Source organism: Aquarana catesbeiana, linkage group LG01, assembly GCF_042186555.1.
Source record: "Aquarana catesbeiana isolate 2022-GZ linkage group LG01, ASM4218655v1, whole genome shotgun sequence".
Classification (NCBI taxonomy): domain Eukaryota; kingdom Metazoa; phylum Chordata; class Amphibia; order Anura; family Ranidae; genus Aquarana; species Aquarana catesbeiana.
In genome coordinates, this window is record NC_133324.1 from 687,580,196 (window position 1) to 687,652,284 (window position 72,089).

General features: G+C 42.1%; 1 protein-coding gene across 1 annotated transcript; it reads right to left on the reverse strand.

The window, feature by feature from the left end:
- Window positions 1-4,912: 4,912 nt before the first annotated feature.
- ANXA5 (annexin A5) lies at window positions 4,913-50,075 on the reverse strand. The gene is made up of 13 exons (XM_073603433.1): window positions 49,922-50,075; window positions 48,611-48,651; window positions 31,454-31,538; window positions 30,630-30,724; window positions 30,188-30,301; window positions 29,720-29,810; window positions 24,067-24,146; window positions 19,027-19,083; window positions 18,780-18,873; window positions 12,118-12,213; window positions 9,966-10,024; window positions 6,197-6,319; window positions 4,913-5,493 (listed from the first exon to the last, which is right to left on the reverse strand). The coding sequence occupies exons 2-13, from the start codon at window positions 48,617-48,619 to the stop codon at window positions 5,431-5,433; spliced, it is 966 nt and encodes a 321-aa protein (XP_073459534.1). The 5' UTR covers window positions 48,620-48,651; window positions 49,922-50,075; the 3' UTR covers window positions 4,913-5,430.
- Between the last annotated feature and the right edge of the window lie 22,014 nt (window positions 50,076-72,089).

A 72,089-nucleotide genomic window follows, 5' to 3' on the forward strand; every position in this document is an offset into this window, starting at 1 on the left:
TATTTCTATTATTATGTAATATATATATATATATATATACATATACATACACACACACACACACACACACACACACACACTAGGTGATTTTATTGTTTACATTGTGATGGTGGGGCATCATGGATGACAAGGGTGCTCAGCCCCTCCCCTGCCTGCTCCCTCACTTCTTGTTTTTCCTATTCATCTCATGCTGACCAAACTATTAACCTGACAAAGGGGCGAGACCCCGAAACATGTAGTTCCTCCTGTCGGCAGTGTATGATCCCCCTTGCCTACCTGGCATCAGCAACTTTGGATCAGTCTCAGCAGCAGGGCTTTGCCCATAGTTTTTGGATCCTCTCGCCTGACTTCTGCCAGGCTGTGACATCACTTCTGGGCATCGGCTGGGCTAGGGTGCCCCCCATAGCAATCTGCTTGCTGTGAGGGCGCTCAAAGGGAAGGAGGGGCTAAAAGCACCGAAGTGGGACCCGAGAAGAGGAGGATCGAGACTGCTCTGTGCTCTGTAACTGACATGACTGTATGACTTTGCCCTATCTAGGCTGTGCAAGGAGCAATGTAGCAGCACAAAGTAGAGAAATAAGCAGATCTGATTTTTACCTCACTGTTCATGTATCAGTAGGTTGTTTATAACCTGAATAGTTTAAATTCATATGGTGTTGGTTTCTCTAAATATTAGCAAAATAAAGAGTTGTTTTTGTTTAATCTGGAATAGTTCAGTTAACATCCAAAAGTCTTATGGGTTAACACAATATCGCCACCTACTGTTCCAAAAGTGAAAAATACAGTTAGTAACGGAAACAATGACAAACCCCTGTCAAAGATTATTTGAATATAGCTGTACAGTTGCTTGTGGATCCCATTTTTTTTTAGCATGGCATGAATTTTATAATCTGTTTATAAGCTGAAGGGCTGCAAATGATTAAAAGGCAGTGATGTAAATCCCAATGGAGCGGATTAGGATCAGCTTTGCTGCTCCTGATGTAGTTTGCAGGCCAGGTAGCCAGATAATTTCTGCTTCCACTAGACGGATTCTCACAAAAGTTTTTACTTATTCTCATTAAGAATAAAAATAATAACTCTTTAAAGCAAATGACTGGATATGATGATCGTTTTGTCGGTGTGGTGTACCTTCCTCTTTATATGATCCTTGTTGACTTTGTCTACTCGTATTCCTGTGGCTTAAATCCTAATAAAGTATTTTATTAGAAATAATATCAACAGATTCCCTTAAAGTCATTGTACTTGACCTGCTCCATTTATTCAGTGCTATAGAAGAACTAAACCTAAAAAAAAAAAAAAAAAAATGGTAGCAGTTACACTGCCTGCAGTGCATCCACAGCACACCATATGATGTTAGCATCCTTAAGATATCTAAAATAGATTTGGTTGACAGGATGATGTCACTTCTATGCTTGCTGCTGGAGTTGCATCGATTAGTGGCAGCCTAACAGAAGAAAAAAGCTACGAAAAAAAAAAAGAAAAAGGACACCAGGCAGAAAGAAGATCAGGAAAGAGGAAATGGCAGCAGCAATGGAGTGTGAGGGAGAGTGCAGACCTAGCACCATCGGAGGAGGCCAAACTAAAGTTTAAGTCTGCCATATGTACAAATGCTTACGGCTCATTTAGATGCACCAAAGAAATGGGCAATAATGCACCACAATGTATAAACCATCCCCCCACCATAATTTTGGGTCTGTTCTGTACAAGTGCATATACAGTGAGGGGGGAAAAGGTATTTGATCCCCTGCTGATTTTGTACATTTGCCCACTGACAAAGAAATGTTTAGTCTATCATTTTAATACTAGATTTATTTTAACAGTGAGACAGAACAACAAAAATATCCAGAAAAACGCATTTCAAAAATATTATAAATTGATTTGCATTTTAATGAGTGAAATAAGTATTTGACCGCTTCGCAAAACATAAAACTTAGTACTTTGTGGCAAAACCCTTGATGGCAATCACAGAGGTCAGACGTTTCTTGTAGTTGGCCACCAGGTTTGCACACATCTCAGGAGGGGTTTTGTTTCACTCCTCTTTGCAGATCCTCTCCAAGTCATTAAAGCGGAGTTCCACCCACCTTTGAGAGGTGGTCTTAAACAAAAGACCACCCCTCGATTTGCATATTAAAAATGTATTTTTTTTTTCCTTCCTACCTTTTTTGTTAAGTACATAATGTACTTCCGGGCCGCAGCACAGGATGTCATATCCTTTTGTGTGGCCAGCCCCCCCCCCCCATCTTCTGGGATCTGTGTGTGTCCCAGAAGACAAGCTGGCCATTCACAAAGCACCGTGCGACTCGCGCATGCGCAGTAGGAAACGGTTTACCTTAGTTAGAATGGCGGTGCCTGCACCCGATCCGATGGACGTTGCGGGCTCCCTGGACAGGTAAGTGTCCTTATTAAAGTCAGCAACTACAGTGTTTGTAGCTGCTGACTTTTAAATAAACATTTTTTGCGGGTGGAACACCGCTTTAAGGTTTAAAGTCTGACGTTTGGCAACTTGAACCTTCAGCTCCCTCCACATATGGGATTAAGGTCTGGAGACTGGCTAGGACACCCCAGGACCTTAATGTGCTTCTTCTTGAGCCACTCCTTTGTTACCTTGGCCCTGTGTTTTGGGTCATTGTCATGTTGGAATACCTATCCATGAACCATTTTTCATGAGGAAAGGAGGTTCTCACCCAAGATTTGACGGTTCATGGCCCTGTCCATCGTCCCTTTGATGCATTGAAATTGTCCTGTCCCCTTAGCAGAAAAACATGGTGTTCTTGGGGTCATTCCTCTTCCTCCAAACACGGCAAGTTGAGTTGAGACCAAAGAGCTTGATTTTGGTCTCATCTGACCACAACACTTTCACCCAGTTATCCTGAATTATTAAGATGTTCATTAGCAAACTTCAGACGGGCCTGTACATCTGTTTTCTTGAGCAGGGGGACCTTGTGGGCGCTGCAGGATTTCAGTCCTTCAAGGCATTGTGTGTTACCAATTGTTTTCATGGTGACTGTGGTCCCAGCTACCTTGAGATCATTGACAAGATTCTCCAGTGTAGTTCTGGGCTGATTCCTCGCCGTTCTCATGATCATTGAAACTCCACGAGGTGAGAATTGACAGTTACTTTGTGTTTTTTTCCATTTGCGAATAATTGCACCAACTGTTGTCACCCTCTCACCAAGCTGCTTTGCAATGGTCTTGTAGCCCATTCCAGCCTTGTGTAGGTGTCTACAATCTTGTCCCTGACATCCTTGGACAGCTCTTTGGTCTTGGCCATGGTGGAGATATTAGAATCTGATTGATTGCTTCTGTGGACAGATGCCTTTTATACAGGTAACAAGCTGAGATTAGGAGCACTCCCTTTAAAACCCCATACACACCATTAGTATTTCTGCAGATTTTTGTCTTCAGATTTACCAAAACCATATAATAGGAGGTCAAACCTTAAATGTTTCAATTTGTATGCAATCAGGCAGGCCCTTGCACTACATGGTTTTGGTAAATCTGAAGACAAAAATCTGCATAAAATCTAATAGTGTGTATGGGGTTTTAGAGAGTGCTCCTAATCTCAGCTCGTTACCTGTATAGAAGACACCTGGGAGCCAGAAACCTTGCTGATTGATAGGGGATCAAATACTTATTTCACTAATTAAAATGCAAATAAATTTATATTTTTTGAAATGCGTTTTTTCTGGATATTTTTGTTGTTATTCTGTCTCTCACTGTTAAAATAAAGATTATAGAATAATCATTTCTTTGTCATTGGGCAAACATACAAAATCAGCAGGGGATCAAATACTTTTTTTTTCTCTTCATAGTATCGCTGTGTATATTTGCACACCTACAGCAGTGTGTACTCCATACTCCCAGCCTGTCAGGTCAGCAGTCATATGACAAAACATTACAGCATAACACGTCTTTTCTACAAAAATCTAACTTCCCCACTCATTATGGACAGAGAGATCAACCTTTACACACATTATGTTGAATGTAAAAAGTGTTTGTAGTTCAATCAGAAACGCAACCTACTGACAAGACTCCTTCTCCAAAGATACGGCACAATGACTGATCGTTGTCACTCTAGGATAGGAAGTGTGATACCGACAGGATTACCAGGTAAAAATTAAGGAACTGGAATCTGAAAAAAGGAAAATGCATGCAGCACATATAAGGACTACTAAGCTGCAGGATAATGCATTTTTGGTTTGGGGTTTAGACATACTTTACCAGTGCTTACGGGATGAAAATACTGTATGTGGTTATCTCTCTATACAGTATATTCTGCCTCTATTTCATATATGCATCAATATAAGCATTACCCTACTGATTTCAGTTGACAGGATAGGGAGCAGTATAAGGATACATCAAGTAATTAAAGTCACCCGTAGACTGAGTGCTTCTTTTCCCACAATTATCCACCTTATAAGTGATTTTGGGTGGTGTAGTGCATCAAATGTGTTTAAAGCCAGTGACAAAGCCATCAACTGATTACAGGTCTGTCACATAATTTGAATACTGGGATGGATTTGGAATGGAGAGAGATACTGCTATCCACTCTGTCATACTCTGCAGTATTTCTCAATAAAGTGGCCTGCATTTTGTGACCCATTCAAAAAAATGCAGGATGTGGCATTGAACCTACAGTCCTTCATAAGTGTTCTTTCTGCCCAATCCAGGAGATGGAGCTCCATGTATAGAAGAGAGCCAATCATCTGACTGTCACAGGTCATTTTCTCATTCACCATTTTGTGTTCTGTTGGCCTTGGACTCCTGAAGCCAATTGTACACAGCCATGTGCAAGGCCATACAACTGATTTTAAAATGGACCCCTTAATGAGGCCAGCCACATGGTAAATACCACTATACTAAATAATAATGAATTTCTGTACTTATTAAAACAAGTAAATTGAGAGAAAGATCTGTTCGAAATGAAGTTTATTTCTTGTGATGGAAAGAGGTTAGCCACATACATTTCAAGGACTAGTGTGGTCATGTGTTTGTTAGTGCAACATCCATACCTACCTAATCTAACACTGAATAGTAGGATGTAAGTATAGAAAACCACAGAACAGGTTTTCTAAAAAGAAGAGATTTTTGGACGTTTAAAACACAGGCTATGGAAAAATACTGAGAAACACACACTACACCTGTTTTATATTAGGAAGGAAAGACTACTAAACTGGCTTTAAATCTAGTTTAAAGATTAGAAAACTAGTTACACTTAAATATTTTGGTCTAAGAGCTGACAATATAAAAGCCTTTCAATGTGCTCCTAATTTACAAGACACTTCTTAGAATAGACCTTCTCCAGCATTATAGCAAATCACGTAACACAGGACAAACAAGTAAGTAACAAAGCTCATAACATAGAAACTGTAACTGCTCTAAAAAGATACGGAATACATGGAACTAGTGGTATTCTTGGCAAGGGAAGTGTTACTCATCATCCCCACCACAAATAAGGAGGAGTGTATTCCTGTAGTCTCCAGATGTGTCACCCTGTGGAGAAAGAGAACTATTAGACACAAACCACAACTCAAGTTCTTACCACATACTGCAGACTATACAGGTTTTTTTCTGTCTTTGTATGAAAATCAAGTATTGTAGATATTAGAAATACACACACACACATATGTATATCCATTAGCACAGCTCAAACAGCAATGATGTGCAGTAAAATATAGAGACCAATTTGTTTCTGTATGCCGAGCTACTTTTAGTTTTTGTTGTTTGTTTCAGCATCTGTCACGAGGTGTCATAAAAAAAATATATATACATAAAATACAATTGCTCAGTGAGATAAAAAAAAAAAAAAAAAATGTGGTTCTAAACTGAGGAAAACCAAGGTTGTTCTCCTGCAAAGAAAAATATTCCTCTAAGACACAGACTTTCAACTGCTGTTCTTTTTTTGCTAATGTTTTGCAATAAATACATATACTGTACCCAAGTTGGACATAACTATGTCAAGTTCCATTTAACATGTTTGATAGTAGTAGTAGGCCAAAACTATAAATATATATATATATATATATATATATATATATATATATATATATATATATATATATATATATATATATATATATATATATATATATATATACACACACACACACACACACACACACATACATACATACTGCTGGGATGTTCCCTTTACTTGCCATGGTGAATAAAAACTAAGTTTTCATTTGCCTTTTACCTTTATTGCTTGAAGCAGAGATCTTCCGTAATTTTTTCTGTACTCTTTCCGTATATCAAGCATATCAACTTCACTTCGAGAAACCATCACTCGGATCAAGGTTTCATCATCAGTTCCAGCTCCCTGTGCAGATGGTAAATATCAATGAAATACTAATAAGGGCCATTCATAAACCTACATTATATTATTGTCAAGAATGAAATCTTACATTTGCTGGATGGTCCTGAAAAGTATAACTCCCTCCCTATTAGGATCATATTAAGACATGTTGTCCTAGGTACAACTGAATAACGTACATTGGTGTACAAGGTTTGTCATCTTTGTAGTCATTTTATGAAAAAATAAATGCTAGGATGTACTATGGAGGAGTCCTTCCACTTACAGTTTCTTTTGAAGTTTCTATAAAGATCAGGAGGTGTTCAGAAAATGGAAATAAATCCAGGAGAAAATATTACAGTATGAATATACTGAGACTTGGTGCTTTCATCTCTGACTCGGCTGCCTTAGGCACAGGTCCACAGTAGTCAGTTTGACAAAAAAGACCCCTGCTTCCTATGGCTAGGCCAAGTCTAGAGTTGAAAAGAAGGCTGCTGATTTTTTAACCTCAGAACATTCCAAGGTTTCACCAATGAATGTCAGATTTTCTCTACATACAGTATACATCTTTGATTCTCACACGAGTCAGAGAAAGGTTCCAATTAGGGTTGCACCGATACTAGTATCGGTACCGATACAAAAGTATTTGCACAAGTGTTAGTACTTTCAGGCTCGGTTCTTTGAGCTATCAGTGGGAATGAACGAATTTTTCTCTGTTTAACCCCCTATTAACCCTTAATTTACTCTAATCAGCCTTACTTAACTCCCTGTTCTCCTCCATTTAAATATTTTCATGCTCTTTTTTTTTTTTTTTGTTCACGTCCATTTTGTAAACGATAAACAATTAAAACGTTTTGTTTGCTTTGTTAGTGAATATTTTTACACATTAATATTAACATATATTTACACATTTCACAGTGAAAAAGCACAAAATAAAAAAAAAAATCTATTTATTTCATTTGTAAATAACTTTTCAATGCTTTGTACCATTGCTGACAGCTGAAGTGAAAACAAAAAACAGTTGCGGTAGGTATCGGTAATTGGTATCGGTGAGTACTAACAACAACAAAAAAGTATCGGTACTCGTACAATAAATTGTATCTGTGCATCCCTAGTTCCAATGCACACAGACCAGAAATCATGCTTCAGTATGCTACTGAATACTAGCCAGAAGGAGTACAGCTACATTTCTATCCAGACCCATTTTGTTTAGCCACATGCCGACCAGCGCACGACAATGTACGTCAGGAACAATAGCACAGCTGGGCAAATAGGCATACAGGTACGTCCCCTTTAATTCGCAGCATTGTGGGCATGCGTGCCGCCGGCAGGGTGCACCTGCCACGTACTCAGTGACCGTGCCCGCGGGCTCGATGTCCGCCGGGGGGGCCCGCGATTGTGTCATGGAGTGGCAGAAACAAGGCGTTTCCCTGTTCTGCCTAGTGACATGACAGGGATCTACTGCTCCCCGTCACCAGGAGCAGTGATTGCTGTCATGTCAGTGGTAGCCCATCCCCCCCAGTTAGAATCACTCCCTAGGACACACTTAACCCCTTGATCGCCCCCTAGTGTTTAACCCCTTTCCCTGCCAGTGTCATTTACACAGTAATCAGTGCATTTTTATAGCACTGATGGCTGTTTAAATGACAATGGTCCCAAAATAGTGTCAAAAGTGTCCGCTATAATGTCACAGTCACGATAAAAAATATAATATATATATATATATATATATATATATATATATTAATAATAATAATAATAACTATTTCGCAGATCGCCGCCATTACTAGTAAAAAAAAAAAAACATACATCTTTCCCCTATTTTGTAGACGCTATAACTTTTGCGCAAACCAAATATACGCGATTTTCTTTTTTTACCAAAAATATGTAGAAGAATACATATCGGCCTAAATGGAGAAAGACATTATATATATATATATATATATATATATATATATATATATATATATATATATATATATATATATATATATATATATATATATATATATATATATATATATATATATATATTGGGGGGGATATACCGTATTTATTGGCGTATAACACGCACTTTTTTTCCCCTTAAAATCAGGGGAAAATCGTGGGTGCGTGTTATACGCCGATCCCCGCTATTTTTGTGATCTATCGGAGCGATCGCCGCCGACATTCACATAACGTGTATTTTTAAATATGGTGCCACGGCGTTCGGAGGGACTCAGCGGCGCTCGTTCAGCTGAACGAGAGCCGCCGAGAACACAGTGACTGGAAGGAGCCGAGATACACATAGCCGAGGGTTCTCGGCTCTTCTCGGCGCCGTTCACAGTCCCGCCCATTCCCGCCATTGGACCTCTGTTATGTCCATCATAGGGACTGGGCGTGACTGTGAACGGCGTTGAGAAGAGCTGAGAACCCTCGGCTATGTGTATCTCGGCTCCGCCCAGTCACTGTGTTCTCGGCGGCGCTCGTTCAGCTGAACGAGCGCCGCCGAGTCCCTCCGAACTCCACGGCGCCATATTTAAAAATACACACTAAACTTGTGTATGTCGGCGGCACTGGGGACAAGGCTGCACTGACCACTGGGGACAAGGCTGCACTGACCACTGGGAACAAGGCTGCACTGGGGCAAGGCTGCACTGACAATTCTGCACTGGGGCAAAGCTGCACTGACAAGGCTGCACTGGGGCAAAGCTGCACTGACAAGGCTGCACTGGGGCAAAGCTGCACTGACAAGGCTGCACTGGACACTGGGGCAAGGCTGCACTAACAAAGCTGCAGATGAACACTGATGAGGCTGCATTGATGGGCATTTAAATGTAAGTTTTTTTTCCTTAAAATTCCCTCCTAAACTTGGGGTGCGTGTTATACGCCGATAAATACGGTACATTATAGTAAGAAATATTGCTTTTTTTTCAAAATTGTCGCTCTTTTTTTTGTTTATAGCGTAAAAAATAAAAACCACAGAGGTGATCAAAAACCACCAAAAGAAAGCTCTATTTGTGGGGGAAAAAAAGGACGTCAATTTTGGGTGCAACGTTGCAATCGTCTGTTAAAGTGACGCAGTGCCGTATCGCAAAAAGTGCTCTGGTCAGGAAGGGGGTAAATCCTTCCGGGGCTGAAGTAGTTAAAAGTTAATGTATAGGTGACTATTTAATGCTGCCTTCCTAGCATCATATATACACCTTCCCTTTACCCCACACCTTGCTCTGTTCAGCAATCTGTTCAGGAGAGGAAAAACAGCACTGAGCTAATTGCCATGAACCAGCACTGTCATGAGGAAGAAAGGACGAGTCATATATGCCCAATACCAGGACAGTATTGGGTAATTTCTCTTCTGGCAGTCCATTGGAGTAATGTGGAGCATACAGTATTACGCTAGGAAGGGAGGGATGTAAGTAAAGATGGTGGGTTGCCCTGCATGAACAAAGCACGGGTTCACTTTAGGTATAAACACTTTTAGATCGCCTTTGTACTAACAGGAGATAACTGTTGTGAATGTATATTGGAGGCATGTATAATATTAATGTATAGAAAAAAGCTAACTGGATCAGTGCACAGGATAGCAGAAAAGAACACAAGATAGACATTTGTTGCATGGTGTTTAGTGCAGCCCTGCTAAATAGACAAAAAAAATATATGAGGAAAAAAAAAAAAAAAAATTAGGTCTGCTTACTTTCATCGCTTTGTACAGAGTTTCAGCAAAATATCCAGGCACACTTCGAACATTCTTCACTAAAAAACATATATATAGTAGATTAAAAAAAATATCAAGGGCTATAGGAACAAACACTTAAAGGGGTTGTAAAGGTAAAAATTTTTTCACCTTAATGCATTCTATGCATTAAGGTGAAAAAACTTTTGACAGTACCGCCGCCCCCAGCCCCCCCCGTTTTACTTACCTGACGCCTCGAATCTTCGCTCCTCGTCCTCGTCAGCTTCATTGCAGCTCAGCCTGGTCGCTGATTGGCTGCAGTGGATGGATTGAAAGCAGCGCAGCCATTGGCTCGCGCTGCTGTCAATCACATCCGATGACGCGGCGCGCCGGGGGGCGGGGCCGAGTGATACAGCGAGCGGCTATAGCCGCCGGCTGTATCACGGGAGCGCGCCCGCAAGCACTCACCACCATGCGAGGGAGCTCGCATTAAGGTGGTAAATGCTTGCGGGGAGGAGCTGAAACAGCCGCCGAGGGACCCCAGAAGACCAGGTTCGGGGCCACTCTGTGCAGAACGAGCTGCACAGTGAAGGTAAGTATAACATGTTTGTTATTTTAAAAAAAAAAAAAAAACAACTTTACAACCCCTTTAAGTAAATTTTACCATTTTCCTACCCTCAGGGAGATTTTTGTAAGAAAACAATTCCTGTAAGGATATACCATTATAGAGATCTTAGTCAATTGATGCAGATTGCCTTGACTGCTTTGCAGTAATCCAATGAAAAAGACAGCATGAACAGAGATTTGCTGAGTGCATAAATTGCATAAATTGCCCGTACTATATACTAAGCCTAATATGCATACTTAACACTTTAGGTTTATGTGAATATTGTAAATCACACCTCCCAATCATCCCAGATTCTACAGAACTGTCCTGGGATTTCAAATCAATTCTGGTGTCCCGCAGAACAGGCCTCTGCCCCAGAGCCCAGTGCCAGAACACTCATTCCGATACATGGCAGGCTGTGGAAGGTGGCCCCCTTCAGGCTGCCCCACTTGCTCTCAGCCAGTTGCACAGAGCTTCCTATGGTAACAGTGAGAGCAGCCATGACCGAAATGTAAACATTGCGGGAGAGAGTCAAACCATCATAAAAGTGCTGACTCTTCCAGAATGCAGGTGACCCGGCCACAGCTGAGGCAGCACTCTGCAATAGTTAAAGGCGACTGCATCAGCCTTAACCAAGTGTGTTTACGGCATGGGGGAGGGGGAGAGAATGTGTGCAAAAGGGGGGGGTACCGTGCACGGGGAGGGTGGGATGGAGGTGAAGTGTGTGCAGGTGGGGGGGGGTGGGGGGGGGCAGTGTGTGCAGTCAATGTTTTAAATTGGAACTAAAACCTAAATGGGGACTTTTCACGTGCCACAGTTGCTGTAACAAAAATATATTTCAAAATTCACATTTTATTAAATTCACAATTGTTTTTTTTTTTTTGCAGTAACTTTGGCACCTAAAAAGTGCCATTTATGTTTTCACATGAGGTTTTAAGATGTATTAGGAGTGTAGTCCCTATCACACTCTCCTTCATTCTCTTTCATCTAATCTGCTAAAGTGGAACTAAAAGTTGGAAAAAAAAATTGTGCACAGGCAGGCTTCTATATTGCAGAAGAGACATGCAATGCACATACAATAAAATGTATTTTTGTGTTTAGGTCTGCTTTAATCTGGGCTAATTCCCAGGTCCTGTTTATTGGTTATTTCTAATCAGACTCGATAAACCTGTCCAATATTTAGCATAATTTAACAGAATATCAGCACATAGAGAAAATTATTTTCCACAGTGTTACTACTTACATTGCTTTGCATGCAATATATATATATATATATATATATATATATATATATATTTTCATTAGTAATACAAAACTAGTTGCATTTCCATCCATGTAATAGGCTACTGCAAACAGTTACAGTTTCCAACACGCAATAGAAAACCTTTATTTTTAGTACTGTACTCCCTAGACAGAAATGTAATATGATGCACACTGGTTTCCTATGTGAATTGTGGAACACGACGTCAAAAGTAAAGCTTTGACTACACCTGTAATTATCGGGTTACCCTTCTTTTACACTGAATTTTATGCTATAGGAGTAGAGTGAATGGATCCAAGTCTTACCTATAGCAAGCAAAATATTTTCAAGATTGCCTGATGTCTCACGATCAATGCTCTCTTCAATCTGGTAGCCAGAGATGGTCATGTATCTATCAAACACTGAAATGTCAAAAAAGAGATGCTAAGAATCAGCACAAAATCCCAGGTAGTAAAATCAATGACACTATGGAGATCTTAAACTATGTATGGTCTAATGTACATCTTTAAGCAGACCCTGGTTTCAGACAAGCAGCTAGCTACAGCATTTAAACAAATATGCTGTATATGAGAACAGTTTTAGTGGTCACAGAATTTAACAACAAAAATCAACCAGGCTGGAATTCGGGTGCGCTACCTTTATTAGAGCAGTTTTTAGCAAAGCTTGTGTACTTTTCTAATACCTGTTAGGAGGTCAACTTTAATGTGGGGTAGACACTATAAGATCAGGCAAACGATCATCTGATCTTCCTCATTGTTTCACAGCAAATCGGAACCGATGGGCGAAAATTTTGTACAAAAATTCTCATATGACAAAGGCTTTCCTCTGTCGTTTTTTGTTTCTGATCATGCACAGTTTTTTCTGATTTTTCATGTAAGAAAATCGGAAAAAAACAGTGTACATTAAACGAAAATCATTCGTTCTGTTTCCGTACGGGAAAAAAAAAAAATTGGAGTTTGTCCCATGTGGAATTTTCGTGCGAAAAGTCAGAATCGGCTGTCAAAAGTTGTGTACCAGCAACCAAATCTACCATGCATTGCAAAATGGGAATCAGACCTCCACCGCACCTTTACTACAACCCAAAAGCAGAACATGATCAGTTTCTCCCTCAAGTCCTCACTGTGCACCAAAATACAGGAGACCAATTATAAGATCCTGACGAGGTGGTATTTAACACCCAGTCGCCTGCACATCATTTTTCCTGACACAGCAGAATACTGCTGGCGTTGCCGGGAGGACAGAGGAACAATACTGCACATGTTTTGGTCTTGCCCTAAGCTGACAGCTTTCTGGACAGCGCTTCATACCATCTCCCAAAAATTCACAGACTTTCAGATCCCGAATGATCCGGCATTTTTTCTACTCCACATATCTATTCTACCCCCCAGAATATATAAAAAGTCTTTACTACGTCACCTGACAAACGCGGCTAAATCCTGCATTCCCTTACTCTGGAAACAACAATGTCCACCGACCACAGCAGTGTGGCTGCGGAAAGTGGAAGACATAAACAGGATGGGAGGACTTGATAATGACAGCCCAAGACAGACATGAAACTTACAAGAAAACTTGGACTGTCTGAAACATGTTTATACATTCGGAGGAAGGTAAATCCCTCTTTGAGACCTGTACTAAAGATCAATCCAAGATAGAGGTCCTGTGCTGACTTTCAACACAGAGATAAATACACCCAAAAAGCCGCCCTTCCCACCCTCCCTGCTCCTCCCCCCCCCACCACTCTTTACCTCCCCCCTCTCCTGTACTTGTCTTTTCTTTTTCTTTCGCTTCTTCACTTCGGTTGCTACCCCTAATTCATTTATCTGACTCTTTAGATAAAATAATTGTCTGGAGTCTAGAGACACGGTCTACCAATCATCTTTAACACTTTTCTGTATTAGACTTACATAGCCGAGCAATAACTGTACATGTCATGGAATCCTCAACATGCGTACTGAATGCTCTGTTGTACACTACTACCTATTGTGACACATGGTTAGGAGGCTGCGACCTTCACTGTTTAAAGTTACTACTGTACTTTTTTAGGGCCTTGCCCTAAGTTTGAAAACTCAATAAAAAAAATATATTTGGGAAAAAAAAAAAAAAAAGTTGTGTACACCCTATAAACGAAAATCGTACTAAAGTTCCTCGGACGAAAAAAACATTTGCCCGTTTTTCTTATAGTGTATACGAGCCTCAAGTCTCCAGTCTTGGTCAATTATTTCCAGGTACTTTTTGTTGTTGATAGAACTTTTCTTAAAAGCAGAAAGCAGCCTGGAATTTAGTAGCTAAATCTGTACAAAACTCAGACCCGTAAAGAATTTACCATTTGAATTATTTTTCCCTTAGGAAAATTGTAAGTACAAAAAAAAAAAAAAAAAAAAAAACACACACAACAACATTATGCACGGAGGTTGCAAGGCTCCTTTATAAACTGCTGAGAGCTAGTGAAATAAAGACAACTAAAATGGGAATAATAAAGTTAAAAAGATAGAAATACAAACAAGTAGACTTTGGCAAAAAGACAGGTATTTGCAGCAGGAGCTAGAAATATTGTAATGTAAAATACATAAAAATGAAGGTTTCCTTGTTTGTGGAACCTCTTAATTGCTGCATATATTTTATAACAGTGTGTTCATTATGGAAGCTTATAGAACCAACCCTTAAATAGTACAGATTTTTTTTTTTTTTTTTCACGAGAAAAAAGTAAAGTAAAGAAAATGAAAAAAAAAAAAAAAAGTGGAATACTCATGTCTGAGACATTTTAATCATTTCCATCTGTGAAAGTAGTAAGATTTTCCAACTAGCATAAGCTTTTGCCGAACGTCCTGTGTGCACATGAACTCTGATTTTTTTTTTATGTTGATTTCCAAGCTGAAAAAAGAACAGAAGACTGAAACGCTGACCTCCGAGTGTGACTGTAGGGACCAGGTTTGTGATTTAATAACAGTATGTTGCAAACAAAAGTCCCAATTACTTGACAGCAGCAAGGTTAGGAGTATTCCCCTTTAGACGTAGGGGTGAATAACTCTGGAGAGTTCTTTCCATTTCTTATGGTGGGTGGATACATGATTCACTGCCTAATGACCACAATGACTCAAGTATGTCAAATATATTTATATACAAAGTTCACAAATTATACTTTTGAATTCTTTCAGGAAATAAATGCGGGAAGGCTTGGCTAAGCCTACTGAAATGAAAGAGTACATATGTGGCAAATTCAGACCTCTATTTAAAAAGAGAAAAAGGTCACTGGGTAATAAGTAATAAAGGTGTATTAAAAAAAAAAACACAAAAAACTTGGGGTCAATATTATTTTTATGTTCATATGTATTTAAATGAATGATTTATTAGATGCTATAGAGTGAAAACCTCTAAACCTAAAAACAAAAATGATAATATTACATCTTACCAGTCCTTAGATTAGGTGCCTGCATTAGTTTTATATTTTCATACATTTCTCCCTTAAATTTTCACCTGGCAATTCTGAAAATAGCACTGGGGACGATTTACCAAATCAAGAGAGTGCACAATCTGGTGCAGGGGTGGACAGATTTTTTTTTGGTCAAAGCTTAATTGAACAAGCTGAACTTAAAAAAGTGGATTGGCGGAAAATTTCCATCCACAGCAAATGTATAAATTTCCTTAAATTGCTACAGCAATCCAGCCCAGACCAAGCAGTATGCACCATGTTTGAAAATAGGTGCATGCAGGAGGTCCCTATGCAGTTGGGGCATCTCAATGCTATATTTAAACTATTCTCCAACCCTACAGCCAAGTTGAATTATCAGATGGCCTGGGAGAGGGACCTGGACATATCTCCTGAGGCGGAGGACTGGCTTTTTAAATGTGGCTTTGATTTAGGCTAGCTACAAAGTGTGTGCTAGAGATGGTACTTGGTACCGGAACACCTCTCGAAAATGTTTCCAGACTTGTCAGCCTCCTGCTTCAGAGAATGTGCCCAGATAGGCACGTCTTTACATACATAGTGGACTTGTCCTAAAGTGCGCAGTTTTTGGATGAGTGCGCACTCTTTTATGCTTTCAGTTACGTTGTTCAATATTATTAAAGATGCGAGTATTGCCCTACTGAATAAACCAGTCGAAAATGTCCTAAGGTATACACAGACCTTAATATATTTCATGTTCCTGGCAGCCAAAATTGCTATTGCAACCGCCTGGAAAAGTCCAGTTATAGACATAGCCTTAATGAAGCATAAACTAACTTGGATAAAACCAAATGAAAAAATGGTTAGTGTCTTGCAAGATAAACGTCTTTTCGACAAAATATGATCTCCTTGGCTTGCCTACTTGCAGGTCCCAGACAAAGTGCTAATTCCAGGAACGGTTGGCATTAGACTCCCGGAAGGACTCTCCTCCTTTTCTGCTCTAGCTTTCTCACTCTCTTTCCACCAGCCAACCCCCCCCCCCCCCTTAGCCCCTTACTTATTTTTCACAAATGATCGGTAGTGGGAGTTACATTTCCCATAAAAGAATGCATTGTGTTCTGACAATGGAAAGAGTAACTGTAGCCTACAACGCAAGATAAAAGTTTAATTGTTTCATAAAGGTTTGCGCAATATTGTTGTTTAAAGCTTTTAGGATTATGGGTGTATGGTGGAAGGAACTGTAAGGCTACCCGAGGAGGGACCTCTCTTCCATCTGGGGGACGCCTTGTGGGTGTCCTTTATTCAGACACCTACGTTACATTTGGACCTCATGTTCGCTATTATGCCTATAGCAGCCACCAAGGTTAACCTGTCTTGATCGTGAAGCCTTGTTTCTTTCTCTCGCGAAGCTCCCCCAACTTCCCTTCCTTTTTGTTACCTATGTATTTGTATTGTTAAATGATTTGAGCAAGACAAGGATTGTTTGCCACTCTATTAAATTTTCAGTAAAAACTGTTATAACAGAAAAGCCGATTGGCTACCATGCACAACTGCACCAGATTCTGCACTCTTCAGTTTTAGTGAATCAACCCCACTGTTCACCTCTTCACTGCATATATGGAGGAAACCATGGTTGTCAAACAGGCCGGACTTTAACCGCCTTACTCTCCATTATATGGAGGGCTAGTGGAAATGATAGTTTACACAATAAAGATACAAATTTTTATGCTCTATTTTCAGCTCATAGAAGTGACAAGAAAACTTTATTTCTGGTAAGACTGACAGGCATTTTCTGTGCTTGATGAAAAATATTCTTAACCACTTGCTGCCCGCCCACCGTGAAATGACAGAGGGGCGGGGCGGCCCTCGTTCTGGGACGATGTCATATGACGTCATCCCAGAACAGCCACGCAGACCCTCTTCTCTGTAAAGAGCCATAGCCCTTTAGCCATGTGATCAGCTGTGTCCAACCACAGCCGGTCACATGTAAACATGAAGATGTCGGTAATCGGCGCTCCTAGCCTCACACTGACAGAGCGTGCGGCAAGGAGAGCCGATCAGGGCATCTCCTCGCTTGGGGACATCTACACATGTAATCAGGGCACTAATCAGTGTCCTGATTACAATATAGCACCAGAAGTGCCAGCAATCAGTGCCCACCAGTGCCCATTAGTGATGCCAGTCAGTGCCGCCTATTAATGCTGCCCATCACTGCTGCCTATCCGTGCCCACCAGTGCCACCTATCCGTGCCCATAGGTGCGGCATATTAGTGCCTCCTCATCAGTGTCACCTAATCAGTGCCACCTCATCAGTGCAGCCTATCAGCGCACATCAGTGAAGGAGAAAAATTACTTATTTACAAAATTTACTGACAAACTAAGAAAAATTATCGGTCTTTTTATTTTGTTACTAAAAAAAAAAAAAAAGCCCAGCGGTGATTAAATACCACCAAAATAAAATGCGACAGCGCTGAAAGCTGAAAAATGGTCTGGGCAGGAAGGGGGTTTAAGTGCCCTGTAATGAGGTGGTTAAATAGCCTGAAAAGACTTAATCTAATCTGCCACCACTTTTAGAATGGTAAACTGCAATAGATGACATTTTTGTTTTAAGGTTTACATGCACTTTAAAATGAGCAGCGTTTTTTTTTATTTCTTGGGTATTTTCAAGGTGTTTGAATTACTACCACCAGACACATGCCATGGCTATTACAAGGTAGTCCCGCTCTCTATATTGGATTCCTCATTTTTATCTTCCAAGTCTCTTTTACAGCCCCTGCAATGGGCAATTTTCTAGTAATACTGTCTTTTCTAGGAATACACTTTCAACAAATAAAATTGACCAGTTTAAAGCAGCCAATACCAATACCATTTTAGCTGTATATGAAAAGCTGGTTGAAAGTAGCTTACAGCTGAAATTATTAAAATGTTAAAGAATAAACAGGAACAACATTGATCAGACTATCCAATGTGCACACAGTGGAACCGCTAATGGGGGGGGGGGGGGGGGGGGAGGAAGCACTTTGCATTTATTGAGCAGAGCTCAAAGGGCTTCCTAAATGGTTCTCTACATTCACCCTAAAGCACTGATTGTTTAGAACATTCAGAAATATGAGATAGAAGATCTGATTCACGGATATGGGTTACTGCACACATCTCAAAATCTCTCCAACAAAGACACTTTTCCAGCAGGTCATTTAATAAATGTCTAAAATGCAGCAATCCAGGGCAACTAACTAGAATTCATATTTTATTGATCTGGATACAACTAAATTGATTCAGTTGTACGAGTCACATCACTTTGCAAATCATCATAGCACTTTGCATTTCCTTATTAAATAGGACCATTTCATCCCCAACACTTCATGCAAATTTGATATGTAAAACTACTCAAGCAGTGAAGCCAGATTGCTTCTAGGAATTTCAGAAAATAACTAACCAGAAGGCACATGAAAAACATTTGCATAGCTACAGAAATTCAAATGATACCACAAAATAAACAGAAATGTGATCCATTTGCAAAGCTAATAAGTCTTTATAAATGAAGGAGTCAGTACAAAGGCCATTCATTTAACAACGATTTACCTTTTCTTAAATGGGCATTGCTGCGAGTTCCCAAAATAGTAATGAACTTCTCTTCATCTGTGCCCCACTTCATTTCCCCAGCTTTAAATAAATCCTACCAGAATAAAAAATGAACATCATACTGGTTTGAATTTCAAAAAGCAGACATACACAACCACCAAAACACAAAATTATCCCTTCAAGGCATGACAAACATTCATGTCAGTCTCTCATCAACCATGGAGAGCAACATGAAAAATGCACTGACCTGGGCATCCTGCTCAACAAGAGCATCATTGACTTTAGAGTCCGGGTCCCTATTACCCTGCAAAAACAGAAAAACGCCTCTTTAAAAAACTGTAAATTATTTATAATGGTGCTATCCAAATATCATATGCAGATGTGGCAAGATTACTTCACACCAATTATTTCAATTTTTGTTGTATACACACACACACACACACACAGTATCTCACAAAAGTGAGTACACCCCTCACATTTTTCTAAACATTTTATTATATCTTTTCATGTGACAACACTGAAGAAATTACACTTTGCTACAATGTAAAGTAGTGAGTGTACAGCTTGTATAACAGTGTCAATTTGCTGTCCCCTCAAAATAACACACAGCCATTAATGTCTAAATCGCTGGCAACAAAAGTGAGTACACCCCTAGGTGAAAATGTCTAAATTGGGCCCAAAGTGTCAATATTATGTGTGGCTACCATTGTTTTCCAGCACTGCCTTTTGGGCATGGAGTTCACCAGAGCTTCACAGGTTGCCACTGGAGTCCTCTTCCACTCCTCCATGACGACATCAAGGAGCTGGTGGATGTTAGAGACCTTGCGCTCCCTTCTCCTCCACATGCTTGGCCAGTCCATCGCCTTTACCCTCAGCTTCTTTAGGAAGGCAGTGGTCATCTTGGAGGTGCGTTTGGGGGCCAGTCTCCGAAGGGAGGGGGATCATGTTCTGCAATAGTATGTCACAGTACATGTTGGCATTCATGGTTCCCTCAATGAACTGCAGTTCCCCAGTGCCGGCAGCATTCATGCAGCCCCAGACCATGACACTCTCACCACCATGCTTGACTGTAGGCAAGACACACTTGTCTTTGTACTCCTCACCTGGCTGCTGTCACACATGCTTGACACCCTCTGAACCAAATATGTTTATCTTGGTCTCATCAGACCACAGGACATGGTTCCAGTAATACATGTGCTTAGTCTGCTTGTCTTCAGCAAACTGTTTGCGGGCTTTCTTGTGCATCATCTTTAGAAGAGGCTTCCTTCTGGGAGGACAGCCATGCAGACCAATTTGATGCAGCGTATGGTCTGAGCACTGACAGGCTGACCCCCCACCCCTTCAACCTCTGCAGCAATGCTGGCAGCACTCATACATCTATTTCCCAAAGGCAACCTCTGTATATGATGCTGAGCACGTGCACTCAACTTCTTTGGTCGACCATGGCGAGACCTGCTCTGAGTAGAACCTGTCCTGTTAAACCACTGTATGGTCTTGGCCACCATGCTTCAGCTCAGTTCCAGGGTCTTGGCAATCTTCTTATAGCCTAGGCCATCTTTATGTAAAGCAACAATTCTTTTTTTCAGATCCTCAGATAGTTTTTTGCCATGAGGTGCCATTTCGAACTTCCAGTGACCAGTATGAGTGAGTGAGAGCGATAACACCACATTTAACACACCTGCTCCCCTTTCACACCTGAGACCTTGTAACACTAACAAGTCACATGACAACAGGGAGGGAAAATGACTAATTGGGCCCAATTTGGACATTTTCACTGAGGGGTGTACTCGCGTTTGTTGCCAACGGTTTAGACATTAATGGCTTTGTGTTGAGCTATTTTGAGGGGACAACAAGCTTACACTGTTATACAAGCTGTACACTCCCTACTTTACAATGTAGCAAAGTGTCATTTCTTCAGTGTTGTCACATGAAAGGATAGAATAAAATATTTACAAAAATGTGAGGGGTGTACTCACTCATACACACACACACACACACTTTTTATAGATTCCTGTTTAAAAGTGGTTTTCTTTGCTAGAAAAAAAATAAAGTGCAACTGTCCAGCACAATAAATGCGTAAGACTGTCTGGTATATAGGGTTTTGCCATTTTATAAAAAAAAAAAAAAACAACTCTTCAATTGTTAGCTGTAACGAGCAATATGATTTCTACTGTATTAAATTGTATTGTAATTGTTCTGTCTGCCCTCATATTGTAAAGCTCTGTGTAAACTGTTGGTGCTATTTAAATCCTGTAAAACAACAACTCAACTAGGGTTCAGGTATTTAAAAAAAACAAAACAAATAATAATAAAAACAAAAAAACAAAAACACACACACACACGACACAGAGAATTCCCCATTATTCCACATCCCAAATAAAAAATTAAAAAAAAAAAAAAGGAAGACGAGGATTTGTTCTTTGAAAGAAATATGGACATTGGAGGTGTATATACAGTTAGGTCCATATATATATATTTGGACACAATTTTAGTTTGTTTCAGGTATTTACCAAAAACATATTCAAGCTATAGTTATATAATGGATATGGGCTGAACGTACACACACTCAGGTTTAATTTGAGTGTATGTACAGTACATCCAAATTGTAAAAAGGGTTTAAGAATTACAGCTCTTACGAATAGCTATCCCCCCATTTTCAAGAGACCAAAAGTAATTGGACAATTGAATCAAAAGCTTTTTCATGGCCAGATGTGGGCTACTCCTTCATTATTTTTTCAACAATTAAGCAAGTAAAAGATCTAGAGTTGATTCTAAGTGTGGTATTTGCATTTGGAATCTCTTGCTGTGAACCTAAATCATGCGATCAAAGGAACTGTCCATGCAAGTGAAACAGGCCATTGTAAGACTTCAAAAATGAAACAAATCCATCAGAGAGATAGCAGCAACGTTAGGAGTGGCCAAATCAACAGTTTGGTACATTCTGAGTAAAGAAAAATGCACTGGTGAGCTCAGTAACATAAAAAGGCCTGGGCGCCCACAGGAGACAACAGTGGTGGATGATCACAGGATCCTCTTTGTGGTAAAGTAAAAGCCATTCACAACATCCAAACAAGTGAAGTCAAAGTCTACAATCAAGAGAAGACTTCAAGAGAGCAAAGAAAGAAGGAAGGTTTACCGCAAGGTGCAAACCATTCATAAGCCTGAAGACCTAGACTTTGCCAAAAAACCTCTAAAAAAGCCAGACCAGTTCTGGAAAAGCATTCTTTGGATGGATGCAACTAAGATTAATCTGTACCAGAATGACAGGAAGAAAAAAATTGTGGAGAAGGCTTGAAACAGCTCATGATCCAAAGCCCACAACGTCATCTGTAAAACATGGTGGAGGCAGTGTGATGGCATGGGCATGCATGGCTTCCAGTGCCACTGGTTCATTGGTGATTATTGATGATGTGGCAGAAGACAGAAGCAGCCAAATGAATTCTGCAGAGTTTAGAGACATACGGTCAGCCCAGATTCAGTCGAATGCATCAAAGTCGATTGGATCACATTTCACAGTACAGATGGACAATGATCCAAAACACACTGCAAGAGCAACCCAGGAACTTTTGAAGGAAAAGAAGTGGAATAGCCTGCAATGGCCGAGTCAATCTACTGATCTCAACCTAATTGAGCATGCATTTCACTTGCTGAAGGCAAAACTAAAAGGCAGAAAGATCCACAAACAAGAACAACTGAAGACAGCTGCAGTTAGAGCCTGGCAAAGCATCAGAAAGGAGGAAACCCAGTCTTTGGTAATGTCTATGGGTTCCAGACTTCAGGTAATTATTGCCAGTAAAGGACTCTCAACAAAATATTAAACATGAATATTTTATTTATAAATTATATTCATTTGTTCAATTACATTTGAGCCCCTGAAAATGGGGGGGACTGTGTGTAAAAATGGTTGCAGTTCCTAAAATTTGTACTTGATATTTATGTTCAACCCCTTTTATTATTATTATTATACAGGATTTATATAGAGCCAACAGTTTACGTAGCGCTAGCGCTTTACAACTTGAGGGTAGACAGTACAAATACAATACACTTTAATACAGTAGGAATCAGAGGGCCCTGCTCCTTAGAGCTTACAATCTAAGAGGGAAGGTCAAGAGATACAAGAGGTACTAACTGTGGGCGATGTGCAGATTGAGAAGATAAATGTACAGTTGTTAGGTGGGGGCCAGATAGGCTTCTCTGAAGAGATGAGTTTTCAGGGATCGTCTGAAAGTGGATAAAGTAGGAGAAAATCGGACGGATTGGGGTAGAGCATTCCAGAGGATGGGAGAGGCTCTGGAGAAGTCCTGAAGGAGAGCATGGGATGAGGTGACAATGGAGTTTGAGAGCAGGAGGTCTTAGGAGGAGCGAAGAGAACGATTAGGTTGGTATTTTGTGACTAGGTTAGAGATGTAGCTGGGGGCCAGGTTGTGGATGGCTTTGTAAGTTATAGTTAGTATCTTGAATTTAATTCGGTGACTGAGTGGCAGCCAATGGAGGGATTGGCAGAGGGGTGTAGCAGATGCTGAGCGGTTTGTGAGGTGGATGAGCCTGGCAGCAGCGTTCATGATGGACTGAAGTGGGGATAGCCTATTTAGGAGGTAAACCAATGAGGAGGGAGTTGCAGTAGTCGAGGCGGGAGATGACCAGGGACTGGATTAACCCCTTGAATTAAAGCTGAAAGTCTGCACTTCAAATTAATTTGGATTGTTTTGTTTTAATTTTATTCTGGTGGCATACAGAGCCAAAAGTATGAAAATTATGCCTGTGTCCAAATATATACATGGACCTATGATTTTTTTAATGCAATCAATATGTGCAATCTGTGTAAATTCATTCATCAGACCACACACACACACACACATTTAGGCTGGGTCCACACTACTGCAAATTGGATGCGGCTTTTCCCAGAATCCAATTCGCATAGCAGGAGATTGTGACCAGCTCTCTATGGAGCTGGTACACACATCTCTATAGTGGCTCTGGTGTGGATTGCACAGAAGCCCTGTGCGTCTTTTGGTCCATTTTGGTGAATGGAGATACACCAGACTCCTGCTGTGAGCTGCTGCTGCATTCTCAAGCGTGAACCCAGCCTTAAAGTCCCTTTTTCTTTTTTGTTTCATTGTTTTATTATGACAGAGCATTTTTGTAGCCCTTAATAATGGCTACAAAACTGATCATCTGACAGTACCCCCAGTATCACAACAAAATGCCGTCTATCTTGTACTATTGGACTTTTACTACCATAAAGCAACGGACACACTCATGAACAACTGACAATAATAATACTTACTTGGGCAAGGACTACCAACATCCTCTGAAAATATCCAGATGTATCTCCAGTGATGCAGTCTTCCAACTCACATCCATATTCTAAAATTGGAATTCAGAAAGCAGCATAGACTATTAGATTAACTACTGTATATTATAATTCATAGTCTTCATATGCAAATACACATATACTACAAGTCACAGCAACCATTTAAAATAATTTCTCTTTTAGATGATAACAGCTTCTCTTGTAAGAATGATACTCCACCTGCTGAAACTGACCTTCGCTGCACTGCATTCTGTCTGAAATTAACCAGTGCTTTTGGGTATGGGGCAGCACATGCCCTACTCTCAGGATGCCATGACAGGGCTTGAACAGCCAACTGTCAAACCCTAATATTGCCATCTGACGAGGAACAAGAATAAATTACCCCAAATGTAAAAGCTCAAACATCATCAGACATGGAGCTTACACAGAGTAAAGCCCCATGCACACTATCAGATTTCCTGCTGATTTTTGTCTTCAGATGTACCAAAACCATGTAGTGCAAGCCTGCCCGACTGCATACAAATTGAAACTCCTAAGGTTTGACCTCATATTATATGGTTTTGGTAAATCTGAAGGAAAAAAAAAAAAAAAAAAAATCAGCAGAAAATCTGATAGTGTGTATGGGGCTTTAGAATTCCCACCTCTGGTGGAGAGACAGAATGGTGGGGTAGATGAGCATCCATGGGTTGGAGGTTATTTTCACATGAGAACCCGTAGCTTTGCCCTGAATAATCTCTTTTAGTGTTTAAAAGCAATTTGTACTTAAGGAAAGAATACTCTGTCAATGTCCAATGTAGCACTACAAAGAAACATTCACAGTAGGTGCAGACCCTTGGAAGAAAAATCTACAGTGTCCTAGCACAAAAAGCAGAATATCAAGTTCCTGGCTGAATGTCGTTTTTGAAAGCAGATCTGCAAATCCACACACAAAAAGAGTTATGCTCATTTTAAAAGATTTTAGCAAACTTTATTGGCAACTTCCCATTTTCTATTTGGAGACATTGTTGTAGGCTTTATGACCCCTCTCAAATTGACTGCTACATACCATTTAGTGGCATTAAGGGAAATTAAAAAAAAAAACATATATATACACACACACACACATATATATATATATATATATATATATATATATATATATATATATATATATATATATATATATATATATATATATATATATATATATATATATATATACATACATTTAAATTATATTTTTGAGGTTTGTATTATTTTTCATAAAGTATATTTTTAAATTATATGTTTGCATTGATATGTAACCTAATTAAACCCTTTTGGCTTTGTTTTGAAGTATATACACAACAAAACATGCTGGTGTGAATGATCTTAAAGTTAATGAAAAATTAACAGTATTTGCCAAAAAAAAACTGAACACAAAAAATCTTTTTTTTTTTTTTCACAAATAAATAAACCGATCAGCCATAACATTATAACCACCACCATAACCTGTCAAGGCCTTGGCTCCACAAAACCTCTGAAGGTATGCTGTGGTATCTGACTGCAAGCTGGCAGTAGCAGATCTTTTAAATCCTGCACGTTGCTAGGTAGGGCCACAATGGATTGCACTTGTTTTTCCATAAACAATGCATCCCACAGATGCTCGATTTGATTGAGATCTGGAGAATTTGGAGACCAGGCCAATGCCTCAAACTTGTTTTTGAGTTCCTCAAACTATTCTTGACTTCATCAGACCAGGCCACCTTCCATTGCTCCGTGGTCCAGTTCTGATGCACAAATGCCCATTGTAGGCACTCTGTGCTCTGACCAAATAAAGTAAAAATGAGGACCCGGAACTCATCCAATCTAAAACGGATCTAATGGGGTTAAAAAATTTAGGCTAACAATTGGCCCTACCCAGTATAAAGATCCGCTTTCACCGTCAGCCTGAGGTGTGCAATGCAAAGTATAAATATAGATAACCTCTAGGGGTGGTTGTCATCTGAAATTTAAATTATCAGCATATAAAAATGGGGAAACCCGAAGAATTTCTTCAGAGAGGACAGACCGGTGAAATACAAAATATCATATGATGTTTATCCAAATGAACTTTATTAAACACATAAATATTGAAAAAATGTCAAAAACACCATCCTTCAACACATAATCTAAAATGAGACTGAACGTCTAGATGAAAGACAGGTGAAAGATCCAGACCAAATCTGGATCACACACTCCGTCACTCTCTTACACACACATGCAGACACACACCGATCCTAAAATCGGATCAGGGGATGCAGTCCTGAAAAACAAAAAATGAGAAGGGGGTAAGCAATGGAAAAATAACTTCCTTACTGGGAATGTATATTGTATCAGTAGTGCTATTTCCCAAAAGTTTCAACAGGATACTGCTTAAATTCAGTAGAAAGTTCCCATAGAAGTGTGGACAGAATGTTAATCATGTATGGAGATCTCCCCGTATATAAGCAGGCTGTGGGTGCTGTGCTTAGAGGTCCGTAAATTGGCAGTAAGAAGGGCACTTAGAAGGAAGATTTGAGACAACTGACAGGTACTATAGGAGATGGCTTTATACAGGTGGAAAAAAGGGAAACACTGATAATAGTTCCTTTGTAAGTAATTTGAATGAGATACAGCTCACCGTTTAGCATCCTCTGTATAGAAAATCATAGCCTCCATGATCTTGTCTCCATTTCAATCACCTTTCATGATGCCAGCTGCATAGGGAGCCAAACGCAGGATATCCAGTAGAGATGGTTCCACCCTTAGGTGGTTGTAAGGGTTAGTAAACCTGGATCCTATGGCTTCAACACTTGCAGATATGTGTCCAAAGTCACGGACCGGAGCAGCACAATGTAGATAATCCAAGTCAGCAGTAGATAGCATACAGCAGCTCGGGATGAGCTGAGGGGGGATCACAGTGGCTGGTGGGATTCACCATGTCTTCACCACAGATACCGTGATAGTATAATGCTTACATGTTTCGCTTGACATCAAGCTTCTTCAGAGCATGAACAAATGATGGAAGTTCGCAAACCAGATCTTTGATCAGAGCATCCACAAATTTTCCGATCCTTTCTAGTGGGCCCTTAATGGCCGAAACGATCGGCCTCCCTGGGGGTCTAGTGATTGACTTGTGGAGCTTTGGTATCGTGTAGAAAGTAGGGATGTTGAATTCATTGACACTAAGGTATTTGCACTCTTTTAGTGTGATGAGATGTTCTTCTAGGGCCATATTTAGTTTGAAATTAAGGGAGGCCACGATTTTAGGGAAGGGATTTGCAGGAAGCCTTTGATATGTGGTTTCATCCTGAAGGAGACGCATGGTCTCTTCGTATAGGGCCTGGGAGAGCAAAACAGTGTTGCCCCCCTTATCACTCCCCTTTATGATGATGTCTTTGGCTTCTTGAAGCTCCTTCAGAGCTTTCCTCTCTGCTTTCGTAAAATTGTCCAGTCCCTTGTAGTTCCAATCTATTATGGACAGGTCCTTCTTGACCTGTTCCAAAAATAAGTGGATCTGTTTATGTTTGGAAAGTGGGGGCATTTTCAGGGACTTAATGGGTAGTTTAGAAGGGGGGGGCAGCTAGAGATAGGACTATTGGTTTCGGTCTCAGCCACCAACGCTTCAAGAGATTCTCTTTCTTCTTTATTTTGTTCATCTATTTCAGTAGTCTGTTTATTCCGCTAACATCCTTGTATACCTCGAATTCACTCATAGTGGCTGTAGGTGAAAAGGACAGACCCTTCTGTAGTAGGGATATATGGTGCTGATTGAGAGGGAAATCTGATAAGTTAACCACTTTCCTATCTATATGTAGCCTATCCATGGTAGCCATTAAATTCTCGGAGACCCTGATCTGAGTTCCGTTTGGTTTCCTTTTACGTCTCTCTCTCTTCCTTGATCTCTGGTGTTGTTCTGGGGTGGAAGTCTGCCGACGGTTGGTGTTTTTAATTGGCTCTTTCTGGGACCCCGATTGTCTCGGGTGTCCCCCTCTGGTTCTAAAAAAGCAACTGCCTTTTCCTGATAATCACATTCACTATGAGTAGATGACTGTCTGAGGTGAGCTGTTTTTGATCTATTTTTCCTACTTCCTCTGCGGGATCTACTTCTGCCTCTAGGTATAGTTGGGTCAAAAATATCCCCACTTTCCCAATCTAATAAGTTTTGTTTAAATTTTTCTTGTTTGGTAGATTTTAAAGTCTTCTGGGTTTTTTCAACCTCCCTTTTAAGGAGGTCATTACTTTTAATAAATATCGGGTCCAATTTATACGGTTCCAACAGTTGCACACTGATATCTATTTCTTTCTTGATTTCCTCTAATTGTATTTGCTCTTCTTCAATAATCATGTGTAATATGGCCAATCCCCGTTCCAAACAGCTTTGTCTCTAACGCTCTAAGAATCGTGGTGTATGTAAAAGTCGAGCTGGAAGTTATTTTTCCATTGCTTACCCCCTTCTCATTTTTTTGGTTTTCAGGACTGCATCCCGATCCGATTTTAGGATCGGTGTGTGTCTGCATGTGTGTGTGAGAGAGTGACGGAGTGTATGATCCAGATTTGGTGGCCACCTGTCTTTCAATCTAGACGTTCAGTCTCATTTTAGATTATGTGTTGAAGGATGGTGTTTTTGACATTTTTTCAATATTTATGTATTTAATAAAGTTCATTTGGATAAACATCATATGATATTTGGTATTTCACCGGTCTGTCCTATCTGAAGAAATTCTTTGGGTTTCCCCATTTTTATACTCTGTGCTCTGACACCTTTCTATTGAAAGCAGCATTAGATTTTTTGAGCAATTTCAGCTACAGTAACTCTATTGGATTGGACTACATGGAACAACCTTCGCTCCCCACCTGCATCAATGAGCCTGGGCTATCCATGACCCTGTTGCTGGTTTTCCTTCCTTGGACCACCTTTGGTAGGCCCTGACCACTGCAGCTGGGGAACATCCCACAAGACCTGCAGTTTTGGAGATGCTCTGGCGTAGTTGTCTAGCCATTACAATCAAATCCTTATGCTTGTCCATTTTTTCTGCTTTCAACACATTAAATTTACGGACATAATGTTCGCTTGCTGCCTAATATATTCAACCACTTTCAGGTGCCATTGTAATGAGATAATCAATGTTATTCATTTTGCCTGTCAGTGGTCATACTGTTACGAATGATTGGTGTAAGTTCCAATGTGCTGACCTAGAATAGTACTGTGGTTAAAAGAAAATTGATCAGGATACAAAAATGGAGTCTGACCATCACAATGAACCTTCATTTTAGCATATGACAACACACAAATGTGAAACCTATGTTGTCGTGCATTGACAGACCAATCAAAATGAATGGACTGCCTTAAATGCAATGCACTTGGTAACACACTGTAAAAGCATGAATTCAGCCTTTAAGACCTGACATAATACTAAACCTTGCTCTGCTACACCAAACATGAACATGTTTTTTTGTAAAATTCTTCCTTCAACCTTTTATTTTAATTTGGTTTGTTAAACTTTCAGGATACGGTTACTTTATTCACCAGTTGTTTTTGCAAAGACTGTATGCAGAAAAATAAAAAAATATAAATCTGAAAATTCAACAACTTTTCTTTACAATAGTAGAAAACATCAGCACAGTTCATTCCTTCTGTGTATACCTTCTTTGTAGACTTTGTTAATGTGATGGATTTCAGGTGTAGATCTAGAAGCAAGAATTTCAACGAGAACATTTTCCGTTGTGCCAGCACCCTAGAAAACAAGCGCATATTGCCATGTACATAGATCTCAAGAACATGTGACTCTTCACAAGACCAGATGTTCAATCATTTCAGCATATTTTTTTTTGTAATACATTTTTTTTTGCCTTGTGCTGAACAATCAAACATTCTCTTGCCTTTTTACCATAAGAGCAATCACAAAGCAGCATGTATTGTGCAAAAATCTATTAACAAAGAAAACAAAGTGCAACAAAAATGAAGACAGCTGGCTCCTTGATATGTTGCCACATATTCTGTGATTGGATTAAAATGACAGCTTTGTTTCTCACTTGAAAACGTTCTGCAATCTCTACTGCATGTTTTTCAACATACATGAATAATTATATTCCTACATGCAAAAAAACATACCTTCATTGCATGTCTAAGCTCTTGAGCATCATACAAATTTGCTGGGGTCATTAGTGCCACAATCACCTTCTCGAGTTTACCCGTAAGTTCAGACTTCAAATCATCAACAAGATCCTATAACACACGCACAAAAAAAAAAAAAAAATGGATATTTCAAATGCTTCATAGAATTGCTTTCAGCTTTGCTAATGTGGGATGCATGTAGAAAGAACTAAAACCTCACTTAAAAAAAACAAAAAAAAATTTAAATTATAGAGCAATAAAAGTGAGAACTTCTTTTTAATTAAATAGCTATAATATTAACTTATTAAACTTAATAAGATGAAACAGAAATCTGTGGCAGAGGAAAGGTTTTTTTTTCCAGGCGATTCAGGGTATACAATGACTTGGCTCATTGCTGAACTAGATTTGGCCATCTTGTACAAAAACTACTTAGACCTACCCTGCCAAATAAGGTCTTAAATGCTACGGCAATTTGCTGTCGCTGACAATTACTTCTGGATGTAAGAATCTTCATAATAGGGTCTTCATCAGTACCTGAAATGTAATGTTCAAAGAAAAGCCACAGTGAACCAAAAATATTCTTTATGACATTTTACAGGAGGGGCATAATTTATGGTGTTGGGGGCCCAAACAGCACCTTAATAATGCCATTCTTGGCAGTTTTTGATCACCAAAATAATTTCACAACATTGGGTCTAAAGCATGGGGAACCAAAGCCAGGTATAGCTTTTCCTCACTCTGCATCCATCATATATAAATGGGGTCCCCGGGTTACAAACAAGATAGGGACTTTAGGTTTGTTCTTAAGTTGAATCTGTTTGTAAGTCGGAACAGGTAAATTTTTTAAGTGTAGCTCCAGCCAAAAAATCTATTTTTAAGCTTTGTAGATAGCATAGGGAAGGGTTATCACCTCTGTAACATTTGTTTTGCTGTCTGTGCCCCTGTTCAGAAGATTTCACCTCACTTTCTGTCCCAATGACAATTGGATTTTGAAAATTTGGGGTTATTAGGGAAATAAGGATAGGTGATAAAGCATCAGTGGAGACACCTTTTTCCAATATTAACTCTTACAGGAGTGAATTTCCCTTCCTAGTGGTAGATTTCCTCTCACTTCCTGTTGTCTCCCTCCGTTTGTAAGTAGGAGTCGTTTGTAAGTCGGATGTTTGTAAGTAGGGGACCCCCTGTATGTACACACACACACACACACACACACACACACACACACACACACACACATACATATACACAGATATAAAAACATACCTAAACCCTTCATTGCTTTGCGGAGAGCTTCTGCGTCGTCATTGGCTTTGAAGCCATGGAAATCCTTGATGGTTCCTCTTTTTGTCTAAATAAAACAAAATTTTTGTTTGTAACCTTACATATATTTAATATGCATTATATTGCCCTGAATTTCAGTTTTCTCCTGACAAACAGATTCACTATATGGACCAGTAAAGATGGCGTTCAGACCCCTTACCATTACATGAGTGCTAGTGTGCCATTCATAAAACCTTGTGCTTCAATAGATCAAGGGTTTCTGATGCTCTTTGCCCATGGACCTTCTGTCTGAAAGTGTTAAGGATCCAGTGGGGATCGAATTAATACCGAGTTGTAGAGAGTGCAGGAAATTGGTATGGTACAATACTGCGTCAGGCTGGATTCACACTAGAGCACGCAGCGGCTCGCAGCAGGAGTCCAGTGCGTCTCCATTCACCGTTTCAGGTCCGATTTCAGCCCCAACCTCCGAGTGAACTGGTTTGGAATTCAGCAGATCTCCAAATTTGCCAAACAATGAATATCAGGAATCCACTTTACCTTTTCACTCAATGTTCACTCATCAGCAAAAATGGAAGAGGTGTGAAAACTCAGTGGGGGAAAGTATGAGAAGAAAAAAAAAAAAAAGGGAGAAGAAAAAGGTGAAAAATGCGTTTAACATATTTTGCCAAAAAGGCTTTAAATTGAACCTCACTCTGGGATAATAAGATTCCTTTTGTTTTTTTATTGCCATCTGTGTATCTACTACAGAGAGGTCTACTCCTGTCTCTTAAATGCTGTACTCATACTAAATACATTACCGATTCAGAGAACGTGGCAGCAATTAAAACCTGACAGCCATTCTAACCCTTACAAACTCCAATATAAAAACAGTAGAGGTATTTCCAGTCACTTCCTCTTCCAGTAATATGACAGGAAGTGTGGGGAAGTCTACACAGTGGGGACACAGGTAAAGTAAAATCCTGACAGACATTTAACCCTTCTGTATCACTAACAATAAAAAAGGAGGTAAGGTGGATGAATAGGTTATGTCCATAAACTTATTACTCTGGATAATCTGAAGGAGCTAAAATAGTGATGAAAGTATTCTTAAAACATTGTTTGTGCAGCAACTGTGAGTTTAACATTACAGTGAACAAATCTGGAGATAGGTAGAAGGGCAGCATGCTACTTTTGGATATGCAAGTACCCATACTTGAATTACGTTAACACACTCTTAATTACAGAAAATCATTGCCAATTGTGCTGAATGATGGTCCTACTCATCAGAGCTTACAATCTGTTATAAAGGCACCAAAAGGGATGTATACTAAAACATTTTCTTTAATGTGAAGTACAATGTACAGGCTGTTTACATGCATTCCTACTTTCAATTATGATAATGATATTGGCACAGAAGACAGCATATTATGCCTCAGGCTTACAGATCCTTAGGTAGCCATTTATTGCATCATTACATATTTAGTATCCTGTTTAACTGACAGAAGAAGCTCTAGACTTCTTGACATAGGATTTTGCAACGCTACCTTGCAAGGTCATTTCCATGGGTGGGACAGAAACATTACACTTAGAAGCATGAATAAATGTATAATGCTCTTGTAAGGTTTACACCCACTATTAGCTTTGTAGGAAACAAACATTACAGTGTGCTTTCAGGTTTAACCACAAAAAATTCTCTTTAGAGCACACAAATGTACCCATTATCATAAAAAAAAAAATCTGAAGAATAATAAATTGTCTTCAGGGACTTGTAGGAAATAACAGAGTACATGTTCAATAATTCATAGGACTCCTTTCCTCTGAGACATAGCAGTAAGCCAGAACACTGTATTGCTAAAGCTAAAGACAGCACAGAGTCGAAAATAAAAAAAAAAACACTACTTTTAAAGTGCATGTCTGGACAGCACTGTTTAGGATTTCTAGACAGCAGAGGTACTGTTCTTATCATAGTAAGGCCCCTTTCACATGGGCGTTCTGGTTAGATCTGTCAGTTTTTCAGACGGATCCAGACTGAACCACAATGTATGCCTATTGGTGGGTGGATATAAACATAAATTTGTTTATATCCACCTACAGCCATGTATGTTCAGGTCGTGTTTTTTTTTTTTTTTTTTTAATATAAACACCCAACGTCCAGATCTGTTGAAACCGAACAAAACCAAAAAGGATGCCATCTGAATCCGTATTTTTCTTTGAAAAAAACGTGATTTAATGGACGACGTCCGCGTGAAAGGGGCCTAAAGCGGAACTAAATTCCGCATGGGGTGGGTGGTCTCTACCCTCATGTTCCCTTCCTCTGTCACAGAAGCGGATGGTCAGAATTATAAATATGGCAAAGAAGGCATTTTACTTATACTGTATGTCTGTTTTGTCTGAATGTCTGAATTTTTTTTTGTTCCTGGAATTCAGCTTTAATTTCAACATGACTTATTTCTAGGAAAATGTCAGAGTGACATTAACACTTAAAAGGCAACAATGGGATTTAGCAAGATGGTTGGACTTTAAATAGTTATATCTCTTGTATGCTTTTCCTGGAATCATTCATATTTAAAAAAAAAAAAAAAGTTTTGTAGATGTTTCTCTTAACCGGTTCCCGACCGGTGCACGCCGATGTACGTCAGCAAAATGGCACGGGTGGGCAAATGGGCGTAACCATACGTCCCTTTGTATTTGCCGCTGTACCATTGCGTGCGCGCCGACCGGGAGCTCTGTTAGTCGGGTCGCGGGTCCCGCGGACTTGATCGCCGCGGGGTTACCCGCGATCGCCTCACGGAGAGGACGAACGGGGAGATGCTAATGTAAACAAGCATCTCCCCGTTCTGCCTAGTAACAGTGTCACTGATCTCTGCGCCCTGCAATTGGGAGCAGAGATCAGTGACGTGTCACATGTAGCCACGCCCCCAGTTAGTAACAGATCCCTAGGACACACTTAACCCCTCTCTAGCGCCCTAGTGGTTAACCCCTTCACTGCCAGTGTCATTTACACAGGAATCAGTGCATTTGTATAGCACTGATTGCTGTATAAATGACAATGGTCCCAAAAATGTGTAAAAAATGTCCGATGTGTCCGCCATAATGTCGCAGTCACAATAAAAATTACTGATCGCCGCCATAACTTGTAAAAAAAAATTTATAATAAAAATGCCATAAAACTATCCTCTATTTTGTAAACGCTATAAAACTTTTGCGAAAACCAAAGGCTTATTGCGTTTTTGTTTTTTTTTTACCAAAAATATGTAGAAGAATACGTATCAGCCTAAACTGAGGAAAAAAAATGTTTTTTAAAATATTTTTTGGGGATATTTATTATAGCAAAAAGTAAAAAAATGTGTTTTTTTTCAAAATTGTCACTATTTTTTTGTTTATAGCGCAAAAAATGAAAACCGCAGAGGTGATCAAATACCACCAAAAGAAAGCTCTATTTGTGGGAAAAAAAAGGACTTCAATTTTGTTTGGGAGCCGACCGTGCAATTGTCAGATAAAGCGACGCTGCGCCAAATCGCAAAAAATGCACTGGTCAGGAAGGGGGAAAATTCTTCCGGGGCTGAAGTGGTTAAGTTACATTTAATGAAAATCTAGGTATTGGTACAGATGCCAAATCCTGCTGGAAAATGAAATCAGCATCTCCATAAAGCTGGTCAGCAGAGGGAAGCATGAAGTGCTCTAGAATTTCCTGGTAGAGGGCTGCACTGACGTTGGACTTGATAAAACACAGTGGACCAACACCAGCAGATGACATGGCTCCCCAAATCATCACAGACTATCTAACATTTTGCATTTCATTTGGAAATCAAGGTCACAGTTTGGGGGAAGAGTGGAGAGGCACAGAATCCAAGTTGCATGAGGTCCAGTGTAAAATTTCTACAGTCAGTAATGATTTGGGGAGCCAGGTCATCTGCTGGTGTTGGTCTATTGTGGTTTATCAAGTCCAAAGTCAGTGCAGCCCTATACCTGGAAATTAGAGAGCACCTAATGTTTCTCCCTCTGCTGACCAGCTTTATGAAGATGCCGATTTAATTTTTCAGCAGGACTTGGCACCTGCCCACACGGCCAAAAGTACCAATACCTGGTTTAATGATCAGGGCATCACTGTGCTTGATTGACCAGCAAACTTGCCTGACCTAAACCCCATAAAGAATCTGTGCGGTATTGTCAAGAGGAAGATGAGAGACACCAGACCCAACAATGCAGATGAGCTGAAGGCCACTATCAAAGCAACCTGGGCTTCCATAACACCTCAGCAGTGCCACGGGCTGATCTCCTCCATGCCACGCCGCATTGATACAATAATTCATGCAAAAGGAGACCCGACCAAGTATTGAGTGCATACTGTATTGTACATGGACATACTTTTTAGTAAGCCAACGTTTCTGTATTAAAAATCCTTTTAATCGGTCTTTTGTAAAATTCAAATTTTCTGAGATACTGAATTTTGGGTTTTCGCTAGCTGTAAGCCATAATCATCAAAATTAAAAGAAAGAAATGCTTGAAATATATCACTTTGTGTGAAAAACATCTATATAAAAATATACGAGTTTCACTTTTTGAATTGAATTACTGATCTAAATTAACTTTTTGATGATATTCTAATTTTATTAGATGCACCTGTATCATTCAGTTAGGTTTCAAAAGGAACTGGGCATGTCAGATTGACTAAAATCTTATGAAAAACTAAACTTTGTTAAACTATATAACATACAAACAAAAAATATCATTGAGAGTTGAGAAGTATGTATAAAATGAATAGTTTAGTAGAAATTATTGAACATGAAACTAATTGAGATGTAGAGATTGGAATTTCATACAGCATGACATGAAGAGGTTTCAGGCTATCCATTACTCATTGAGGATCTGAGACAAAAATCATGTGTTCTTGACTTTAGCTTTCCAACTGAGTCAAATATTTGGCTTGTCATATATAACAAAATGACAATTGTTAGAAGGACTTATGAAGACTTTAGCGTGTAAGTGTTTAAAGAGCAAACACAGGATATTGCCAAATATGTAATTTTCAATTTAGTATATGGATTGACTTGCATTCCTATATTATAAGCATAGGCATACATAGACTCAGACACTCAAAAGTGGTAAAAATAAGCTACAACATTGTTTCTATTCTATGAGTACTTGGGCTGTTGGGGGAAGTAAGAAAAAATTTTAAAAATTAAAATTAAAAAAAAAAAAAAAAAAAAAAAAAAAAAAAAGCACCATCCTGCCAAGTGTTGCCCCACATCATGGTACATTTGAGAATCACCAAATGAATGCACAACTGATTTTAAAGCAATATTAAACCCAAAACTGAAAATTACAGCTTAGCAATCATTAGATGTGGTGGCTGCATCAGTATTATTTTCTTTCTCCTCCGTTTTCGCCTGGTGATCTGGCCAGTACCACACCTTCTGTATTAGAGCACCCCACTTTAGATGAAGGAACACAGAGGTACCTCTGGACAGCAGCATTGTTAATCTGGAGAGAGGCGAGCATTAGATGTACTAGCAGATTTAAATAAGATAACAAACTGGAGCCAAACTCCAGCTTACGCTTTATAAGCAGTTACAGCAAACGTTTTTTTTTCTTCCCATTTTGGGATAAAGGCATCACATAAATAATTAAAAGCTGATCATTTTAATCACCCCTGTCAGTATTAAACGGTTGTTTAATTTCTGTAACATACATTCTGCTGGAGAGTTTGTTCTGTTTCAAAAACAGACTTACTAGCTGAATCACCAGATGAAAACAAGAGAAAGAAAGCCTAGGAAAAAAAATAGATAAATTAAACGAAAGCAGCCATCACACGTTAGAAATGATAAGCTGTGATAGAATACATTTTTAATTTTGGGTTAAATACCTCTTTAACCACTTTCGGATCAGCCGCCACAGTTTTACTGCGGCAGGCTGGCTCGGTAAATCGACGTTACCTTATGTTGCTTCGCCTTTTGACCGCAGCATGTGCACGGAGCCGATGCGATCGCTCATGATAGAGCGAGAACCGGGATCTGTGTGTGTAGACACACAGATCCTGGTTCTCTCAGGGAAGAGGAGACAGATCACGTGTTCATACCAAGTATGAACATCGATCTCTCTCTTTCCCTAGTCAGTCCCATCCCCCCTACAGTTAGAACACACCTAGGGAACACAGTTAACCCCTTGATCTCCCCCAGATTAGGGACAGCGATCGGTCTCCTCCTCCAGCGAGTCCCATCCCCCACAGTTAGAAACACCTTTAACCCCTTGATCGCCCCCTAGTGTTAACCCCTTCCCTGCCAGTGACATTTATACAGTAATCAGTGCATTTTTATAGAACTGATCACTGTATAATTGTCAAAGGTCCCAAAAATGTGTCGAAAGTGTCCAACTTTTCGGCCGCAATATCGCAGTCCCGATAAAAGAAAAAAAAATAATAATAATAAAAATGCCATAAATTTATTCCCTATTTTGTAGACGCTATAACTTTTGTGCAAACCAATCAATTTACGCTTATTGTGATTTTTTCACCAAAAATACGAAGAAGAATACAGATCAGCTTAAACTGAGGAAAAATTTTTTTTTTTTTTTTAAATGTGGGATATTTATTATAGCAAAAAGTAAATTGTCGCTCTTCTTTATTTATAGCGCAAAAAATAAAAACTGCAGAGGTGTGGGAAAAAAAAAAGGAACTTTGGGTACAGCGTCGCAGGACAATTGTCAATTAAAGAGATGCAGTGTCGTATCGCTAAAAGTGGCCTGGTCATTGAGCAGCCAAATCTTCCGGGAGCTAAAGTACAAGCAAAAAAAATGAAGTATATCTAACCCAAGACCAAAAATGTTATATTTTGCAGTCTACAAGCCCTTGGTTCCTCAAACTCCATCTTTCTAAAACAGAGCTTGTAATATTTCTTCCTCCTTCTCCCCTCAACTTTACCATTAAGATCAATTGCACAACCATTGGTCCCCCCACACTTTCCAGGGTGCTGGCTGTAATCCTTGACTCTGACCTCTACTTCAGCCCCCTCATCCAATCACTGGCTAAATCTTGCCGCCTTATCCTGCCCAACATTTGCAGAATACGCCCCTTCCTGACCAATGACACCACAAAAAATTTATTCACTCCTTGGTTATGTCCCACCTTGACTACTACAACTCCCTCTTCACTGACTTACCTTTACATTGGCTATACCCCCTACAGTCTATTATGAATGCTGCTGCTAGAATAATACTTACTAACCGATCCATGACTGCTGTTCCTCTCTTCCAATCTCTTCACTGTCTTCCATTAGCCCAACATATAAAATTTGAAGTACTAACCACAATGTACAAAGCCATCCACAACGCTGACCCTTGGCTACATTACCAACCTCATCTGCAGCTATCGCCCAAATCATCCTCTTTGCACCTCCCAAGACATCTCTCCTCGTTACCTCCTCCCAAGCTCGGCTCATCCTCTGGAACGCCCTACCCCAGTATGTCCGGTCAACTCCTACACTTTAGGTGATCCTTGAAAACTCACTTAATTCAGGGAAGCCTACCCCTCCTCCACCTAAAAACTGTACTTGATTCACCTCCATCAGATCATCCCCTGCAGCTATTACCTTTTGTACCACCTCCCCCTTCCTTTAGATTGTAAGCTCCATGAGCAGAGCCCTCCCTTTATATTGTAAAGTGCTGTGTAAATTGTTGGTGATATATACAGTATCTCACAAAAATGAGTACACCCCTAAGTAAAAAAGTCCAAATTTGGTGTTATCGCCCTCACTCTCATCCTGGTCACTGGAAGTTCAACATGGCACTTGATGGCAAAGAACCCTCTGAGGATCTGAACTCTGATTCTGATAAGCCCCCTGCCCGCAGACCCCCACAACCACCACCCCAGGGCTGTGGGGAAGAGGCCCTTGTCCCCATCAACAGGTGGGGGGACAGAGCCCCCTCTGCCCCCAAAGCACCCCCCATATGTTGAGGGCATGTGGCTTCGTATGGTTTTTTGGGGGGGGGGGGATGCTGCTTGCTTGTCCCCCTCAGCCCTGCCAGGCTGCATGCTCGGATAGGGGTCTGTATGTATTTTTTTTGGGGGGGGGACCCCACGCCATTTTTTTTTCACATATTTGTATCTCTGGCAGCGCTTTTTTTTTTTTTTCCAATTCCTCTGTCAGCGAGGAAGCTGACGACTCAACTGTTAAGGACGCGGCAGCCGGCTTCCCAGCCTGCTCCTTAACCAGCTAATCACTGGTTGTTAGGTCAAAATCAAAAAAAAAAAAAAAAATGCTGGATACTAGCATTTAGCAGACTTTTGTAGCGTTTAGGAGCTGTCAGCGTTTTTTCTGCCAAAACGCTGCTGCTCCAGAACGTGCTGGCCCTGTGTTTTTTTTACATCTTTAAACGCCAGAGAGAAGGTCTCAGACTGCCTGGCTAATCCCAGCCCTCAAAACAAAACATTGGGTGCTGCAGAGAAAGAAATAAGTAGGGGTGTAAAATTGGTTGTTGGCCAGTCTAAAAATGGGACTACATTTTATAGGATAGGCAATTTTCCTAAAGGCAAAAAGCTACACAACTCGCCAAACTTTGCAGGATGTGTGTTTTTCTGGGAGAGAATGAAGTGATCAGCCAAATCGGCATTGATTTCTCTTCTATAAAAAAGGAGTGACTTATGTAGGTTGAAGAAAAAAGTTATTACTGTTTATGCACTGTGTGGTCGACGCATTTAAGTGAAAACAGATCTATGGGAAACAGAAGTTAACCATCTTTAAATTATGAACTAAAAGGTGATGGCCTACAAACAGCTTTGAATGTGGGTGTGTATACACTTAAACTTGGCCAATAGTGCAGCAAAAAAATGTTCATGTTTTCATAATTAATGTCAGCGAACATTTAGCATGTAGAATAGCAGAATGCAATCCAGCTAAAGCATTCACTGTGTCCTGCAGTTACATAGGGGCCAGCAGGGTGGTGGGCCGCAGACATTCAAAACACCCAGAAGTGTGTTGGATGTGGGTGGGTTATGTAAGAGAGCAGTGCAATTGTAAGAAATGGATTTCATGCAAAACTCACTTTTTGAGAAATATATCATTATAAGGGAATGCAACAATAGAGGTAATCTTTTAGACTGACATTATTGAATCTACACACACTCCTTTCCCCTGGATTAGAACAACTTAACTACGCATTATTTGAGGTCTACTATGCCATGTTTGTTAAATGCATTTGCCGTTTGAACAGGTCACTGTCATTTCTCGCTTTTAATAGGATGCAGTCTGAAGAGAAGGAAAACCCTGGAATAAACATAGACGTGAAAAGAGAACAAGAAAAGCATCATATAGTATTTACATTGGTACCTTCCTGTTGCTTCTAACAGTATCATTGTTGCCAGAAAGATGTAATCGGGCTCAAGATACTCTTCATTAAAGAAGAATCATAGGCAAACCCCCCCCCCCCCCCACTTTGGATAAAGTAAGGGAGGGTTATAACCCCTGTTAATTTATTTTTTGACATCTGTGCCCCATTGGGGAGATTTACCTTAACTCCCTGACCCACAGCCAAACAGGAAATCCCTATAAATTAAGGGAATTCATTGAGGGCCCCCAGGTCACCAGTACTAGTGTCCCCCATTGGACCATTTCCCCTCTATTAGTTTTCTGGGGACAACCCATAAATTGTGATTTTCTTTCACTGCTAATGTTAAGTAAACAGGACATATAGAGAGGGTGAATGTTCCTAACGGGGGCACAGGCAGCAATGAAACCTGGCAGGTGCTCTAATCCTTTTCTGCTCTAACTAAACTAAAGGTTTTGAGAAGGTTTTGCCTTTAGTTATGCTTTAAGTCACAACACAAATTATGCATTTAAAGCCACTAAGTGCAAAGAATTTGTTTAAAGGAAAAGTTCACATTTTTTAAAAAAAAAAAATAAATGCACATCTTTTTTCAGAAAAAAAAAAAAAAGGATCATTTATTATTCTTTTTGTTGAGAGCCTGGAAAGCATTGCACCCACGATCAGCAGATCCTGGGTGCCATGCAGGGCTTTTGCAGACTGTGCAAGATGTTTGGCTGTACATAGTACGGTCAAGCATATACACTAGGGGTGTGAACTACCACAGTGCTCAAAAGTGCCATGGTAGTTCATTGAGAACTACAGCCGTAGCCAAAAGTTGAGAATGACACAAATATTAATTTTCACAAAGTCTGCTGCTTCAGTGTTTCTAGACCTTTTTGTCAGTTGTTACTATGGCATACTGAGGTAGAATTACAAGCATTTCAGAAGTGTCAAAATGATTTTGACAATTACAGTAAATTTATGCAAAGAGTCAATATTTGCAGCGTTGACCCTTCTTGTTTAAGACCTTTGCAATTCGCCCTGGCATGCTGTCAATCAACTTATGGGCCACATACTGACTGATGGCAGCCCATTCTTGCATAATCAATGCTTGGAGTTTGTCAGAATTTGTGGGATTTTTTTGTTCACCTGCTTCGAGGATTGACCACACGTTCGTTTTCAATGGGATTAAAGTCTGGGTAGTTTCCTGGCCACAAACCCAACATTTTGATGTTTTGTTCACCTTTGCCTTATGGCAAGGTTCTCTATCATGCTAGAAAGGGCATTGTTCCTCACCAAACTGTTCTTGGATGGTTGTGAGACGTTGCTCTCTAAGAATGATTTGTACCATTCTTTATTCATTGCTGTGTTCTTAGGCAAAATTGTGAGTGAGTGAGCTCACTCCTTTGGCTGAGAAGCAACCCCATACATGAATGGTCTCAGAATGCATTACTGTTGGCATGACACAGGACCAATGGTAGCGCTCACCTTTTCTTCTCCGGACAAGTTTTTTTCCGGATGCCGCAAACAATCAGAAAGGGGGTTCATCAGAGAAAATTACTTTACCCAAGTCCTCAGCAGTCCAATCCCTGTACCTTTTGCAGAATATCAGTCTGTCCCTGACATTTTTCCTGGAGAGAAGTGGCTTCTTTACTTCCCTTCTTGACACCAGGCCATCCTTCAAAAGTCTTTGCCTCACTGTGCATGCAGATGCACCCGCACCTGCCTGCTGCCATTCCTGAGCAAGCTCTGTACTGGTGGTCCCCCGATCCTGCAGCTAGCTGGACTTCCTTGGGCGCCTTGAAGCCTTCTTCACAAATGCAGTGGAGATGTTATTTATGGGATTAAGTTCATTTTCATGGCAAAGAGGGACTTTGCAATTAATTGCAATTCACCTGGTCACTCTTTATAACATTCTGGAGTATATGCAAGTTGCCATAAAAAAAAAAAAAAAAAAAAAAAAAAAACCGAGGGAGCAGACTTTGTGAAAATTAATATTTGTGTCATTCTCAAAACTTATGGCCATGGCTGTACAAACCGACAACCAAAGACTGACGAACCTTGTAGTTTTCTATTCACAGAACTCTGTGAAGGAGTGACATGGCTGTGCCATGTTCTTTACAGAGTGTGACAGAGTCAGGGAAGAAGATTGCTGGCTGCCTGTCACATCAGGGAGCCGGTGAATTTGTAACATGTTACACCCTAAATATGGGTGTAACATGTTACAAAAAGGTGAACTTATCCTTTAACTGTTACCCTAGCATTCACCTTCTGCACCCATAAAATTCTTGACAACAGTGAAGATTATACACGCTCTCCACTGGAGAGGTAAGTATTGAAAATTGTTGCGTTTTGTTTTTTTAGGCAACAGTCACTAAGTTTTTGTTATAATTAAGGTTCATGAGATCTTACATGGAAATTAATATTTGTTTTCAGTGCTGTAGGCATCCACCAAAATGTACCACTTGTAGGGCAGGTGGGTGACACTTCCTCCATGTTCCCCATTAACTCATTGGGCGCCAAGTGTGGGTCACATAGGTAACCCCTGGGGTGGGTTCTTTGGGCTAAGCCAGGTGATGAACGGGGATCACTCGTCCTAGCACGGGGTAACACCTTTCCCGAAGGCATGCTCACCTGGACCAGGTGAGGGCTACAGTTATGTGAAAATCAAACATTGAGGAAGTTCCCCACTTCAGAGATGAGCCAATTGTGTGTAGAGTTTCTCTGGGAGAGGTGGACCCTTGTCCTACACACTTGAACAGGTGTATGTATTGCATTAGGAGGGACATGCAGAGCCTATGCCTACTCCATCAGTCAGCATACCTCTGTTACCTCACTCCCAGTAACAGAATCGAGTCCTGCTGAGCACATAGCGATGACCTCATGTGTGCTCTATTTAACCCTTTTTGTTCCATACCAAGTGACCAGGTATTAGATCTTCATAACACTAATTTGCTCCCGGGCACTGGCAGAGACAGACAGCTAGGGAGGGAGGTGAAGCCCCTCACTAACGGGGAACCTGTCACCTATTCAGGTATCACGCCAACGACTGGTTGCGGTTATTCATTCTGGTTACCCAAAGCAACTTCCTTGCAAGTTAACGTTGAGTTGTAGTGATGTTTCACAGACCCCACATGCACCCCTTGAGTAACTTTAAGTCGGTGGCCTGTGACTATGGAACCCATGGTGGTCACACTCTTTGGTCAAGTGAGTATACATCTGGGATTTGTGGCTTTTTAGCCTCTCCTATATGCATACCCCATTTTTTCCTCATGCACTATATTTTTTACTATTTGGATTTTTTGTTTTTTCGTGCCTTTAGATGTTGGTGCTTTATTGCCCCTGAAGAGTGTTTGATACACGAAACGCGTCGGGCTTACTACATGCACCATATCTTTCATTGAGTGTTATATAGCAATATTGTGACCCTGTGCATTTTATGGATGTTGTTAACCTTTTAACCATTCTTGTCCCGCATCATTGGGGTTTTGTTTTTTACTTTTACCATGTATACATATGCAAGCACCTATGATGGTTTTATTTACATTTTGGAACTACACTGTGCCACCTGACTATTGTCAATCAATAAATGGTTTGTTATACAGTGACTGATCCTTTGGCCTTTTTTGCACACCTCACTCAAAGTCCCACTTCTCCCGTTTCTTGAGTAACTTTAGACCAGGCTTTGAGCATTGTAAAAAACTTTACTGAACTTTTGGCAGAACATGTATGGCAACGTCCTTTCGCTAACTAAACCTAACTGTGACTGCCCCAGGTTACCTGTACGGGTGTAGCATCTTTGGATAGAGTCCAAACTAGAGATAAATCAAGCAAAGGAGCTCATCTCCTTGGGAGTATTACAATGGGTCACGTTCCAACAAGCTTCTTAAGACATAATTCTGAGTCTCCGTGTGTGCATCCTGAGCCTATTTTCGGTTCCCATCCCATCACATCCCCAGGATCCATGTCTCTTCCCTTTATATCACACAGGAGGGAGGCTGGACCCCCCCCCCCCCCCCCCCCCGAGGAAAATCCCGCAAAACACACAAAGAAAGGCAGCACAAGCATTAACCCCTTCCCTCCCAACCTGGGGGCAGCCAGGTAGACTGACTAAACACACACTTTCCAGATCAATGACTAAAAACATTAAAGCCAGGAGCTGCTAGGCAACCAGAATGTTCGGAAATCAGCAATGGCAACCCATATGTTTCATTTTCATGATCTGTCCTTTAAACCAACCCTGCTGCTAGCTGAAAGAAATCAGACCAACATTACCAAGGAAAGTAAATGTACAAGATATATTTACCTGTCCAGCTGGCAGAGACTACAAACCTTGCTTTGTGCTTCCTTCTGCTGACCACTGCATTACTACTGTGTCCCATAGTGAAGTAGGGGTGAGTGGGAAGAAGCAGGAATGAAATACTCCCAGAAGTGTCAGATACCAGCAGTGGCTATAGCTTTGCAATAGACTGAAGATTAGCATTGCTGCCCACTGCAAAGCCAAGTATTCCTCTTCACCCTTTATAGGATACTGCAGGTCTGACTTCTTGTGGATAGTAACATGATAGTTTTAACTACAAGTTTATGAAAAAATAGCTTCCTTGCCTTTTCTGTCAACAACTGCACTGAGGTTAATTTACTACAGGCAAATAATTTGTTCACTATTGCAAGGGGATTTTACCCAGAGATTAGTGAATGTGGTGAGAATTCACTTTGCAAATGATATACAATCATGGATAATGGAAGTAAGTAGAGCCAATGTAAGATTCCCTTGGAATTTTCTCTAAGAAAATCAATCCCTATGATGTCAGAGCCCACGGTAGCCAGTAAAGTGATTGCAAATGCTCTTTTTTTGTTTTTTTTAGAATAAACAGGTTTATACTTACCTGCTCTGTGCAGAAAGCCGCTTTCTATGGGGTCGTCTTATGAGGATGCTCGTGGGGGCTTGCTCCCGAGCCTCCCTGTCTGCGTCTATTGACACACACAGTAAGACTTGGCCCTGCCCTCCGCTCCCTCATCACTGGCTTTGATTGACAGCACCGAGGCAATGGCTCCCGCTGCGTCAGCAAAGCCCGAGACCAGGAAGAGCTGCAGACATGCACAGTGTTGGATCGAATGAGAGCTCAGACAAGTAAAAAGCGGGGGAGGAAAGATACTGATGCCTAAACATTTTTTACCTTAATGCAAGTTCTGCATTAAAGTATATGTAAAAGTTTGTAAAGAAAAAAAAAAAAAAAAAAAAAAAAAAACCACACCACACAAACATGTCATACTTACTTCCACCGTGCAGATGGTTTTGCACAGAGTGCCCCCAGTCCTCCTCTTCTGGGGTCCCTCAGCAGAGCTCCTGGCTCCTCGAGTGCCCCGTTGGAGAGCACTCGTGCAAGCACGCTCCCGTGTCTTGCTGCTGCGTCCATTGACACAGACAGTAGGACTCGGCCCCGCCCCCCGGCTCCCACGTCATTGTATTTGATTGACAGCAGCGGGAGTCAATGACTGCGCTGCTATTAATCTATCCAATCAGGATCCGAGACGCCAGCTGGAACTGGTGAGCTCACCCCTGTCGCTGGAAAGACCGGGTTCAGGTAAGTAAAAGGGGGGCTCTGGGGGGCAGCACATGAGGTTTTTCACCTTAATGCATTCTATGCAACCTTGAGGGTTTACAACTCCTTTAAAAAATGTTTAGGCTTTATAACCATTTTAAAACCATCTGACCTGAATCATTTTAGGGGCATTCTGCGTTTGTCCGATAGTCAAAGCGGTATTAAACCCAAAAACAAAAATGTAATAAATATTCAGATTTCTTTAGATCTGGTTGGTGCATTAGATTTCTTTTTTGCCTTTATTTTCACCTGTTGATCTAGCCAGTATGTCTGTTATTTTTTTTTTTATAATATATATATATTATATATATATATATATATATATATATATATATATATATATATATATATATATATATATATATATATATATATATATATATATATATATGTATTTCATTTAACAAACCAAACTGTCCAGTAAAAGCGTCAGTTTGAGGATAGACTCCTATTAGATGAAGCACCTTTGATGGAGTTAGTGCAACACCACCATATGCTGTCAGAATGTTCTGACTTGGACGAGTTCATTAAAATAATATTACACTATCAAAGCACTTTTTTTTTTTTTTATTTTTTTTTTTTTAATGCATTTCTGTCCAAATGGGACAGTCTCTGCAAAACTCATCAATGTGGAGCAGTGGAAGATTTGAGGACACAAGATCTTTACATATTCATCATGTGGATCTAATGCCTAGTGACCTCTTCTTTGTAGTGCGTTTCTGGCGACAGTGGTGTCCTTCACACTGATCGTTGGAATTGTCTGTATTCTGCTTGCAATAATTTACAGCTGGACATCGTTGTCCTTCCCCAGTTGTGGACACGGTTGCTGAAACTCTTCAGTTGCAACAGGGTAGTCTCACTTTTAGCGCTGCAGTTTGCATTTTTACTTTGTTATGGTCAGCACTACCGGGCTAGCTGCTTTTGTACTAATGAAGACGGTTTTTTTGTTAAGAGAGCACTTTCAAATTATTTTAAGCTTTCAAACTGTAGTTAACTTCACTTCTTGCTTGCAGTTTAGCTGAGAAATAGTTTGCATTTGCATCTCCTGATAAAACCTGCTCTGCAACTTTCCCCTCACTTATTACTATAACTAGAGTAAATGAGTTCATAGTGAACACTACAGAGTATATTCCTGCAGGCAGGTAATGCCAGAGCGTGGCGAGTGAATACATCTCAGCATGGATAGGGTTACTTATTACATCCGTACAGCTTTGAAAGCTGGAAGCAGACTCCCTTTCATATGACCGATGACACAGAACAGACCGCCCAGCCTCCTTTTAGATTTTTTTGGGTGGGTTCACTACAGAGAGACGGAAAATCATTCTACTAAGAGGAAAGAGAAGCTGTACACGTCAATGCTTCCCATCGCTCTCTACAGGGAAAACTCCTATATAGAAAAACACAACTGCTTTGTCCTGATAACTAGCATACTTTTTTATATCAACACTTTTTAACTCAATCTAAAAATGTATTTTAAAAGACACTACTGGGCACATTTAATTGGCATAAAAAAAAAAAAAAAAAAAAGGGGAAACAGATGCCCTGGCCACTCCTCTGTACACAACCATTAATACAGGCAATGGCGGTCAAGCTGTAGTATGTTACAATCATGCATTGGGTGTACTCTATAACGTAATATAAACAAGTATAAATGTAATAGCAAATGTATTTATTATCTATACATAGGCCCAAGTGGGACAAATGTGGAGTAGAGATGAGCTCAGGCGCCCTCGAAACGCACCTCTAGCTGAACAACGAACGTGCGTTTTTTGGGTTTTTGTACCCCAATGAGTTTCAGGGTAGGTTGTTCATGCCCCACAGCTCATGCAACAAAGAGGAGGGCTGCGGAGCAGAAATGGCCCAGCCAGTGGCTCTTTGATGTGAAAAAAAAAATAGGAGCGCAAATTTGGAATTTGTCTAGAGGAGGAAGCCTGAGCTCATCTTTAGATTATAGGCTTGATGTAGACCCAAGACATGGAGAGTCTATATAATTAATGGGAGGGGGGAGCAATGCAGAAACTAATATGGAAATTATATATATATATATATATATATATATATATATATATATATATATATATATATATATATATATATATATATATATATATATATATAATTTTTTTTTTTTCTTTTTTCACCACTTACTTCAAAATCAAATAATTTCAGTTTTATTTTGCCTAAATACATGACAAAAGCAACACACGCAGCAAGCATCAAGGATCACTTATTTCTACAAAATTAAATATCCACTTACCGTTGCCATTTTTTCTGCTAATGTAAAGTAGGTTTCAAAGGCTGCAACGGGAAGTAGAGGCTAAATTATGAAACATGTAATAGCTAAGTAAGCAGATCATGCATTGTTTAAAATCAAGGCCATGGCTGGCTGGCCATAAAACTTTTCGAACAAAAAATATAAGAGGCATTCTACATAAACGCTTAATAGAAATGACAAAGTACTCACAATAGATAACCCTGTAGTACAGTAGGAGGGCTTGCCGTCCCCAGCTGATCCTGTGCTCACACACACAGGTAAGCTGTATGCAAATCAATCATCCTCCCTGGTTTTGTGTTCAGGTGACACCTGATAGTGACATATACACTGGAGTAATATGATTCTTTCAGTATTAGTAGACACCAGAGTTCTAGCTCTAGCAAGTGTAATAACTAACGGCAAGCAGCTAGGAATCGTCTTTTGGCATTGTGAATGCTATAGAAAAAATTGAGATAGATATATATATATATATATATATCTATCTCAATGTGTGGGGGTTGCCATTAGGAATTTGGTGCTGGAAGGCGTGCCATAAAACGCAGCTCTGCACCTGAATATAGTGAGAACCCAGCCTAAGTGCATCCCTGGTTGTCACCAGAACTAATGTCCCCAAAAGGAAGATTTCTCTTCTATTCCTGTTCTGGTGACAATCCAAATTTTGAGATTTTTTTTTCACTTTCAGTGATAACCATAAACAAGACAAATAGAGAGGGTAAATCTCCCTAAGGCCCCTTTCACACTTGTGCGACTTTTCCTGCGACTTTGGACATCAGAGTCGCATGACAAGTCGTGCCCCATGATTCCCAATAATAACCATTCATATCTGTGCGATTTCAAAAGTAGTCAATGTACTACTGTCTGATTTTGATGCGAGTTGAGGTCCACAGGCATTCCCTGAAATGGCGGCTAAGTCGCGGCAGTGTGAAAGGGGCCTAATAGGGGTACAGACAGCAATAAAAACCTTGCAGGCATTCTAATCCTTCCCACTCTACCCAAAACTTATATTTTTTTTTAGTTTTTTGTATTAATAAATAATAACAACAATAACAACAATCTTTAGTTAAACTATAAACATTTGCAAACAAATTTATGTCTATATCACAACTTCTACTTGCAGTATTTGCTTGCAAAGTAGCACAAGCAACTGGAGCAAGTCAAAATGTTGACAGAAGGACAACTTTATCCTGCTGATGCTGGATTCTCCTCTATCCTCTCCTCCTAAAGTACCTGTGTACTGTATACTAGCCCTGACAGTAGAATACACAGATCATATATGTCCTGGTGTGCACTTACATGGCCTGTTGTGTTTCCCCCTCTGGCTAGCAGTGAGATGCTGCTGATCAGGCGGAGTGCAGAAAGCAATGGAGAGCCAGCCACAGCCCAGAGTGTGGAAGTGAACTCAGCTCTCCCAGACACACCCTACACATCACTAGCACTGCCCTCAGCTGCCTCACTTCATACAGGATGTTTCCTCCTCATACACACAATACACATTACACATGTCCAACCCCTAGTGAGAGCATTCTTGTACCAAGCAGTTCTTTTAACTTTTTTTCAGCAGCGTATTTACTTTTTTCTTTTTTTTACACCAGGGGATCGCTTGAAAAAGGCCAAAAACTATATTTCATCACCTCTACGTTTTTTTTTGGGGGGGAGGGGGGGGTTGCGCTATAAACAAAACAAAACAACAATTGAAAAAAAACTTTTTTTTCTGCTAGAAAACACATCCAAAAAAAAAATGTCAAAAAATCTAATGTCTTCATCAATTTAGGCAAATATATGTTCTGCTACATGTTTCTGGTAAAAAAAAAAAAAAAAAAAAATCCCAATAAGCATATATTGATTGGTTTGCGCAAAAGTTACAGCGTTTACAAACAATGGGATATATTTATGAAATTTTTATTTGTTCCATTTTTTTTTTTTTTTTTTTACTAGTAACGGCGACAACCAGCGACTTATAGTGGGACTGCGATATTGCGGTGGACAAAATCGGACACTGAAACTTTTAACACTAATGCAGTGATCAGTGCTAAAAAATATGCACTGTCACTGTACTAATGACACTGGTTAACATCAGAGGCGATCAAAGGGTTAACTGTGTGCCTAACCTGTGTTTGTGGACAGTATGGGAGGTGCTTTAAAGTGATTGTAAGGGATCATTGTTTTTTTTTTTTTTTTAAATAACAAACATATCATACTTACCTCCGCTGTGCAGCTCATTTTGCACAGAGTGGCTCCGATCCTCGTCTTCTGGGGTCCCCCGGCGGCTCCTCCCCACATCAGATAACCCCCTAGGAGAAGCGCTCTCCCGAGGGGGCTACCTTGCGGGCACGCTCCCGAGGCCAGCATTCAACATCCAAAGACGCTGATTTGATTGACAGCAGCGGGAGCCAATGGCTGCGCTGCTATCAATCTATCCAATCAAGAGCTGAGAACCCCTGGGCAGAGAGACAGTGCGTCCCCGCCGGGTCAAGTTCCAGGGCTCAGGTAAGTAAAGTGGGGGGCTGGTCACTGCCAGGTGTTTTTTCACCTTAATGCAAAGGATGCATTAAGGTGAAAAAACATGAAGGTTTACAACCCCTTTATAGCTGGATTCACACCTATGCATTTTTAGTGCTTTTTGCAGATTGCAGATTTGCACTACAGTCCATTTAACATGGTTTCCTGTAGAACACATTCTGTAGAGCAAATCTACAAAATGCAAAAAGCACTAAAAATGCATAGGTGTGAGTCCATCCTAAAGGATGATCGGCTCCCGCTTTGCATAATCACAGGAGAAGTGAGCTGCCGGCTGTGTACATTCACGCCCGCTACCTGGAAGCGTGGGATCACATATATATACGTGATGCACAGCCGCCGCCCTGTAGCAGTAAAACTGCTATAGGGCGGTCGGCAAGAGGTTAAAGTGGTTCTAAAGGCAGAAGGTTTTTTTGAACTTAATGTACTCTCTGCATTAGGGTAAAAAAAACCTTCTGCATGCATCTTCCCCCCAGCCCAGCCCACTTATACTTATCTTAGCTTGATCTCTATCCAGTGCTGTGCATGAAAGCAGAGGCTTTCTTGGCTCTCTCCCTCCTCATTGGCTCAGACACAGCAGTGGCAGACATTAGTTCCTGCTGCTGTCACTCAAAGCCAGTGAGAAGGAGGCGGGGCCAAGCCGTGCTCTGTGTGTCAATGGACACACAGAGAGGGGCTCGGGAGCAAGCATGCACAAGTGTCCCCATAGCAAGCGGCTTGCTATTGGGGCACATGGTTGGGGGAGGAGCCAGTGGCAGACCCGAGAAGAGGAGGATTGGGGCTGCTCTGTGCAAATCCACACCTCCTCGTTTGGTGCCAAGTGTGGGTGGGTTCTTCTGGGCTAAGCTAGGCACCTTGAACAGGGTCACTGCCTTACACATGGAGTAGCTTCATTTTGAACAGATGAACTCTAGTAAACTCTGTTGATGTTAATGTACACGACTACTGTTACCTGCTGCATTTAGGAGGGACACGAAGACCTGATGCCCACTCCACCTGTTCAGCATATCACCGCTACCTCACTCTCAGTAACAGAATGGGGTCCCGCTGTGTGCCTATCTGTGCACAGGCTGGGAACCTCTGCGGTGCTGATCTGCTCACATTACTATGGGAGATGGACCACTCATGGACAGAGTGGCAACAGCAACTTCTCCTGCAAGAGGCTATCCCACCTGTCACATGTACATACTTTCGGCAGGCTGCTTGTGGAACCTTCGTTACCCTTGGTAACCACTTGTGTCTTCACACTGTATTAACTCTTGTACCACTGTCTTCATACCCCAATGTGTTTAACTGACCCGAGCTGTAGATTACGTGTGCTGGTTACTTGCATTGCACCCCTTAAATAACTTCAGACCAGGCAAGGACAAAAAGTTTCAAAAACTGGAAATTTGCAGCATACAGAACAAAGTTCACAGTCTCTCCCTAACATCCCTAGTCCCTAATTCAGCCTTGATGGCTGCTCCAGCATACCGGTATAGGATAAAATCCATTATGACAGAGCTCCTGCTCTGGTGTCTTCAGGCGATTTGTAGATCCCCAAGGTTAGGTTCCCACTTTTGTGGGTAGCTGCGGGTGCGGGAATCGCAGTGATTTCCGCGCCCGCAACCACCCACAGTCAAAATGCGCTGCTCTTTATAAACGCGCGGAGCTAGAATTCCTTCCCAATGGCACCTCCACACATCTAGAAAGGCAGCGCCCACCCTCTTTTTAAAATGCGGCAGGAACCTTTTTCCTGTGTGAAACACAGGCACAGCAGCCCATTCAAAATAATGGGCTGCCGTGCCTGCGCAAATGTGAGCCGCAAACCCGCAAGGGAGTGTGATCCTATTCTTAGAGACGACTTTGGGCCCCGCCTCCCCATGCACATGACTTACCTTGGAGAATGATGTGCACTGTGCTCCCTGTGCCTCCTAGGATTGCATATCACATATCCCAGGAGGCATAGTCCTCCATTAACAAGGAGGTGGTGGGGCAGGCGTAGCGGCATCCTCTCTGTGGTGTCACAGCGAACATGGCGGCGTGGGACCAGTAAAGAAGATTCTGCACGACAAACCAGGATCCGCTAGATGGGTCAGTATCTGAACTTTGTAGAACACACCAGGGCAGGGGTTAAAAAAAAATGAGGGGAGGGTGAAGATCCATTTTAAGTTGAGTAATGAAGACACAAATTTGTATGGCACAACTGTTTTTGCATTTGTGATTGCTAAAAATTCAAATGACTTTGTGTTTGCTTAATAACATCGGATGACGTTGTGTTCCAGGATGGAACAAAATTACTAAAGATAAGTTTACTTCCTTCGAGAGAGCTGATGGCCGGGTAACACCTGCTTACCAACACAGACATGAGATGATCACCCAATGTTGCTAAATACAGCTGCATGTCATCTTATGTCTTTGGGTTACTAATCGGTACTAAAGTTAATCTAGTACTCACTATACATGAAGCATGAAAACCAGTGGTGGCCCAGTGGTATATTTTTTGGGGCAGGCGGCAAACAGTGCACAACCACCCCACCCCCCCCCCCGGTCGGGTCACCCACATCCCGGGGGGCCGGATGCATGGATAGGGGTGGCGGTGCCCGTGCGCCTCCTATGGATGGGCCTCCACTGATCAAAACAATACAGACCAGTGGAGCAAAAGCTGCTAAAATGAGATGACTTGTTTCAACCATGCTATGAATGTAGTGTCTCCAATCCATGTAAGTAGTCAGAGGCAATAATGTTTGTTAAGTGTCTCAGGGCCTTGTAGGTGCCGTGGAAATTAAACCTAGTCTACATTCCCTCTCTACTTGGAAAAGTGGCAACATAGAGGCCCATAGCTTCATTTTGTTTTTTTGCTTCCTTTTATTTTCAATACTTTTATTGTACTTTAAACGGCTTGTTAAACTCCTACAGGATGTCTTTTTGAAAATGTCCTTTGCTGAAAACTGAACTCCTGGCAGATATAAAATGACACAGTTAGGCTCGGTTCACACAGGGACGACTTGTCAGGCGACCTAGTCGCCTGACAAGTCGCCTCCCATTCTGTGCTATGGAACCGTTCTAAGGGGAGCGACGCAAGTCGCTCCGACTTAGAAAAAGGTTCCTGTACGACTTTGGGGGCGACTTGGGGCGACTTGCATAGACTTCTATACAGAAGTCGTTTTGCAAGTCGCCCGGGCAGTCGTGTGCAGGTCGCCTCGGTGAGGCGACCTGCAAGTCGTGCCGCCTCTGGTGTGAACCGAGGCGAACAGCTCTCCCTTGAAGTGGAGTTCCACCCAGAAATGAAACTTCCCTTTATCAGATTTCCGCCCCCCGGTGTCACATTTGGCACCTTTCAGGGGGGAGGGGGTGAACAGATACCTGTCAAATACAGGTATTTGCTCCCACTTCCGGGCATAGATCGCTGCGGCTATCTACACCATCTCCAGCCCCCCCCCCCCGCCTTCTCCTGAGAGATACACAGGTCCCAGAAGACAGTAGTGACCATTCAGAACGCGCAGCGCAACTCACGCATGCCCAGTAGGAAACCAGGAGCGAAGCCGAAAGTCGTCACTTCCTGGTTCCCTTACCAGGAATGGCAGCGGCAGCACCCGTGAGTCGATAGATCAGGTAAGTGTCCATGTATTAAAAGTCAGCAGCTGCAGTATTTGTAGCTGCTGACTTTTAAAAAAAAAATTCCCAGACAGAACTCCGCTTTAACCACTTGCCGTCCGCCATATAGCAAAATTACGGTGGCAAAGTGGTTTCAATATCCTGACCGGACTTCCTATGATGTCCAGCAGGATATCAAGCCACTGCGTGCCCCCGGGGGCGCGCATCGCGGCGATTGTTGTTGCGGGGTGTCAGTCTGACACCCCGCAACACCGATTTAGGTAAAGAGTCTCTGACGGAGACTCTTTACCACGTGATCAGCCGTGTCCAATCACGGCTGATCACAGTGTAAACAGGAAGAGCCATTGATCAGCTTTTCCTCACTCGCGTCTGTCAGATGCAAGTAGAGAGCCGATCGGCTGCTCCTCTGACAGGGGGATGTCTGTGCTTATTGATTATCAGCGCAGTCCCCATCCCCCCCCCCCCCCGAGGATGCCCACACTGGACCACCAGGGACGCCACTAGGACCACCAGGGATGTCACCACCGGGTATGCCACCCTAGACCACCAGGAATGCCAATCAGTGCCCACAATGGATGCCAATCAGTGCCCACAATGGGCATCACTGATTGGCAGGCATTGTTTGGCACTGATTGGCATCCATCCGTACAATCAATTAGTGTACATCAGTGCCACCTATCATTGCCCATCCGTGCCACATATCAGTGCCCATCCATGCTGCCTATCAGTGCCCATCTGTGCCGCCTATCAGTGCCACATATTAGTGCCCACCATCAGTGCCACCTCATCGGGGCCCATCAGTGCCGCCTTATCAGTGCCCGTCAGTGCCCATCAGTGAATGAGAAAACTTACTTGTTTACAAAGTTTTGTAACAAAAAAAAAAAAAAAACAACATTTTTTTTCAAAATTTTCAGTCTTTTTTAAATTTGTTTAGCAGAAAATAAAAATCCCAGTGGTGATCAAATACCACCAAAAGAAAGCTCTATTTGTGTGAACAAAATGATAAAATTTTATTTTGAGTACAGTGTTGCATGACTGCGCAATTGTCATTCAAAGTGCGTCAGCGCTGAAAGCTGAAAATTGGTCTGGGCAGGAAGGTGTATAAGTGCCCGGTATGGAAGTGGTTAAAGAGGAACTGCAGTCTGCTCACATAATTTGTAATAAAAACCTCTTTGCCATTCTGGAAGCTTCTTTCCAACCACTTTGCATATTATTTTATATATACTGTGATTCTCTACTTGCCAGAAATCTCCCTCCACTAAGTCTGGCTGAATCCATTTTAACTGTGGGCAGCTGAAGCTGTTGCCTGTTCACTTCCTGGATTTACACAAACACACAGAAGCACACCTCCAGCTCTGCAGCCCTGCAGCTCTCATTGGCCCTCCTATGACTCATCCCCTTCCTTCCCTGGCAAACTCTCACGAGAGTGAAAGAGAGAGCTGTGCATACGCCTAGGCTTTTTACCAGACAAGAAACAGGAAGTGGGCTGTATAAGGTATTTACTGGCAGAAAAAAAAATGTTTTACTATCCAAAGTTAAAACAACAACAACAACGGCAGAAGATTTAATAGATGGAAAGATGAAAAAATGACTGAAGTATGTTTTTTTTTTTTTTTTTTTTTTTTTGGAATATTCATGCTTACCTAGGTGGATGCAGCATCAGATCGATGCTGCAACCAGAGGCGGCTCTCTAATTAGGCAAATTAGGCGGTCGTCTAAGGCCTTGCTCTCCCAGGGTGTGTGTGTTTGGGAGTGGGTTGCGAATGTCCCCCGGTCGGTGTCCTCAGAGATGTGTTTATGCCCACAAATAGTTTTCCCCAGCCTGGGGGCAGACTGGTCACTTAATCACTTCCCGAGGTCCCAGAGTTAGTGCATTGCGGCTCCATGTACTCCTCTCCTCCGACTCCTTCCCTTCTGCCATGCTCTGCGGATCTCCTGCAGTGTGCAGAGCGCGGCGGCTGAGGAGCTCCCTGGTCCACTCTACAGGACGGGCGCTGGACGGTCTGTAACAAAGGAACCTGCCACTGCTAGAGCTGGTGCCTGTCGATCATCAGGGAGCCTGTCTGTCGGAGCTCCAGAAGGTACAGAATGACGGTCCTGCCTGACACAGACACATCCCATGACGTCACCCCCCTGCCCGAGGGCGCCCCGAAAATCACTGCTGCTAGCCACCGCACACACACAGCTATGATATGTATATCATCCAGTATATGATGCCACCTACTGACCACCAGTCATTCATCCCATCTGCCAGTCAGCCACCCTCTGCCAGCTTCCTACCTTTCCCCCTGTCATCTTCACCCCACCTGTACCCCTCTGTCAGCTTCCTACCACCCCCTGTCATCTTCATCCCACCTGTACCCCACTGCCAGTTTCCTACCACCCCCCTGTCATATTCATCCCACCTGTACCCCTCTGCCAGCTTCCTACCTTTCCCCCTGACCTCTTCATCCCACCTGTACCCCTCTGCCAGCTTCCTACCACCCCCCCGTCATCCTCATCCCACCTGTACCCCTCTGCCAGCTTCCTTCCCACCCCCCCGTCATCTTCTTCCCATCTGTACCCCTCTGTCAGCTTCCTAACACTCCCCCCCGTCATCTTCATCCCACCTTTACCCCTCTGCCAGCTTCCTACCACCCCCCGTCATCTTCATCCCACCTTTACCTCTCTGCCAGCTTTCTACCCCCCACCCTGTCATCATCCCACCTGTACCCCTCTGCCAGCTTCCTACCACCCCACCCCTGTCATCATCATCCCACCTGTACCCCTCTGCCAGCTTCCTACCACCCCACCTCCTGGGTAATGAGCAGTAACCCAAAGCAACTAATCAGTGAGCTGTAATGATGTGCAGTAACCTCTAGCAACCAATCATTGAGTGGTAATATTGTGCAGTAACTTCCAACAACCAATCAGTGAGTGGTTAGTTATGATGTGCATTAACCTAGCAACCAATTAGTGAGCCTTGAGCAATCAGTGAGTGTGAACCAGATAATTATGTTTACATTATTAAAGTGGTTTTTAGATAAGTCTTTGTGTGTGTTTGTTTTTTGGGATGTTGGGGTGGAGAGTGAAAGTGCTAGGTGTGGGGGGGCCCAGGGTCCAATCAATATTAAAGATGGCCCTGGGTGTCCCTGGGCTGGTGGGGTGAGCGGGCCGGCACACACTGAGGTAAAGCCATGGAGGTTCCAATAGCAGGCTCTAACGCCATCCTAGCCTTCTCCCAAGTTGTAGTTCTCCACACCACACACACTAGTCAGCCGATGCCTGCGCTCTGCAGAGCCTACACCTCCCAGAATGCATTGTTGGGCACTCAAAGTGAATGTCTTGGTTTTTCTTGCTTGTAGTAGGGAATAGAGGAGTGTTAGAGGGATCATCTGTCTGTTCCCTGTCTGTGGCGGGATCATCTGTGGTTGTGGCTCTAATGTTTGGTGGCTGCTGCAACAATGTGGTGTTACCGCGTTAGCCGGGTGAGAGTTTGCTTGTCATTACCATAATAAGACCATCTCTTGTATCATGTCTGCAGTCTCTGACCATCTCTTGTATTATAGCCACACAGTCTCTGACAATCTCCTGTATCATGTCTACAGTCTTTGGTGGGGGGGGGGAGCCTACAGAGGAGTCAAAAGTGGGAGCGCTGCTAGGACGGGCATCATTGGAGGAGTCAGATGTGTGTTGACCGTGGAGAGGAGAATATAGGATGAGACCAGAGCCTCCACGCTGGAGCTCAGAGAGAAATGTCTGACTGAGCCCTGCACAGTGCACCTGAGAGGAGGTCAGTGACAGCGCCGCCAGGCTAGTCTGGGGGGTGGTTACTGATGTAAGGGGGGAGTGAATACAGTATGGTAAGGGGGCACTGATATAAAGGTTCCCCCTTATACCAGTAACCTACCCACCCTTACATCAGCGTTCCCCTTTACACCAAAGTCTGCAGTATTCCCCTTTACATCAAATTTCCCCTTGCACTGTAATGCCGCATACACACGGCCAGACTTTCCGTCAGAAAAAAAAACTTTTTCTGTCGGCATTTCCGACGGGCTCAGATATAGAACATGTTCTCTTTCCGTCGGAAATGCCGACGGAGTTTAGCCCGTTCGCAAGTCTGCTCGTGTGTACGCGGCATAAGGGGTTCTCCTGCAGACTCTGATGTAAGGGAGAACTCTGTGCTGGCTGGGTTATATTAACCTGACCTTGATGTTAAATGGAGAAATATGGTTTTTGACACTTTTGCTATAACTTAAACACATTGCTAATACACCCTATGTTTAATGATATTTGATTGAAGAGTAATTGGTTAATATATTGGTAATTGCTTAAAGAGGAGTTCCCACAAAAAAAAAACTAAAAGTCAGCAGCTACAAATACTGCAGCTGCTGACTTTTAATAAGCGGACACTTACCTGTCCCAGGGTCCAGCGATGCGGGGGATCAGAAGCCCCGCTCGTCTCCCCCTCCGTTCGGCGGTGCCGGCATTGCAACTGTGGGCGCTCGGCTGTGGCTTCACAGCCGGGCACCCACTGTGCATGTGCGAGCGGCGCTGCGTGCCGTGATTCGCTGCGCAATCATATGGGACCTGTCACGTGTCCCATATGATTGACAAGAGGGAGGGGGCAGAGCTGAGCCCTTCCTGCGCTGAGGGGAAGTGATGTCACCAGCCCAGGCACTGAAGGAGGCAGACTACGAGGGACCCCCTAGCAACAGGCATTTAGAGGTGAGTAAAAAAAAATTCCAAATTTTTTTTTTTTTTTTTTTTTTTAGGCACATTTATGCGTTTTTTTTTTTTGTTTTTTTTTTTGTTTTTGGGTGGAACACCACTTTAATATATGCAATTTATGCAGTTAATTTCTATCGCTTTCATTTTTTATCTCTGCACTGAGAACTGAGCCAACAAACACCACTGATGGCTCGGTTCTCACTCCTCCCCGAGCAGAGAGCTGCTGCCTGTTAATCAGCATCTCTCCTGCTCTGCTTCTCCACGCTCATTGGAGCAATGAGCTGTGGAGGGGCGGGGAGCATCTGTCAGCCTCTCAGCGGCTCGCTGAGAGGCTGAGACAGGCATCAGTCAAAGCAGCTGGTGGATCCAAACTTCTGAAGTTCCGGATGATGCAGTGCCTGGACTGATTCCAGTGACGTCAGCAGAGAGCGGACTTCAGACCGATCTCCGCTGAAAACGGGTCAGAGGAGTGCAAAACAGTCTGCACTCCTGTGATCCATAGGAGAAGCCCAGCCTAAAAAGCTCAGGCTGGACTTCTCCTTTAACTGCAGCAGAAAAGAATTAAGTCTTATGCCCCACCAAGCAGGCCTGTGCTGTATAGCAAGGTTGGGTACATTTCAGAACTGGTTGAACATAAATACAAATCAGTGTAGCGATACCCCCGCAGGAGATGCTTAAGTTAGTTCAGTCCGTTACTCTGCCTCTCAACCCTAATAACAGCCTCAGCCCCTCTGGGACACCTGACAATAGTGTAAGTGCAATGAACAGTGAACAGGTTATGATAAAACACAGAAATTTGTCTTTACTGCAATATTTCTGTGGAAAAAAGTGACAAACAGTAATAAATATTCAAAATAATCAACTGGAGAGCAATAACTGAGATTAAGCCCAGGTTCACACTGAGCTGCGGGAATGAACTCACACAATTTCACTCCTGCATGTCAGTCCCGATTTCGCCCACGATTTCAGAGACATCTGTGCAGGTTTCTGCACAGATGTCAATGAAAATCGCAAGCTGAAATCACAAAAAGTAGTACGGGGGGGGAGGATGTAGACGTGCGTAGCGTGCGCGTCCGAGGGGAGGGGCCTGTCGCGGCACCTGTACGAGCCCATGGAGGAGAATCCCATGACCAGCCGAGATCCGAGCGGAGATTGAGCCGGAGGAGCCACGGCGGAGGAAGGCAGGAAGGGGCGCCGGTGTGGCAGCGATAGCTGCTGGTAACTCCGCAGTGTAGCCCCTGATATAGAGGAAGGAGGATCGGAGGCTGTTGGACGGGATGGGCAGGCGGGTGGGCGGAGTACTAGGCAATCTCACCGGAGCTGCCGCCTGCTGCTGCTGAACCCTCTAGAAACAAATTCGTGACAGTCACAAAGCAACTCTTCTATGAGAGCAAATCGGTAATAAAGGTATTGATCTTTAATAAAGTCTATCCAAATATAAATATACACTAACAATTACAAAAGATTACAAAAAGAATATATCCCTCTTCCCAATCATGTTAAAAGACCTAATGTCTATAGGGGACATAGGTGGCCACCATTTCCACACACTACCTCACATTCCTCTCACTCTCACATGCACATACATAGACCAATCTCAATCGATCAAAAGATCGACAGAGATGATAAATATAAGGATCAGCTGACCAGATAGAATGTCTTTAAGTAGATTCATATAGTCTTGTAATTATAGGATCAATTGATCATAGGTGGTAGGGTGGGCAGATGAAGTTTATATAATATGCAGGTGCGGTGATGCAATTCCTTTTAATGTCCGTAGCCTAAGTGGTGACGGTAGCAACTTCAATGCTAAATGAATATTCAAACTGATATAAATTTGTCAGTAGTAGAACAACAGCATAGCAGGTGTAGTGTATCACTTAGACTGTACATAGAAGATGAAACTGACTTTACCAGCATCCGGACCGGTACAGCATTCAGCAATTTCGTGTCAGATAGCGATGGGGAGCCCGCAGTACCTGGCATCCAAACCGGATCACAACGATCTATGATGTGTCATCACAGGCGCTGCTGGTGCTGTGGGAACGGACCCCCCTACTGGCGGCAGGGCAGTTTCCTTAGTCCCGGCTTCAGTCAGCTGTTAGGCAGATGTACGGTCTCGTTATTGTTTATCCGGAGAGCACCCGCTATGAAGTCTGCTAGAGTCAAACTCTAACGTTGGCTGACGGACCAATGGATCGTTCAGAGATTGAAGGGGTAGTTTGAGTGGATTGGTGGGTGGCCGATCCAATGTCCTCCTCACTGATACCAGATTGTCCTGCTGCTTACATGTTTCGCTAACAAATTAGCTTCTTCAGAGCATGCTGCTGCTGAACCCTCGTCCCCCCTCCTGTCCCGTTTCCCTTCATCTCCCCCCGTTAAACCGGCCGGTGGCCCCCTGCTTCGCCACTCACAAGCCTGACGGTATATAAGGTTCCAAGACGCCCAGTAAGTCGCCCACCTAACATTTAAAAGGAAGAAGAGCGCAGACTGGAAGAGGGAAGCCACATACAAACAAGGCTCAGGTAACAATGGTTGGAAAACCGTGTTAAGAAGAAAAGAAAACACCTCTCAGGTAATAAATATCTGAACTGTATGGCGAGGTGCAGCTTTGAAAAACGCATGGTACACTGTTTCGTGGGGTAAGCCTACAATTCACTAGGTGACAACAGTTATAAATGTTAATTCTGTAACCAGCAACCATGACCAGTATACACCGGGAAACTGGACTGCATTTTAGCAGGGGAGGGAAGTAAGTGAACTTATTTGTTACTCTTGACCAGGCAATATATAGGTGCAGGGGGACTGGGTCAGATGGTCGCCTCCCCATGTGTATCCAATATTGGAGATAGGATAAGAAATTCCCCAAACAAGTGACTGTTAATTGGCTTGAAGGAGGGTGCTTTTAGAACACAGGGCCTGTGGTAACAATAAGATAGCTCATTTTTAAAAGCTCACCTAAGATATCTATATACAAGGGAACTTAAATAGAAGAATGAGAGGGAGGACGCAGAGAACAGCCGAGCCTAAGACCCCCAGAGAAAGTCTAAACACAAGCTCAATTCAGAAGTACCTAAAAGAGAAGAGCCCCCAAAGTTTAGGAGAGGAGAAGAAACAGGAGACAATAAAAGGGAAAAAGAAAGAGGGGACTAAAAATAAGGGAGCCCAGGAAGACAAATTCAAGGAAGGCTCTGAAACTGGAATGACACTTAACCCAATTACATGCCAAGATGGTGACAGCATGTTCCAAATGCCTACTAAACTGGAAATAATGGAAATGCTGTCTAAATTGGAAAGCTCCATTAAAAGTGAAATTACGAACGTAAGGGGAGATATGGGCCATTTGCTGAAGAGAGTGGAAGAGGCTGAGGAAAAAACAGGACAGCAAGCCCAGGAGATTGGGGAGTTAAAGGCACAAGTAAAGAAACTACAACTGGCCCAGAGAGATCTCCTGTACAGGTTAGAGGACCAAGAGAATCATAACAGATGTCAAAACCTCAGAATATGAGCTCTACCAGAACAGCAGGGGGAAGACTTGGCCTTAAAAATTAGAAAAATATTTAATCCAGTATTGGGTAGAAGTGAAGAACATGAATTAAACATAGACATTTGGGGGGGAGGGGGGTTGGGGGGGTCCTCTGTTGTTTCGCTAAGAAATACGATTATCCAACCGAAACCCAAGCAGGGGGCACCTAACGAAAACTAAGATAGAAGAAGGGACACCTCTAACTTTTATGACCTATAATGTAAGGGGTCTAAATTCCTCTATTAAAAGATATAAGATCTTAGAAGAACTCAGAAGGTACGTGGCAGGTGTGGTCTTTTTACAAGAGACCAATGTAAAACTGAACTCAGGCCAGTTCCCAACATGGTATTATGGGGACACCATCTCAAAGAGAGCCAGGGGAGTGGCGATAGGGTTCTCGAGAGAGGTTAAATTTGAACTGGAAGATAGGCTGACAGACCCTGAGGGAAGATTCCTCTTCTTGAAAGGCAAGCTCGGCAGAATGGAGTGTACATTGGCAAATATATATGCCCCAAATAAGAACTCGACTAAATATCTAATGGGCATCTTGGATAAGTTAACTGACTTTAAGAGTGGGTATGTGATCCTGATGGGTGACATGAACTTCTGTATGGACCCAAGTCGGGATAGTGCGTCCCGTGTGCAGGAGACAAATAACGTACTACTCAAAAGGGTAAAACATAAACTACACGTGTCAATTGGTAGACATATGGAGGACTCTCAACCCTAAAAAACAAGATTTTTCGTTTTTCTCTCCTGTACACGGGACGTACTCACGTATAGATTATATCTTTGTCGAGCATAAATTGATCGAGTGGGTGAAACATGCCGACATAGAGATATCAACACTATCAGACCACTCCCCGGTAAAAATGAAAATGGTGGTTCTGGGTATTTTCAGACAGTCACACGCCTGGCGCTTAAACGAGCAGCTTATTCAAGGTGAGGAGACATCAGAAGTGGTAAAAAAGGAATTAGAACAATATTTTGAAAGTAATGATACAGGAGAGGTTGCGGGGTCCTACCTGTGGGAAGCACATAAGGCCTACATAAGGGGGATTCTGATAAAAATAGGATCGAGGAAAAAAAAAGAGAGATCTGAGAAAATTAAAAAACTAACAGAAGAGATTTTCAGATTAGAACAGGAGCACAAGAAACATCAGGGTAATCATACGGAAATATATATTAAATTAGTTAGGAAAAGGGATGAACTGAAAGATCTCGTAGATCAGGAAACAACAAGAGTGTTCAATAGAATATCTAAAGAAAGATATCAGTGGGGAAATAAGGCTAGCAGAAAATTAGCTCGGATGCTCCAAAAGAAAAAATCCCTACATTTTATAGACAAAATTCGAACAAAAGGAGGGAAAATGGCTCATACTACAAAGAGCATAGCGGAAATATTTAAAACTGATTATCAGGACTTGTACGCGGTAGTATATGATAGGGGCCAGACAGGAGATAAAAAAAAAGAAATAAAAAATTTTCTAGAAAAAGTAGAACTACCCAAAATTCCAGAGAGTATGAGAATAGAGTCGCCGATAACAGAGGAGGAATTAGCAGAACTCTCGCAGACTCAGCCAAAGGGAAGAGTCCTGGCCCAGATGGGTTTACAACGCTTTATTATAAAAAGTTTAAAGATATTCTCATCCCTAGGCTATGTCAATATATGAACGGCCTTGGAGTAGACTATGAAATGGGGGGAGAAGCACTGTCTGCAATCATCACAGTCATTCTGAAGGAGGGGAAGGATGTGACGATGTGCTCCAGCTATAGGCCTATTTCGCTGCTGAATGCGGATACAAAATTGTACGCCAAAGTTATAGCAGGGCAGAGCAGAATTAAAGGAATAATGACCTCCCTGGTCCACCCGGACCAGGTGGGCTTTACGCCTGGAAGGGAGGGAAGAGATAATGGGGTAAGAACGCTCCTTCTCCTCCAGAGGATAAAGGAAAGGGGGCCCCCGGGTCTGCTCCTGTCAATAGATGCCGAAAAGGCTTTTGACCAGGTAGACTGGGGGTTCATGATACAGACGCTGGAAGTGATGGGAATTGGTCCAAGAATGATTCAATGGATCAAGTCCCTATACCATCATTCAACAGCAACCATTAGAATAAATGGCGTACTATCTTCCCCCATTGAGATGAAAAATGGGACAAGGCAGGGATGCCCCCTATTCCCGCTCCTATTTGTTCTCTCTCTGGAACCCTTATTGGCTATGGTTCGAAAGAACCCTGATATAAGTGGATTTAAGACCGGGAAGAGGAGCACAAAATCTCCTTACCTAATTTACTAAATACTCTGAAACAATATGGCGAGATATCAAATTTCAAACTAAACCTTACAAATTTAGAAATTCTCAATATTAACATAAGTAAGACAGAAGAATTAATATTAAGAAGTTCAAATTTGCCTGGAACAGAGATATGAAGTACCTGGGGATTAAACTTGCAAATACTATGAACAGAATCTACAGAGTAAACTTTGTAGAATTACTGGACAAAATCAGAACCGAGTGTAAAAGAATAGTTAGGAGGCCCTATCATGGATTGGCCGGATAAATCTCATAAAGATGGTTTTAGTACCAAAGATTTCCTATATGTTCCAGGTGTTGCCAATAGCTCTGCCCTTATATTATTTCAAAAAACTCAAAACAATAATTATGAACACAATATGGAAGTATAGAAAACCGAGAATCTCTTTCGCAAGTCCTAAGACAGCCAAAGGATAGAGGGGGGTTAGCGGTACCAGACATATATAGTTACTATAAAGCTATTGTCCTGACGAGAGCAGTGGAATGGGCCAAAGAAAAGAACGATAAAAGATGGGTCAAGTTAGAAAAAACATTTAGTGGGGCACAATTAGGGAAGATAATATGGAACCCGCCACACTATAGAATATTTGAGGTAAATACACCTGCACTTACACGAAATGTTTTAAAAATATGGGATGAAACGTATAAACAGTTAAACGGAAGTTACAATTCTCCACTAATTGGGTTAAAAGACAATGAGTTTTTCGCACCAGGGGTAAAGGGTATAGGGGGAAATTGGATAAAAAAAGACATGACACAGGAGGGGATTTGGGTTGGGGATTGAATGAAAGGAGAGACTTGGAATTGTGGGGAGATTTATATTCTTATTACAGCATATGTTAAGCTACTATGATGAGACAAAAATAGGGAAAGCAATGAGCTGAAAGATGATCATAAGCTCCCCTATAAGAGTCGGCTGAAGTGGCAAAAAATAAAAAATTTAAAAAAAAAAATAAATAAATAAAAGAAGAAGAAAAAACAAAAGAAAAAGAAAAAAAAAACACAACAATAAGTAGTACAAAAACTACTTTTTGAAATCAGTGCGGCGCGCAAGTCGCACTGATTACGATGGTGGCATTGCTGCCGATTTGACATGCGATTTGACATGTCAAATCGCACCAGTGTGAACCAGGGCTCAGAGCAATATAGCTACCAATCCTATATTCAAACTGCTCTCAGTAGATTCCAAACCTGGGAATGTTCCCAAAAGCAGAGGCACGCTGTAATGGTAAATAAAGCACAATATGGCACTTCAAATTAGATTGGTAACCTTTACTTAGATTGGCGTTATGAGTCCAGGCAAGAGGAGATCAGAGGAATGACTCCCTTTGTGTCAGGCCTCTCTCTACTGTCCCCTGACACCACAGGCCCAACTTTACACATCTATTCAAGTCAACAAACAATGGTTTAACTTTACAGATAAACTGTCCCACACACCCAATGCATATGGAGAGCCCTGAATATGTGTGTGGATCCGTATGGCACTAACAGCTTCAGCCCTTTTTTTTTTTTTTGAAGCAAAGATACAATTTGGTGTCTTCAGCTAGCCACTTTAGTTGATGCACTTTAGGCCCCATGTACACGGGACGCTGTTAAACGTGCGTTCAGAGGCAGTTGGATGCTTTTTTCAACTGCCCTTGAACTCATTCAATGTTATCCTATATGACAGTCTCATTTGTTGCCGTTTTTTTGCAGTTGCGTTTAACAGCGTTTCTTTTGAAGCAAAAAAATGGGTTCAGACGCAGAAGATTTCCACGTTTCAGATGCCAAATGCGGCAAAACGCGGGTACCCACGTTTAGACGCGTTTCCGTTTATAAGCGTTTTTAAAGGTGCCCTATATTTTAGACCTGAAAAGACAAAAATATGATGGGAAAACAATGAAAAAACATTAAAAAAAATAGTTAAAAATGTTTTAATTACTTGCGATGATTCCAAGACCATATATAGTCCATATATAGACCATATATAGTCATACTTTTTCAAGTAGAAAGTCAAATGTGGCAATGGCCATGCGTGTGAAATTAAAAAATTTGTCGGGGTAGGTGCGCAGCTGTACGTACATGTTTACAAAATATCCTGCCGACATATGCTGCGCAATCAAAGGATGGGTCCAATAGCGACGAACTCTGACTCTGGACCTCTCACGCAATTTTCTACGTCATTCTAGCCTCATCAAGAGCAATGTCAGGAGCATTTCCTCACATATGCTCATTATGGGATCCATTGCAAAAAAAATGCACAGAAATAGAGGCAAATACAAGTAGACAACCACTCTCTCTGCTGCTGCTACTCACTCTGGTCAAAATGACTGAAATTGTAGTTAACTACAATGTTTTTTGAGCTTGGGGAGGGTCTTAAATGAGGTAATCTTTATAAACGCTTCTCTGTTCTTCTCTGTTCCCTGCAGATGGCAGAAATGCCCTCTCACCAAATCCTGCGATTAGAGCCCAAGCGAACGTCCTGGAACAGGCAGGCTTTCATGGCGACCCGACCGATCCCCTCACACTGGAACGGTTCACCATTGGTGCAGATGCACCTTAATATTCACCTGGGATCCCCCTCTCTCAGGCTGGAAGTCCCAACTAGCGGTGGAGGCCTGAATCGCACAGGGAGATCATCTGAGAGACAACATCTCTCCCTCAGGTCTGGTCTCTTTATTTCCTCATCGCTGACTCAGTTTTACCTCAGGATTACCTCAGGACACAAAATTGAGTCTTATACTTTCCTGTCAGCCTGCTGGGATTTGTATTTCTCCCTGTATACCAGTCTATGGGGACGTTTTGTGTGGGAACTGCATGTCCTAGAATCCATTGCAGCTCTCCTGCAGTTCAGTACAATCTCTTCTATTGGCTGTTGTAACTGTGCCCTTAATTGGTTTTCCTCTTCTGGCCAATAGGGGCACAAGAGAGGCCACTGAATCCAGAGCTCTGTGTGTGTCAGCTCACATTACATTAACTCAGTCAGTGAAAACAGGAAGGAGGGGGGTGAAAAATCCCCCTTAAGCTGCTAGCAGGCAGCTCTTCCTAACTCAAGCTGGAAAACCTGTGTACATTCTTCTGGCCAGCTTGGCGGGATTACGGGTTATAGAGTTAGACACCCGCTACACACTCCCCCCTCCAAAGAACTTTTGGTCCCCAAAGGAAGCAACAGTCCTTGACCTGGTACATGCTTTTAGAACACACGCGAAAAAAAAAAAAAAACTGGTTAATGCACACATGACAACAAACAATTTGCATTTTTATAAGATGAGCCCAAACACAAACAGCTCATATCACGACACAGAGTTGACAGAGGAACCTCCCACTAATTGTCATAGGAGGGGGGGTTGTTCCGTCTACACACCACTGATACTGGAGTGCCCTGCATAGATGTGCCAGGGGGTGAGTTGGGGTTGTCCTCCACCAAATCAGCGGTGGAAGAACCAGGCGCTTCAAGAGTCCTTTTGAAAGTGAGAATGACCTCCTCAGAGCTTGCACCCAGAGCGTCATAAGTCTTTTTGGTGGGTGAATGACCCTTTGCTCTCGCTGTTCTTTAGGCTCTGGTCTCACACTGGTCTCTTCTTCCTGCACATCAGATTTAGCTTCTTCTTCAATGAGGGATGGAAAGTCTTTTGGATCTGCTGTCAGCGTAGAAGATTGGGGATCTTCCATCTTTTCAAAAGGTGGACTCTGATGCACAAACTCAGGAGCTTCTGGCCTGAGTGTCCTGGTGTCAGTCACTTTAGGAGGAGAAAAAGGGGCGGTGGCAGGCCCTGTTTGTTGGAATGGCAACAGCCAATCCATTCTCATCTCTTCATCCTCGCTATTCTCATCCTCTTCAGCAAGAGGCAACAAATGAGACCTAGTCACCGGTCTAGATCTCTGAGAGGCTATGGATGTGTACTGTGAATCTGGCTGTGGTGGCACACAAACTGCTTCCGACAGAGGCAACCGATGGTTGTGGTGCCAAGTCTTCAGCAGACCTGTGCTCCCTTCGTATACACTGGGAGTTCTGATTTGATACACTGGGAGTTCTGGCAGCTGTTTGCAAATGACATAAGGCGGCGACTTCCAGTGGTCAGCCAACTTGTGCTTTCCAGAGACACCCAAGTCTCTCAGCAGTACTCTGTCACCTGGTTGCAAGTCCTGCACTCGTATCCCAAGGTCAAAGTTTCTTTTGCTCCTCTGTTCTCGGGCATCTGAGGCAGCTTGAGTCTTGTCATAGGCAGTCTTCAGACTTTTCCATTAGCGGTCCACATACCCTCTGTGGGAGGTTGTCGAGGTATGGTCTAATGACGTGGCAAAGGCCAAGTCTACTGGCAGCCGGGCCTCCCATCCAAACATCAGACGATAGGGAGAGTTATCCTGTGGCATTGTTTGTGGTGCTGTTATAAGCATGCAGGATAATAGCTATATGCTTGCTCCAGTGCTGCTTTTGTTTTAAATTCAAAGTCTCATGCATATCCAAGAGGGTTCGGTTGAACCTCTCTGGCTGAGGATCCCCTTGAGGATGGTACGCGGTGGTCCTGGATTTCTTAATGCCTAACAGATCTAAAAGTCTTTTAATGAGGCTGCTCTCGAAGTCTCTCCCTTGATCAGAGTGGATACGTTGGGGCAGGCCATAGTGTACAAAGAATTTCTCCACTAGGATCTTGGCCACCATGGATCCTTTGTGGGAAATGCCAGGGCATACCCAGTGAAGTGGTCAGTCACTACCAGGATATTTCTCTGTCCACTCAGATCAGGCTCCAAGCACAGAAAGTCAATGCACACCAGCTCCATGGGTCCCTGACTCTGAAGATAGCCCATTGGGGCAGCTCGGTGAGGCAAAGTTTTTCTTTGGATACATCTAATGCAGGAGTGGCAAAAGCCCTCAACTTCAGTCCACATGCAGAGCCAGTAGAATCGGTCACTCACTAGGTGAAAAGTCCTCTTGGGCCCTAGGTGGCCATGGTTATCATGTAGGGCAGTTGATACTGTCTCCCTATATTTTTCCGGTAGAAATAACTGCCATTTCTCTTCAGGCCCCTTCGGTAGACTACCCCCTGGTGCAGCTGCAACAATCCCATTCCCTGTGCAACAGGCCTGCTTCCTTCAGGGAGTCAGTGAGGAGCAGGTCAGGTTGTTGGCTCCCTGAGGCCTTCAATGCCAAGCTACAGAGAGGGTCTTCTAACGGTCCCTCCGCAAGTCTTTCTTAGAAAGCTTTGGCAGACCTTCATCCCTGACTCGGGTGACATTGCAATAACATTTGGGGACACCAGCAGCTGAAACTCCAATGTCTTCGGCCCTGGATACTCCTCCAGCTTGGTGTTCTGCTCCTTGACATAAGGCTCGTATCCCTTCAGGTGTCAGCCGGGTCCATTCTTCTGGAGGGTCAATGGAGCAATCTTGATAGAGCATCCACGTCTTTGTTCCCAACCCCCGGCGGATACTTCAGGCTGAAAGTAAACCCTGATAGGGCAGCCAACCATCTGTGATCTGTGGCATCCAACTTGGCAGTGGTGAGGATGTAGGTGAGAGGATTATTGTCGGTCTTAATCATGAACCCTGCTCCATAAAGATAATCCTTCAATTTATCCACTACTGCCCACCTCAAGGCCAGAAACTTGAGTTTGTGTGTAGGGTAGTTCTTCTCGGCGGGTGCCAAGCTCCGACTCACGTAGGCAACAGGCCGTGGGTGGCCGTCATGCTCTTGATACAGCATCTTGCCTGACCCATCTCGACTGGCATCAACAAGTAATTCATATGGCTTGGTTGGATCTGCATAGGCCAGGACTGGAGCAATTGTTAGACTCCATTTCAGCTGCCTAAAGGCCTCTTCACATTGGGCAGTCCACTGTTCTTGAATGGACTCTCTGGTTTTTCTGGGCCCTCCAGCTGGTCTGACAGGCTTCGTCATATCTAGGTCATCGTCTTCTAATCGTGGGGTGGTGTACTGGTCGGGAATGGTCTTTCTGTTCAGCGTTCTGTAGTCGATACACAGCTTCAGCGACCCATTCTTCTTCCGTACCACCACTATCGAGGGAAGCGTATGGACTTCAGGACTCTCGGATGATACCTGCTCTCTTCAATTCTGCCAATTGTTCACGCAGGTTTTCCAAGTCCCCTAAAGGAATCCATCGAACTCTCTCTCTCTGAACGGCTTTTCTTTTTGTAGACGGATCCGGTGTAGGGTGCTCTTTGCACACCCCACATTGAATTCACTCCTCGAGAATGCAGCCTGCCATCTCAAGAGCTGAGTCTTGGCTCTTTCTTTCCATGCGGGGGAGAGAGGAGTGTTCTTCGGATAGAACTCCTCGACAGAGACCCCATCCTTTTCTCCTCCCACCAAATCAGACAGTGAGACTGGGGTAGCCAGATTCACTTGTGCCAGCAACATTCGAGCTGACATCCTTACTGGTGAGGCTGTTATGTTGTGGACACTGACCAAGATCCTCCCGTGACTTCTTTGCAATGCTTTGGTTGAAACCACTTCAGGAATCATCTCTACTCCCATGTCTTTTCTCTCTCTGTCCGCTTCAAGTACAATGAAAGGGCCTGGTTGTTTCCAATTTAGTTTGACAGATGCCCGTAAACAGGCCATTTCACCAGGCTGTAACACCTACTCGCTACGACCCAAGCGCCAGATCTTTCCCATTCCTTCAGCTGGGGCCTTCTGTTCTTGTACCAAGCGCTGATAGGCTTGTCTCTACATGAGGTGCACCCTTGTAGTTGAAATGTCTGGCTCTTGGACAAGAGGTGTCAACAGTCTTCTGACAAGATCAGTATTAGTCCCGATGATGAGAGAACCCTTACTGGCCCCTGGTGGGCGAGGACAG

Excerpts from the sequence above, each read along its gene's own strand:
- ANXA5 (XM_073603433.1), bottom strand. Across the intron at positions 30,725-31,453 it reads CAAAGCAATGAAGGGTTTAG|GTACTGATGAAGACCCTATT; the intron begins GTATGTTTTTAT and ends ATTACATTTCAG. Across the intron at positions 6,320-9,965 it reads CTCTGTACAAAGCGATGAAA|GGAGCTGGAACTGATGATGA; the intron begins GTAAGCAGACCT and ends CCATCTGCACAG.